The 72089-nt window shown below is 48.1% G+C and overlaps 1 protein-coding gene across 1 annotated transcript; it reads left to right on the top strand.

Annotated features, from left to right (window-relative positions):
* Positions 1-36911: 36911 nt before the first annotated feature.
* On the top strand, positions 36912-70792 carry LOC143781365 (uncharacterized). Its single transcript, XM_077267936.1, has 4 exons — positions 36912-37114; positions 48489-48615; positions 50699-50800; positions 67462-70792. The coding sequence occupies exons 1-4, from the start codon at positions 37091-37093 to the stop codon at positions 68913-68915; spliced, it is 1707 nt and encodes a 568-aa protein (XP_077124051.1). The 5' UTR covers positions 36912-37090; the 3' UTR covers positions 68916-70792.
* Positions 70793-72089: the final 1297 nt, after the last annotated feature.

The following is a 72089-nucleotide window of genomic DNA, read 5'->3' as shown; positions in this document are numbered from 1 at the left end:
TATACTTAACAAAAAAGTGTGAAACAACTGAAATTATGTCTGATATTCTAGGTTCTTCACAGTAGCCACCTTTTGCTTTGATGACTGCTTTGCACACTCTTGGCATTCTCTTGATGAGCTTCAAGAGGTAGTCACCGGGAATGGTTTTCATTTCACAGGTGTGCCCTGTCAGGTTTAATAAGTGGGATTTCTTGCCTTATAAATGGGGTTGGGACCATCAGTTGTGTTGTGCCGAAGTCTGGTGGATACACAGCTGATAGTTCTACTGAATGGATTGTTAGAATTTGTATTATGGCAAGAAAAAAGCAGCTAAGTAAAGAAAACGACTGATGAGTCCAAATTTGAGATCTTTCCATCCGGTTTGCGTTTAGTTGGACCATCATTTATTTTTCAACAGGACAATGACCCCAAACACCCCTCCAGGCTGTGTAAGGGCTATTTGACCAAGGAGAGTGATGGGGTGCTACGCCAGATGACCTGGCCTCCACAGTCACCAGACCTGAACCCAAACGAGATGGTTTGGGGTGAGCTGGACCGCAGAGTGAAGGCAAAAGGGCCAACAAGTGCTAAGCATCTATGGGAACTCCTTCAGGATTGTTGGAAGACCATTCCCGGTGACTACCTCTTGAAGCTCATCAAGAGTGTGCAAAGCAGTCATCAAAGCAAAAGGTGGCTACTTTGAAGAACCTAGAATATAAGACATAATTTCAGTTGTTTCACACTTTTTTGTTAAGTATATAATTCCACATGTGTTAATTCATAGTTTTGATGCCTTCAGTGTGAATGTACAATTTTCATAGTTATGAAAATACAGAAAAATCTTTAAATGAGAAGGTTTGTCAAAACTTTTGGCCTGTACTGTATATATATGTGTGTGTGTGTGTTTTGACAAATACTTCCTATGAAAACGATGTGTAAATGACAGAGAATTGCTGTATGTAAAAGCTCATGTTAAAATTGGATGTCAGATCTTTTGAAACTCCTAAAGTGAACCCGCAGAACCACGACAACGAACCTCCCAAGGACAGAGCAAGGTATGGTGGACGCACAGGTCAGAGCAAGGTACGGCGGACGCACAGGACAGATCAAGGTACGGCGGACGCACAGGACAGATCAAGGTAAGGCGGACACACAGGATCTGGGTCAAAGCTCCTGTTGGAGACCTGCCAGCTGCGAAGCACTCCCTGGGTTGGAGACCTGCAGAGACGAGTCTCCATGGATTTCAAGAAGGACATGATCCTAGACTGGTTCTCCCGGAGGAACAGTAGTTCCTTTTGGGTAGGAGTTGGGGAACCAGCAGGGTCCATGGCCTGATTGTACTGTCAGATCTTTTGAAACTCTTAAAGTGAACCTGCAGAGCCACGACAACGAACCTCCCAAGGGTGAGCTGGCCTGGTGGACCACCCCCAATAAAGAGAGTGTTAGGGGCAGGCATAGGGAGACTATTGCCGCAGAAGCTGATACCCGGGGACAGGAAGTAGGAGCGGAAAAGACGCAGAACTGACTATAACGGAGACACAGGACAGACTGGCAATGGCTGAGACTAAGAATAGGCAGGATATGGCGGACGCCCAGGACATACTGGATATGGCGGAAACACAGGACAGGCAGGGTATGGCGGAAACACAGGACAGGCAGGGCATGACGGAAACACAGGACTGGCAGGGTATGGCGGAAACAGGACAGGCAGGGTATGGCGGAAACACTGGACAGGCGGGGTATGGTGGAAACACAGGACAGGCAGGGTATGACGGACGCACAGGACAGAGCACGGTATGGCCGACGCACAGGACAGAGCAAGGTATGGCGGACGCACAGGACCTGGGTCAAATGAGGACAAATGACAATCAGGCATGGAGCACAGGAAGGAGTTACCTTAAATAGACCGAGTGCTGCAGAACTTCTGGGTCAAGATCCTCTAGAATCATAGAGTGGAGGAACGGACCGTCTTCAGACCACAGAGAGGAAGTGTGCATGTGCAGTGAGAGGCGCGCACCCAACGAGAGCCAGGAACCGGCGGCGAGTCAGGAGAAGAGACGGGAAGGCGCGCACACTGCTGGAGCACTCCAGGATGGGTAAGTATGTCGGTGCGCAGGGAGAGCGGCAGGCGCGGTGGCAGGAGTGGCGCCATGACAGTCCTCCTTCCCTTACACCCCCTTCTTCTAAGACCGGAAAGAAATTTGGCCAAAATCTGAGGAGTCTGAATGTTTTCACGGGGCTCCCAAGACCTCTCCTCTGGACCATAACCCTTCCAATCGACCAAAAAGAAAGTCTTACCACTAGACTTTTTCATGGCAAGAATATCTTTAACTTCAAAGACATCTTGAGCGGAAACTGGCAGAGGTGATTGATCAGGAGAAGCATGGAATTGATTGAAAATGACAGGTTTCCAAAGGGAGACATGAAAAGAATTGGGAATGCGAAGTGAAGGAGGTAGTTTTAGTTTGTAGACAACATCGTTGATACAAGCCAAAACCTCAAATGGACCAATGTACCGTGGACCTAATTTATACGAAGGAATCTTACGATGGATGAACCTGGACGACAACCACACTTTATCTCCAGGCTGGTATAACGGAGGATCCAGGCGTCTTTTGTCGGCGTGTCTCCTAATCCTGTTCTGTGCCTGTTCTAACGCGACTTTGGACTTTCGTCTCCTGCCAAACCCTGGAGAACTCCTCGGACAGAAGATCGGCCGCCGGAACACCCGAGGCAGGAAGTACCGGCAGAGGGACACCAGGATGTTGCCCATGGAATCGTGATCCACCCGCGGCTATTAACCAGTTAAATGCCGCTGTCAAACACTGACAGCGGCATATAACAAGGCTTCTGGCAATCGCGCCGGAAATTTGCTCACTGGTGACCCACCTCACGTGATCGTGGGTCACCGGTGTGTTGGCATGATAACCAGAGGTCTCCTGGAGACCTCTATGGTTGTCAGTGTCGGATTGCTGTGAGCGCCACCCAGTGGTCGGCGCTCATAGCAAGTGAGCAATTCTGCTATATAGAGGCGATCTGATCATCGCCTGTATGTAGCAGAGCCGATCGAGTTACGGCAGCTTCTAGTCTCCCATAGAGACTACTGAAGAATGGCAAAAGTAAAAAAAGTGTTTTTAAAAATATAAAAAATATATAAAAGTTCAAATCACCCCCCTTTCGCCCCATTCAAAATAAAACAATAAACAACCTACACATATTTGGTATCACCGCGGTCGAATCGCCCGATCTATGAATAAAAAAAGGATTTACCTGATCGCTAAATGGCGTGAGAAAAAAAGTAAAAATGCCAGAATTATTTTTTTGGTCGCCGCAACATTGCATTAAAATGCAATAACGGGCGATCAAAAGATCGTATCTGCACCAAAATGGTATCATTAAAAACGTTAGCTCGGCACGCAAACAATAAGCCCTCACCCAACCATAGCTCACGAAAAATGGAGACGCTACGGGTATCTGAAAATGGCATTTTTAAAAAAAAACAAAGTTTGGAATTTTTTTTCACCACTTAGATAAAAAAGAACCTAGACATGTTTGGTGTCTATGAACTCGTAATGACCTGGAGAATCATAATGACAGGTCAGTTTTAGCATTTAGTGAGCCTAGTAAAAAAAGCCAAACAAAAAACAAGTGTGGGATTGCACTTTTTTGCAATTTCACTGCACTTTGAATTTTTTTCCCTTTTTCTAGTACATGACATGCTAAAACCAATGGTGTCTTTCAAAAAACAAGCCCTCACACAGCCAAATTGATGGAAAAATAAAAAAGTTATGGCTCTGAGAAGGGGAGCAAAAAACGAAAACACAAAACCGAAAAAAGCTCAGGGGGTTAAGGGGTTAACCCCAGTCGGGCAAGGTTCTCACCTTTCAGCTTCCCATAGTCCAGGGTATCGTTCCGACTGAGGTCCAGGTAAGCCTTCTGGGCATCTTCTGTCAGGAAGGGGGCCACTACTTCAGTCCAAAGGGTCATCGGCAAGCTCTCCCGCTCTGCTGTGTGCTCGAAGATGGTGAGGAAGGCCTCCATGTCGTCCTCAGGACCCATCTTCCTCAGCGCTGACCGGACTTTGTACCGGGCCTCCGACTGGAATGTGGTCGCTGGTGGGGTCGCCGTGTACGCTGAGGGTGAAAGGCTTTTTGGCTCCACTTGGCCCTGTATTGCCTCACACAGGTAGAGCTCTGCCTGCTTGCAAGACCAAAACTGACACGCCGAACCCTCTGCTGCAAGTGTGCTTACAATAACCTATGGCCATAGGCCACATGGAAAACCCGGCCGGGGGGAAGAAACGGACCAACACCACTACCTTCCTGTAGTCCATTTCAAAAATAAAAGCCCATGACAGGTTTTCCTAAATCTGCCTTGATCAAATAGCTTGCCCAAAGCCAACACTCAATTTAATTCTGTACTAGCTGAAGAGCCCGGCGTTGCCCAGGCATAATAACTAACTGTGGTTAGTTATAACAAATTATAATGGTTATATTGCACATAAAAACATTTCACATCATATATTCAACACTACAGATTTTCATTTTCCTCCTCACATCTCTCATTTTCCCCCTCACTTGTCATTTTGACCTCACATCTGTCATTCTCCGATCACTCCACTATATTCCCCTCACTCCTCTCATTTTCCACTCACACCTCTTCATTTTCACCTCACACCTCATTTTCACCACCTTTATAATACCCAGATTACAGGCTAGATTGAGTAAGCCATGGAATTTAGAGGTAAATGTTGGGATAGGGTCTGAAGGAAGCTTCTGATAGAATCTGCGGTCGTCCAGTTGCCAATGTGCCTCCTCCAGGCACATATCAACAGGCCACAGGACACCTCCTGAGCTCCAACCTCAGCCTGTCCCTGCACTCTCCTAACGCCCTAAGTGGGTCTTTCCCCCCGCCGCCGTCACAAACCTTGTCCCTAAATGTCACCTTGCACTGCCCTGGCTAGTGCACTGGCCAGCAAGGACGCTAGCCTCACCACTAAAGATCGTACAACACGGGGTGGTGACAAGCTCGAGACAGACAAGGTAAAAACACAACACTTAGCTTCCAGACTCCACTGCCAAGCTCCACACCGCAGAGGACAGGGAAACAGAACCGCGAACTCCAGAAGTAGCTGACACAGCGCTGACAACAGAGAGCTGCAACTGCAAGGCTGGTCTCCATAGACTCTATCACCAACAGTCAGCTGATGCATCAGGTGACTAAAGGATAAGGGGAGTGGTCACCACCCACATCAGCTGACCTAGCAAACCAACAGCTGCAGCAGGCTGCCAGCAAAGAAAAGTGACATTAACCCTTGCTCGCCTGAAAGGAAAAAAAATACATCTAAATTATAGTGGAACCAGAGATGCCAGAAATCCAAAAATGGATCGTGACAAACGGGCTGGATGATGGTACCACTGTGCCGGAGACCAAGGAGAGCCTGGAGAGGCATGGCTAGGAGCCTCACCCAATCTAAGGTGGAACATGTTTATAGTTTGTAACGTTGAAGGTAGACTGATTCTTCTTGGTATGATTTGTTCCATGACAAAATCCTGGCATTTATTGTACACTTTTTTTATCCAATTAATATGCTCGTTTGCCTTCCCACTATTGACTGGTTTTGCTCTTTCATCCTCAAAATTACCTTTTTTCTTGTACCATCTGTTGACTGGATTAGCCCGCTCATCCTGCATGTACCCCTTTTTTCTAGGGTCCTTCCTACTCTGGTTTCACACCCTCATCTGCCATATGGACCATTTTGCACCCTCCATTTCTATGTACCCTCAGTTTTCCTGGAGTCCCATGTCTTTTCTGGTTTTGAACCCACACCATCTATGTGGACACTCTCTTCTGGTTTTGCACCCTCCTTTCTCTATGGCCTCCCTCTTAACTGTTTTTCCCCCTCATCACCTCTTTTTCCGGGGTCACCATCTTGTGTGTTTATATATAATTAAACCAATCTTGTCTGGTTTCCTGACCGCTATGTATCTTCTTTTTCTGGAGTCCCCTTCTCATTCCCCCCATCTACACTGGATGCTCATTATTCTTGATTTCTGGTTTCACGCCTTCATCCTATATATGCCCTGAGAGTTCCTCTTATGTCTGGTTTTGCCCCTTCATCACCTCTATATGCTCCTCTCCCTCGTTCCTGACTCTTGTCTGGCTTTGCCCCCATCATCCTCCATATACTAGAATTGGTGCTAATCGACTCACACGTCCCATTCGATGAACCACGACAGTGGTCTGTGGTCACTACATGGAACAGGGAATACCGCCTTTACCTGCTGGCATCTGCGGCTCCTTCTTTGATCAGCTTGCCTGGCACAGTGTTATCACTGCAGAGTGAAAACACGAGCTGTCACGCCAGGCAAGCTGGTTAAGAAGTGCTCTGAACGCCAGCAATGAAAGGCATTACTTCAGGTCCTGTGTAACGGACAGGGATGTGGAGCCAGTGTCCATTTTGGTGGAGTCTATGAAATGGACCAATTCGGATTCCTAAAATATATAATAAATTGGTTCAGTAGTTCAATGCAGGATGTGATGTAAATTTTTAATAAGAATTTGGGAAAGTTCTGAAATCTACTATATAATTGTCTAAGGGTCACTTCTGTCTGTCTTTCTGTCTGTCACGGATATTCATTGGTCGCGGCCTCTGTCTGTCATGGAAATCCAAGTCGCTGATTGGTCGCAGCAAAACGGCCACGACCAATCAGCGATGGGCACAGTCCGGCGGCAGAATGGCCGCTCCTTCCTCCCCGCAGTCAGTGCCCGCTCCATACTCCCCTCCAGTCAGCGCTCACACAGGGTTAATTGCAGCGGTAACGGTCTGCGTTATGCCACAGGTAACGCACTCCGGTACCGCTGCTATTATCCCTGTGTGACCAACTTTTTACTATTGATGCTGCCTATGCGGCATCAATAGTTAAAAGATCTAATGTTAAAAATAATAAAAAATCGTTATATACTCACCGTCTGTCGGCCCCTCGGATCCAGAACAGGCCTTTCCCGCTCCTCGCGACACTCCTGTGATCGCTCCATGCATTGCGGTCTCGCGAGACTGCCACCTCATCATCTCGCGAGACCGCAATGCACTCTTGGGACCGGAGCACCCAAGGAGCGTCGATAACCGCTTCGCCTGGATCCAGGGCCAACGGAAGGTGAGTATACAACTATTTTTTATTTTAATTCTTTTTTTTAAGAGGGATATGATGCCCACATTGCTATATACTACGTGGGCTGTGCAATATACTACGTGGGCTGTGCAATGTACTGCATGGGCTGTGCAATGTACTACGTGGGCTGTGCAATGTACTACGTGGGCTGTGCAATATAATACGTGGGCTGTGCAATATACTACGTGGGCTATGCAATATAATACGTGAGCTGTGCAATACACTACATGGGCTGTGCAATGTACAACGTGGGCTGTGCAATATACTACGTGGGCTGTGCAATATACTACGTGGCTGTGCAATATACAACATGGACTGTGCAATATACGGTACTACGTGGGCTGTGCTATATACTCCATGGGCTGTGCAATGTACTACGTGGGCTGTGCAATATACTGCGTGGGCTGTGCTATATACTACGTGGGCTGTGCAATATACTACGTGGGTTGTGTTATACACTACGTGGCCTGTGTTATACACTACGTGGCCTGTGTTATATACTGCGTGCGTGGGCTGTTATATACGTGAGCTGTGTTATATGCTACGTGGGCTGTTATAAATTACGTGGCTGTTATATGCTATGTGGGCTGTTATACACTCCGTGGGCTGTGCTATATACTACGTGGGCTGTGTTATATACTACGTGGCTGTGCTATATACTTCGTGGGCTGTGCTATATACTACGTGGCTGTGCTATATACTACGTGGCTGTGCAATATACTATGTGGCTGTGCAATATACTACGTGGCTGTGTTATACACTACATGGCCTGTGTTATACATTACATGGCCTGTGTTATATACTGCGTGCGTGGGCTATTATATACGTGAGCTGTGTTATATGCTACGTGGGCTGTTATAAACTACGTGGCTGTTATATGGTATGTGGGCTGTTATACACTCCATGGGCTGTGCTATATACTATGTGGCTGTGCTATATACTCCGTGGGCTGTGTTATATACTACGTGGCTGTGCTATATACTCCGTGGGCTGTGCTATATACTCCGTGGGCTGTGCTATATACTACGTGGCTGTGCTATATACTACGTGGCTGTGCAATATACTACGTGGCTGTGCAATATACTACGTGGCTGTGCTTTTTACTACGTGGGCTGTTATATACTACATGGCCGGCCGCGAACAATCAGCGACAGGCGCAGTCCGGCCGCGAATTGGCGCGGGATTTGAACCACGCTTCGCTAATTGGTCACGGCCAGCTGAATCCTGTGTATTCAATGTATTATTCTAAAATCTTCATAAATAAACTACATACATATTCTAGAATACCCGATGCGTTAGAATCGGGCTACCATCTAGTGTCTTATAAATGTCTATACTATTCCTGATCTAAGGATCTCGGCTTTTAGTTGAGATGAATCTGTGCTGCACTTTATGCACATGCTCAGCAGTGACCGATGCTGTGGAGTCTGAATCGTGAGTCAGGGAAATTGAGGAGTCGAAGTTTCGTCTTACCGACTCCACAGCCCTGGTAGCGGCCACAGACTTCTGTCTTGGCCAATGGAATGTGGGACATGTGAATCAATTTGCATCATTATTACAATATGCCATCATTTTTCTAGGGTCGCCATCGTCTGGTTTTCCCAATTCATCTGTATACTCTCTTTTCTCAACAGCCATACTCTTTTGCTTCTCAATCTCTAACTATGCTTCTCTGTGTATGGCCCCCCTCTTTTGGTTTTGCTCCCACATCCTCTACATTTTTCGGTTCCCCTCTTGTCTGCTATTGCCCCCAAACCCTCCCGTCTATGGGGTCCCTGTTGTGAATTCTGCTCTTGGGCTCCCTCCGGTGGTTGTTAGTGGTAGTGCAGTGGTCTCTGGATTATAGGCCAGGGCAGGTGTTTCTGCTTATTGCAGCTCTGTTAGGTATTTAGGTTTGTAGGATCCATCAATCCCTGCCAGTTGCCCATTGTATCTTGGAGGGATTGCATCTGTCTGGCTCCACTGCCCTGCTGTCATTTCAGCTAAGATAAGTGTCTTGTTTTGGTTTTCTGTAGCACGCATGCAGTGTGCTTTTATGTGCAGTGCAATCTGTTGTGTTTTTGTCCAGCTTGACTTGTTTGGATTTTTCTGTCATGCTGGTTTCTCTGGAGATGCAGATATACATCCTATGTCTTTAGTTAGAGGTAGTATATAGTATTTTCTGCTGTGGAATTTTCTAGTGTTTTAATACTGACCGCTTAGAACTCTGTCCTATCCTTTCTATCTAGCTAGAAGGGCCTCTTTTGCTAAACTCTGTTTTTTTCTGCCTGTGTACGTATTTCCTCTTAAACTCACAGTCAATATTTGTGGGGGGCTGCCTATCCTTTGGGGCTCTGCTCTGAGGCAAGATAGGATTTCCCATTTCCATCTTTAGGGGTATTTAGTCCTCCGGCTGTGTCGAGGTGTCTAGGCCTGGTTAGGTACATCCCACGGCTACTTCTAGTTGCGGTGTCAGTATTAGGATTGCGGTCAGTACAGGTACCACCTACTCCAGAGATAGTCTCATGCGGCTCCAGGGTCACCGGATCATAACAGTACAACTGGCCAACAGTGAGTTAAATGCATCTCAGAAGAAGGGAAGAAAAGTCCTGAGCCATTTTTTTTTCCTGCAGTCTGTTTTGCCTTTCCTTCCCTCTTTTCCTCTTGGTGACTGAGGAGCTGTGTGCTGGCATGGATGTTCAGGGATTAGCTTCTCGTATAGACCAACTAGCTGCTAGGGTACAGGGTATTTCCGATTATATTTTTCAGACTCCGGTTTTAGAGACTAAGATTCCTACTCCTGAGTTATTTTTTGGGGACAGGTCTAAATTTTTGAGTTTTAAAAATAACTAAACTGTTTTTTGCTCTGAAACATCGTTCTTCTGGTGATCCCATTCAGCAGGTTAAAATAGTCATCTCCCTGCTGCATGGCGATCCTCAGGATTGGGCATTTTCCCTGGAATCTGGGAATCCTGCCTTGCTTAAGGTAGAAGCCTTCTTTCAGGCTCTAGGGTTATTGTATGATGAACCGAATTATGTGGATCAGGCTGAGAAGACCTTGTTGGCCCTGTCTCAGGGTCAAGAGGCGGCAGAATTGTATTGTCAGAAATTTAGAAAATGGTCTGTGCTGACTAAATGGAATGAGGATGCTGTGGTGGCAATTTTCAGAAAGGGTCTTTCTGAATCTGTTAAAGATGTTATGGTGGGGTTTCCCACGCCTATTAGTCTGAGCGATTCTATGTCTCTGGCCATTCAGATTGATCGGCGCCTGCGTGAGCGCAGAGCTGTGCGCGCTGTGGCGTTGTCCTCAGAGCAGATGCCTGAGCCTATGCAGTGTGATGTTGTTCCGTTCTAGACAGAATCCTAAGGATTCAGACGTCAGAATAGGTTGTGTTTTTACTGTGGCGATGCTTCTCATGTCATTTCGGTCTGCCCTAAGCGTATTAAGAGAATCGCTAGTTCAGTTACCATTGGTACCGTACAACCTAAATTTCTGTTATCTGTGACATTGATCTGCTCATTGTCGTCATTTTCTGTCATGGCGTTTGTAGATTCTGGCGCCGCTTTGAATTTAATGGACTTTGAATTCGCTAGACGTTGTGGTTTCCCCTTGCAGACTTTGGAGAACCCTATTCCTTTAAGGGGCATTGATGCTACACCTTTGGCTAAAAATAAACCCCAGTTTTGGACACAGGTGACCATGTGCATGGCGCCAGCCCATCGGGAGGATTGTCGCTTTTTGGTGTTGCATAATTTACATGATGCTATTGTGCTGGGTTTTCCATGGTTGCAGGTACATAATCCGGTGTTGGATTGGAAATCTATGTCTGTGACTAGTTGGGGTTGTCAGGGAGTTCATGGTGACGTTCCTTTGATGTCAATCTCCTCTTCCCCCCCTTCTGAAATTCCAGAGTTCTTGTCTGATTTTCAGGATGTGTTCAATAAGCCCAAGTCCAGTTCCCTTCCACTGCATAGGGACTGTGATTGTGCTATTGACTTGATTCCAAGTTGTAAGTTTCCTAAGGTCCGACTTTTCAACCTGTCGGTGCCTGAACATACCGCTATGCGGAGTTATATTAAGGAGTCTTTGGAGAAGGGGCATATTCGGCCATCTTCTTCACCATTGGGAGCGGGATTTTTTTTTGTTGCCAAGAAGGATGGCTCCTTGAGACCTTGTATTGATTATCGCCTCTTGAATAAGATCACGGTCAAATTTCAATACCCTTTGCCTTTGCTTTCTGATTTGTTCGCTAGGATTAAGAGGGCTAGTTGGTTTACTAAGATTGACCTTCGAGGGGCATATAATCTTATTCGTATTAAGCAGGGTGACGAATGGAAAACTGCGTTTAATACGCCCGAGGGCCATTTTGAATACCTTGTGATGCCATTCGGGCTCTCTAATGCTCCATCTGTTTTTCAGTCCTTCATGCATGATATCTTCCGGAATTATCTTGATAAATTCATGATTGTACATTTGGATGACATTTTGATTTTTCCGATGATTGGGAGTCTCATGTGAAACAGGTCAGGATGGTATTTCAGATCCTTCGTGACAATGCTTTGTTTGTGAAGGGGTCTAAGTGTCTTTTTGGAGTGCAGAAGGTTTCTTTTTTGGGCTTTATTTTTTCTCCCTCATCTATAGAGATGGATCCGGTTAAGGTTCAGGCCATTCATGATTGGATTCAGCCCACGTCCGTGAAGAGTCTTCAGAAATTTTTGGGCTTTGCTAATTTTTATCGCCGTTTCATTGCTAACTTCTCCAGTGTGGATAAACCCCTGACCGATTTGACGAAAAAGGGCGCTGATGTGACGAATTGGTCCTCTGCGGCTGTCTCTGCCTTTCAGGAGCTTAAGCGCCGATTTACTTCTGCTCCGGTGTTGCGTCAGCCAGATGTTTCTCTTCCATTTCAGGTTGAGGTTGACGCTTCTGAGATTGGGGCAGGGGCCGTTTTGTCTCAGAGGAATTCTGCTGGTTCCTTGATGAAACCATGTGCCTTCTTTTCCCGAAAGTTTTCGCCTGCTGAACGTAATTATGATGTCGGCAATCGGGAATTGTTGGCTATGAAGTGGGCGTTCGAGGAATGGCGACATTGGCTTGAGGGAGCAAAGCATTGCATTGTTTTGACCGATCATAAAAATCTGATTTACCTCGAGTCTGCCAAGCAGCTGAATCCTAGACAGGCTCGATGGTCTTTTTTTTTCTCCTGTTTTGATTTCGTGGTCTCGTATCTTCCGGGTTCTAAGAATATTCTGAGGCTATGTGCACACGTCAGGATTTTGTCAGGCTTTTTCCTCAGGTTTTGTAGCCAAAACCAGGAGTGGAACAATCAGAGGAAAAGTATAATAGAAACATATGCACCACTTCTGCATTTATCACCCACTCCTGGTTTTGGCTACAAAACCTGAGGAAAAATCCTGACAAAATCCTGACGTGTGCACATACCCTAAAGCTGATGCCCTCTCTAGGAGCTTTTTGCCTGATTCTCCGGAGGTCCTTGAACCGGTCGGCATTCTAAAGGAAGGGGTGGTTCTTTCTGCCATCTCCCCTGATCTACGACAGGTCCTTCAGGAATTTCAGGCTGACAAACCTGACCGCTGTCCAGTGGGGAAACTGTTCGTTCCTGATAAATGGACTAGTAGGGTGATTTCGGAGGTTCATTATTCTGTGTTGGCTGGTCATCCTGGTATTTTTGGTACCAGAGATTTGGTTGGTAGGTCTTTTTGGTGGCCTTCTTTGTCGCGGGATGTGCGTTCTTTCGTGCAGTCCTGTGGGACTTGTACGCGGGCTAAGCCTTGTTGTTCCCGCGCTAGTGGGTTGCTTTTGCCTTTGCCGGTCCCCGAGAGGCCTTGGACGCATATTACTATAGATTTTATTTCAGACCTTCGGGTTTCCCAGAGGATGTCAGTTATCTGGGTGGTTTGTCACCGGTTTTCTAAGATGGTTCATTTGGTGCCTTTGCCTAAGTTGCCTTCCTCTTCTGATTTGGTTCCATTGTTTTTTCAGCATGTGGTTCGTTTGCATGGTATTCCGGAGAATATTGTGTCCGACAGAGGTTTGTTGTGGACCTGGTGGTTAGGTGCACCAGGAATGACCTGATAGTTAAACACGGAATCAGGACGAGCTCTGGGGAAATGGGAACTCTGCTGACCGCAAACCCTACTCCTGCCAACACACCTAGAAACAGCCGTGGAGCGTGCCTGACTCTGCCTAGACACCTCTTCACAGCCTAAGAGCTAACTACCCCTAAAGAAAGGAAACAAAGCCTTACTTGCCTCAGAGAAATTTCCCCAAAGGGTAAAGCAGCCTCCCCACAAGTATTGACTGTGAGATAAGAGGAAATCACAAACACAGGATGAAATAGGTTTTAGCAAAGAGAGGCCAGTCTAACTAAACAGATTGAGGATAGAAAAGGGATCTTTGCGGTCAACACAAAAAGCTACAAAAACCACGCAGAGTGTGCAAAAAATACCCCCGCACTGACTCACGATGCGGTGGTGCCACTCTGCACCCCCAGAGCTTCCAGCTAGCCAGGTAGTTTCATGATAGCAAGCTGGACTAGAACTTAGCAAGAAAAACCATATGAAACAAATGAACAAGCAGGAACTTAGCTTGTGCTGGAGTAGACAGGTCCTCAGAAAGATCCAGGAGAGATCTGAACCAGTACTAGAACATTGACAGCTGGCATGGAGTAACGATCTGAGTGGAGTTAAATAGAGAATCAGCCTAGCCCCAAACGAGGGCAGCTGGAGAAAGAATCTCAGAACCAGCAGCTCCACTCACAGCCACCAGAGGGAGTCCACGGACAGAACTCACCGAAGTACCATTCATGACCACAGGAGGGAGTTCGAGAACGGAATTCACAACAGTACCCCCCCCTTGAGGAGGGGTCACCGAACCCTCACCAGAGCCCCCAGGCCGATCAGGACGAGCCAAATGAAAGGCACAAACTAAATCGGCAGCATGGACATCAGAGGCAACAACCCAGGAATTATCCTCCTGACCATAGCCCTTCCATTTGACCAAGTACTGAAGTTTTCGTCTCGAAATACGAGAATCCAAAATCTTCTCCACCACATACTCCAACTCCCCCTCGACCAACACCGGAGCAGGAGGATCAACGGAGGGAACCATAGGCACCACATATCTCTGCAGCAACGACCTATGGAACATATTATGGATGGCAAAAGAAGCAGGAAGGGCCAAACGAAATGATACAGGATTAAGAATTTCAGAAATCTTATAAGGACCAATGAAACGAGGCTTAAACTTAGGAGAAGAAACCTTCATAGGAACATAACGAGATGATAACCAAACCAAATCCCCAACACGAAGTCGGGGACCAACACGTCGACGGCGGTTAGCGAAACGTTGAGCCTTCTCTTGGAACAAGGTCAAATTGTCCACCACATGAGTCCAAATTTGTTGCAACCTGTCCACCACAGAATCCACACCAGGACAGTCCGAAGGCTCAACCTGCCCTGAAGAAAAACGAGGATGAAAACCAAAATTACAAAAAAAAGGCGAAACCAAAGTAGCCGAACTGGCCTGATTATTAAGGGCGAACTCAGCTAATGGCAAGAAGGTCACCCAATCATCCTGATCCGCAGAAACAAAGCATCTCAGATAAGTTTCCAAAGTCTGATTGGTTCGTTCGGTTTGGCCATTTGTCTGAGGATGCAAAGCCGAAGAAAAAAACAAATCAATGCCCATCTTAGCACAAAAGGACCGCCAAAACCTTGAAACAAACTGGGAACCTCTGTCAGACACGATGTTCTACGGAATGCCATGCAAACGAACCACATGTTGGAAAAATAATGGAACCAAATCAGAGGAAGAAGGCAACTTAGGCAAGGGTACCAAATGGACCATTTTAGAGAAGCGATCGCAAACCACCCAGATGACCGACATCCTTTGAGAAACAGGAAGATCTGAAATAAAATCCATGGAAACATGCGTCCAAGGCCTTTTTGGGACCGGCAAGGGCAAAAGTAACCCACTGGCACGAGAACAGCAGGGCTTAGCCCGAGCACGTCCCACAAGACTGCACAAAAGAACGCACATCCCGCGACAAGGAAGGCCACCAAAAAGACCTAGCCATCAAAGCTCTGGTACCAAAAATCCCAGGATGACCAGCCAACACCGAACAATGAACCTCAGAGATAACTCTATTAGTCCATCTATCAGGGACAAACAGTTTCTCCGCTGGACAATGGTCAGGTCTATCAGCCTGGAACTCCTGCAGCACCCGCCGCAAATCAGGGGAAATGGCAGACAGAACTACCCCCTCTCTGAGAATACCAGCCGGCTCAGGAACCCCAGGAGAATCAGGCACAAAACTCCTTGAAAGGGCATCAGCCTTCACATTCTTAGAACCCGGAAGGTACGAAACCACAAAATTGAAACAGGAGAAAAACAGCGACCAACGAGCCTATCTAGGATTCAACCGCTTGGCAGACTCGAGATAAGTCAGATTCTTGTGATCTGTCAAGACCACCACGCGATGCTTGGCTCCTTCAAGCCAATGTCGCCACTCCTCGAATGCCCACTTCATAGCCAACAACTCCCGATTGCCAACATCATAATTACGCTCAGCAGGCGAAAACTTTCTCGAAAAGAAAGCGCATGGCTTCATTACAGAGCAATCAGAACTTCTCTGAGACAAAACAGCCCCTGCTCCAATTTCAGAAGCATCAACCTCGACCTGAAAAGGGAGCGAAACATCTGGCTGACACAACACAGGAGCCGAAGAGAAACGACGTTTCAACTCCTGAAAAGCCTCAACGGCCGCAGAGGACCAATTCACTACATCAGCATCCTTCTTGGTCAAATCAGTCAATGGCTTAACAACACTAGAAAAATTAGCGATGAAGCGACGGTAAAAATTGGCAAAGCCCAGAAATTTCTGAAGGCTCTTCACAGATGTAGGCCGAGTCCAATCATAAATAGCTTGGACTTTAACAGGATCCATCTCGATAGTAGAAGGGGAAAAAATGAAGACCAAAAAGGAAACCTTCTGAACTCCAAAGAGACACTTAGATCCCTTTACAAACAAGGAATTAGCACGAAGGACCTGGAACACCATTCTGACCTGCTTCACATGGGACTCCCAATCATCCGAAAAGACCAAAATATCATCCAAATATACGATCATGAATCTATCCAGATACTTTCGGAAGATATCATGCATAAAGGACTGAAACACAGAGGGAGCATTAGAAAGGCCAAATGGCATCACCAGGTACTCAAAATAGCCCTCGGGCGTATTAAATGCTGTTTTCCATTCATCGCCCTGTTTAATACGCACGAGATTATACGCCCCTCGAAGGTCTATCTTGGTGAACCAACTAGCCCCCTTAATCCGAGCAAATAAATCAGACAGTAGAGGCAAAGGGTACTGAAATTTGACCGTGATTTTATTAAGAAGGCGGTAATCTATACAAGGTCTCAGAGAACCATCCTTCTTGGCCACAAAAAAGAACCCTGCTCCCAATGGTGACGACGACGGTCGAATATGCCCTTTCTCCAAGGACTCCTTTATATAGCTCCGCATAGCGGCGTGTTCTGGCACAGACAAATTGAAAAGTCGTCCCTTAGGGAACTTGCTACCAGGAATCAAATTAATAGCACAATCACAATCCCTATGAGGAGGTAGGGTACTAGACTTGGGCTCATCAAATACATCCCGGTAATCCGACAAAAACTCAGGGACTTCAGAAGGAGTGGAGGAAGAAATTGACAATAATGAAACATCCCCATGTACCCCTTGATACCCCCAACTGGACACCGACATTGATTTCCAATCCAATACTGGATTATGGACCTGCAGCCATGGCAAACCCAACACGACCACATCATGCAGATTATGCAACACCAAAAAGCGAATATCCTCCTGATGCGCAGGAGCCATGCACATGGTCAACTGGGTCCAGTACTGAGGCTTATTCTTGGCCAAAGGCGTAGCATCAATTCCCCTTAAAGGAATGGGACGCTGCAAGGGCTCCAAGAAAAAACCACAGCGCCTGGCAAACTCCAAGTCCATCAAATTCAGGGCAGCGCCTGAATCCACAAATGCCATAACAGAATAGGATGACAAAGAGCAAATCAGAGTAACGGACAGAAGAAATTTAGGCTGTACAGTACCAATGGTGACGGACCTAGCGAACCGCTTAGTGCACTTAGGACAATCAGAGATAGCATGAGTGGATTCACCACAGTAAAAACACAGCCCCTTCTGACGTCTATGTTCTTGCCGTTCAGCTCTGGTTAAAGTCCTATCACATTGCATAGGCTCAGGCCTCTGCTCAGAGGATACCGCCAAATGGTGCACAGTTTTGCGCTCACGTAAGCGCCGATCGATCTGTATGGCCAAGGACATTGATTCATTCAGACCAGCAGGCGTGGGGAACCCCACCATAACATCCTTAAGGGCTTCAGAAAGACCCTTTCTGAAAATTGCTGCCAGGGCACACTCATTCCACTGAGTAAGCACAGACCACTTTCTGAACTTCTGGCAATATACCTCCGCTTCATCCTGACCCTGACACAAAGCCAGCAAAATTTTCTCTGCCTGATCCACAGAATTCGGTTCATCATAAAGCAAACCCAGCGCCAGAAAAAACGCATCTACATTACGCAATGCAGGATCTCCTGGCGCCAGGGCGAATGCCCAGTCTTGAGGGTCGCCACGCAACAAAGAAATAATGATTCTTACTTGCTGAATAGGGTCACCAGAAGAGCGGGGTTTCAGAGCAAGAAACAGTTTACAATTGTTTTTGAAATTCTGAAATTTAGATCTATCCCCAGAAAACAAATCAGGAATTGGAATTCTAGGCTCCAACATAGGATTCTGAACAACATAATCTTGAATGTTTTGTACCCTTGCAGCGAGTTGATCTACACTAGAGGACAAACCTTGAATGTCCATATCCACACCTAAGTTCTGAACCACCCAGAGTTTAAGGGGAAAAGAAAGGCAGAACACACTGCAGAGAAAAAAAAATGGTCTCAGAACTTCTCTTTTCCCTCTATTGAGATGCATTAACACTTTGTGGGCCAGCTGTACTGTTGTGGACCTGGTGGTTAGGTGCACCAGGAATGACCTGATAGTTAAACATGGAATCAGGACGAGCTCTGGGGAAATGGGAACTCTGCTGACCGCAAACCCTACTCCTGCCAACACAACTAGAAACAGCCGTGGAGCGTGCCTGACTCTGCCTAGACGCCTCTTCACAGCCTAAGAGCTAACTACCCCTAAAGAAAGGAAACAAAGCCTTATTTGCCTCAGAGAAATTTCCCCAAAGGGTAAAGCAGCCTCCCCACAAGTATTGACTGTGAGATAAGAGGAAATCACAAACACAGGATGAAATAGGTTTTAGCAAAGAGAGGCCAGTCTAACTAAACAGATTGAGGATAGAAAAGGGATCTTTGCGGTCAACACAAAAAGCTACAAAAACCACGCAGAGTGTGCAAAAAATACCCCCGCACCGACTCACGATGCGGTGGTGCCACTCTGCACCCCCAGAGCTTCCAGCTAGCCAGGTAGTTTCATGATAGCAAGCTGGACTAGAACTTAGCAAGAAAAACCTTATGAAACAAATGAACAAGCAGGAACTTAGCTTGTGCTGGAGTAGACAGGTCCTCAGAAAGATCCAGGAGAGATCTGAACCAGTACTAGAACATTGACAGCTGGCCTGGAGTAACGATCTGAGTGGAGTTAAATAGAGAATCAGCCTAGCCCCAAACGAGGGCAGCTGGAGAAAGAATCTCAGAACCAGCAGCTCCACTCACAGCCACCAGAGGGAGTCCACGGACAGAACTCACCGAAGTACCATTCATGACCACAGGAGGGAGTTCGAGAACGGAATTCACAACAGAGGTTCCCAGTTTGTTTCTAGGTTTTGGCGAGCCTTTTGTGCTAGGCTGGGCATTGATTTGTCTTTTTCTTCCGCATTTCATAATCAGACAAATGGCCAAACCGAGCGAACCAACCAGACTTTGGAAACTTATTTGAGATGCTTCGTGTCTGCTGATCAGGATGATTGGGTGGCTTTCTTGCCATTGGCCGAGTTTGCCCTTAATAATCGGGCTAATTCGGCTACCTTGGTTTCGCCTTTTTTTTGTAATTTTGGTTTTCATCCTCGTTTTTCTTCAGGGCAGGTTGAGCCTTCTGATTGTCCTGGTGTGGATTCTGTGTTGGACAGGTTGCAGCAAATTTGGGCTCATGTGGTGGACAATTTGGTTTTGTCTCAGGAGGAGGCGCAACGTTTTGCTAATCGTCGTCGGTGTGTTGGTTCCCGGCTTCGGGTTGGGGATTTGGTCTGGTTGTCTCCTCGTCATGTTCCTATGAAGGTTTCTTCCCCTAAGTTTAAGCCTCGGTTTATTGGTCCTTATAGGATTTCTGAGATTATCAATCCAGTGTCTTTTCGTTTGGCCCTTCCGGCATCTTTTGCTATCCATGTTTTCCATAGATCTTTATTGCGGAAATATGTGGTGCCCGTTCTTCCCTCTGTTGATCCTCCGGCTCCTGTGTTGGTTGATGGGGAGTTGGAGTATGTGGTTGAGAAGATTTTGGATTCTCGTTTTTCAAGACGGAAGCTTCAGTACCTTGTCAAATGGAAAGGTTAAGGCCAGGAGGATAATTCTTGGGTTTTTGCCTCTGATGTCCATGCTGCGGATTTGGTTCGGGCCTTTCATCTGGCTCGTCCTGATCGGCCTGGGGGCTCTGGTGAAGGTTCGGTGACCCCTCTTCAAGGGGTGGTACTGTTGTGAATTCTGCTCTTGGGCTCCCTCCGGTGGTTGTTAGTGGTAGTGCAGTGGTCTCTGGATTATAGGCCAGGGCAGGTGTTTCTGCTTATTGCAGCTCTGTTAGGTATTTAGGTTTGTAGGATCCATCAATCCCTGCCAGTTGCCCATTGTATCTTGGAGGGATTGCATCTCTGTCTGGCTCCACTGCCCTGCTGTCATTTCAGCTAAGATAAGTGCCTTGTTTTGGTTCTCTGTAGCACGCATGCAGTGTGCTTTTATGTGCAGTGCAATCTATTGTGTTTTTGTCCAGCTTGACTTGTTTGGATTTTTCTGTCATGCTGGTTTCTCTGGAGATGCAGATATACATCCTATGTCTTTAGTTAGAGGTAGTATATAGTATTTTCTGCTGTGGAATTTTCTAGTGTTTTAATACTGACCGCTTAGAACGCTGTCCTATCCTTTCTATCTAGCTAGAAGGGCCTCTTTTGCTAAACTCTGTTTCTTCTGCCTGTGTACGTATTTCCTCTTAAACTCACAGTCAATATTTGTGGGGGGCTGCCTATCCTTTGGGGCTCTGCTCTGAGGCAAGATAGGATTTCCCATTTCCATCTTTAGGGGTATTTAGTCCTCCGGCTGTGTCGAGGTCTGGTTAGGTACATCCCACGGCTACTTTTAGTTGCGGTGTCAGTATTAGGATTGCGGTCAGTACAGGTACCACCTACTCCAGAGATAGTCTCATGCGGCTCCAGGGTCACCGGTGTTATGGACTGGTAATTTAGGAGCGACATGCGACTAGGTCTGGGCAGGTGGTAACTATACACACCGCAGTCCCTGATCTTAACACAACACTAGCAGTAGCCGTGGAATGTTCCTGTCACTCCCTGGACAACTCGTCACAGCCGGAGAACTAGCTACCCCTAAAGGTAGAAACAGGAAAGCTATCTTGCCTCAGAGAAAATCCCCAAAGGATAGGACAGCCCCCCACAAATATTGGCTGTGAGAGGAGAAGGAAATGACATACGTAGTATGAAACAAGATTTAGCAAAGGAGGCCAATTCTAGCTAGATATACAGTAAGGAAAGAAACACTGTGCGGTCAGTAATAAAAACTAGAAAAAGTCCACCGCAGAGATATGCAAAAATCTCCACACCTGACTAAAGGTGTGGAGGGCAAAATCTGCAGCCCAGAGCTTCCAGCTTAGCTAAATAGATACATACTGATAAGCTGGACAAATGAACAAAACATAAATGTGCTGAACAATAAGTCCACAACAAGTGGACTGCAAAAGGACAAGCAAGGACTTAACTTTGCTGAACGGGTCAGAGGGTCAGGCCTCCAGGCAAGAACAATTGGCAACTGGCATTGATTGAGGGATAAAGCCAGACTAAAATAGCCGAGCAGAAAGAAGATCAGTGGAAGCAGCTGCTGATACTAAATCCAAGAAGCAGCTATACCACTCAAAACCACAGGAGGGAGCCTAAGAGCAGAATTCACAAAAGTGCTACTTACAACCACCGGAGGGAGCCCAAGAGCGGAATTCACAACACACCGGGTCATAACAGGTCCCCTCTTGTTATCCTCCTCACACCATTCTCTCTGGGGTACCCTCTTATCTTTCTCACACCCTTCTCTCTGGGGTCCCTTATTATCCTCCTCACACCCTTCTCTCTGGGGTCCCTTATTATCCTCCTGACACTCTCACCTCTCTAGGGTCCCTTATTATCCTTCTCACACCCTCACCTCTCTGGGGTCCCTTCTTTTTATCCTCCTCACACCCTCCTCTTTGGTTCCCCTCTTGTTATCCTCCTCACACACTCCTATCTCTGGTCTCCCTTTTTGTTATCTTCTTCACACCTTCCCCTCTCTGGGGTCCCCTCTTATTATGCTTCTCACACCCTCCTCTCTTTGGTCTCCCCTCTTTTAATCCTCCTCACACCCTCCATTCTCTGGTTTCCACTCGTTACCCTCCTCTCTCTGGGGTCTCCCCCTTGTTATCCTCCTCTTTCTGGTTTCCTCTCTTGTTGCACTATTTACACCCTCCTCTATTTGTTCTCCCCTCTTGTTACCCTCTTCTGACTGGTCTCCCCTTGTTATCCTCCTCTCTGTGATGTCTCCCCTTGTTATCCTCCTCTCTGTGGTGTCTCCCCTTGTTATCCTCCTCTCTCTGGTGTCTCCCCTCTTGTTATCCTCCACTATCTGGTGTCTCCTCTGGTTATGCTCCTCTCTGTGGTGTCTCCCCTTGTTATCCTCCTCTCTGGTGTCTCCTCTTGTTATCCTCCTCTCTGGTGTCTCCCCTTGTTATCCTCTCTCTCTCTGGTTATCCTTCTCTCTGTGGTGTCTCCCCTGGTTATCCTCCTCTCTGTGGTGTCTCCCCTTGTTATCCTCACTCTGGTGTCTCCCCTTGTTATCCTCTCTCTCTCTGGTATCTCCCATTGTTATCCTCCTCTCTCTGGTGTCTCCCCTTGTTATCCTCTCTCTCTGGTGTCTCCCCTTGTTATCCTCCTCTCTCTGGTGTCTCCCCTGGTTATCCTCTCTCTGGTGTCTCCCCTGGTTATCCTCCTCTCTCTGGTGTCTCCCCTGGTTATCCTCCTCTCTCTGGTGTCTCCCCTGGTTATCCTCCTCTCTCTGGTGTCTCCCCTGGTTATCCTCCTCTCTCTGGTGTCTCCCCTGGTTATCCTCCTCTCTCTGGTGTCTCCCCTGGTTATCCTCCTCTCTGTGGTCTCTCCCCTGGTTATCCTCCTCTCTCTGGTGTCTCCCCTGGTTATCCTCTCTCTGGTGTCTCCCCTGGTTATCCTCTCTCTGGTGTCTCCCCTGGTTATCCTCCTCTCTCTGGTGTCTCCCCTGGTTATCCTCCTCTCTCTGGTGTCTCCCCTGGTTATCCTCCTCTCTCTGGTGTCTCCCCTGGTTATCCTCTCTCTGGTGTCTCCCCTGGTTATCCTCCTCTCTGTGGTCTCTCCCCTGGTTATCCTCCTCTCTGTGGTGTCTCCCCTTGTTATCCTCCTCTCTCTGGTCTCCCTTCCTGGTATTCTCCTCACACCCTAGTCTCTGGTCTCCCCTTGTTATTGTCAGGCTCACACCCAAACTGGTTGGCGCGGGCGTGCGGGGATGCGGCCCCACTGGACCACAGACCAGACTACCCTGGAAGGGGCGTAACTAAGTAGCTTCCTTGGTATTCGCTGGAGCCTCTGATGGTGAGGTCAGGTTTGTGCGGCAGGAAGCTACCAGGTACCACTCCAGAGTGGAGTCTGGCTGTGACTGCTGATCCCACCGGGGAACGGAACATAGGCAGGCGGGCACAGCTGGCACTCTGGCAGACAGGCGGGCACAGCTGGGACACAGGCAGGCGGGCACAACAGAGACACTGGCAGGAAGGCACGGCTGGGACACAGGCAGACGGGTACAACAGGGACACTGGCAGGCAGGCACAGCTGGCTCTCTGGTAGGCAGGTACGGCTGGCTGTCTAGCAGGACAGGCGGACAAGGCTGCTACACAGGAAGAACTGGTAGGGACCGGTCGGCAGGTAGGTATTTAAACCAGGTAAGAACCAGTTCAGACAAGAGGGTATTTGAGAAACAGGTAGAGAAAGACCACAAGGAGCAGAGCAAAGCAGAAACGCAGGAGGCGGAGCCAAAAGCAAAGCAGAAACGCAGGAGGCGGAGCCAAGAACAGAATTGCAGGAGGCGGAGCCAAGAACAGAAACGCAGGAGGCAGAGCCAACAGAAATGCAGGAGGTGGAGCCAAGAGCAGGAGGCGGAGCCAAGAACAGAAACGCAGGAGGCGGGGCCTAGAGCAGAGACCCAGGAGGCGGAGCCAAAAGCAGAGACGCAGGAGGCGGAGCAGGGAAGAACCGCAAGGAGCGGAGCCACAGCGCGAGAGCTGAGTGGAGCCGCAGAGCAAAGCCACAGAGTGCAGAGCTGAGAGCAGAGCAAAGCTACAGAGAGCAGAGCCGAGAGCAAGACACAGAGTGCAGAGCCGAGAGCAAGACCATAGAGTGCAGAGCAAGGTCATAGAATGCAGAGCAAGAAGCAAAGCAAGGTCGCAGAGAGCAGAGCTGAAAGCAGAGCAAAGCAAGAGAGAGTGCAGAGCCGAAAGCAGAGCAAAGCAAGACACAGAGTACGCACAGCAGAGAAAGCAAACCAAGCCAGGGATATAACCGAACACAGGAACAGGACTAGACTAAGACAGAGTCAGGAATGGGACAAGGCACAGAGGAACGGGACAAGGCACAGAGACACGGACACAAGCCAGGGTACGACGCTCACTGGGTGGCGGACACAGGACACAAGCCAGGGTACTACGCCCCACTGGGTGGCAAACACAGGACACAGACCAGGGTACAACGCCCCACTGGGTGGCGGACACAAGAGTCATAGAGACAGGGCCTGGCACCTCAGCAGCTAAGAACTGACTGAGGGAGTAAGTTGCACAGGGCCCCACCAATGGGTGGGGAAGTCTTAAATACAGGAAGACTCATGGCTATTGGCCGGGGCCACCTTAGCAAGGTGCACACAGACTCAATAAGACACATGAACTGCGGGCGCCGCCTCCCTATGCACACAGACAGAGCATGCACAGAACAAGCAGCAGACATGAGGCACACAGCATGGAGCTGGCAGCAGAGAGAAGTCACAACAAGGCCCAGAGAAGTGAGTTTGAGTGTAATGCAGGTGGGGGATGGGAGGCCATGCAGTGATGCCAGCAGGGTTGTTAGTTATCCTCCTCTCTGTGGTGTCTCCCCTTGTTATCCCCCTCTCTCTGGTCTCCCTTCCTGTGTTCTCACACCCTCCTCTCTGGGGTCTCCCCCTTGTTATCCTACTCTCTCTATGGTGTCTCCCCTTGTTATCCTCCTCTCTGGTGTCTCCCATTGTTATCCTCCTCTCTCGTCTCCCTTCCTAGTGTTCTCCTCACACCCTCCTCTCTGGTGTCTCTCCTTGTTATCCTCCTCTCTCGTCTCCTCCTTGGTATCCTTCTCTCTGGTCTCCTTTCCTTGTATTCTCCTCACACTCTCCTCTCTGGGGTCTCCCCTTCTTATCCTCCACTCTCTGGTGTCTCCCCTTGCTATCCTCCTCTCTGGTTTCCTTTCCTGATATTCTCCTCACACCCTCCTCTCTGGTCTCCCCCTTGTTATCCTCCTATCTCTGGTGTCCCCCCTTGTTATCCTCCTCTCTATGGATCTCCCCCTTGTTATCCTCTCTGGGTAATCCCCATTGTTATCCTCCTCTCTCTGGGTTCTCCCCCTTGTTATCCTCCTCTCTCTGGTGTCCCCCTTGTTATCATCCTCTCTCTGGTGTCTCCCCCTTGTTATCCTCCTCACTCTGGGTTCTCCCCATAGTTATCCTCCTCTCTCTGGGGGTCTCCCCTTGTTATCCTCCTCTCTATGGTGTCTCCCCTTGTTACCCTCCTCTCTCTGGGTTCTCCCCATTGTTATCCTCCTCTCTCTGGGGGTCTGCCCTTGTTATCCTCCTCTCTCTGGTGTCCCCCCCTTGTTACCCTCCTCTCTCTGGGTTCTCCCCCTTGTTATCCTCTTCTCTCTGGGGTCTCCCCTTTGTTATCCTCCTCTCTCTGGGGTCTCCCCTTGTTATCCTTGTCACGATCCCTTAGCCGCTGCCACCAATTGGTCACGAAATCCACAGAGATTCCTGACCACTTCCACCAATATGTCACGGATTGGGGTGACTTTAGACCAACAGACGGCTATCACATGTGCAGGGGGCTTATCTTAGTTATCCCTCCACTGCCACAATGTGATGAAAAAACACACACAAGGCTAGGGACCTCTTAGTTTACAGCAGGGGCTTATTTTAGGTATCCCACTGCTCTTCAATATACCACGACTGCAGGGATTTTTGTGTATCCCGCTTACAGTTCCCCTTAAACCTTGCAGCTCTCTGGCGCCCCCCTTTCTATTAGGTCAGGTTAGGTACTGCACCTAGGGTAATTAGTCGCCAGAAAGGCTGCCTGCTATGTACTGGCTATTGGGCACGCTGCAGCGACGCGATAAACTACTCCAGCTCAGGCAGGAACAATAATTATCAAGCCGCAATCGCTACAACACCCAAAGGCCTGCACACGGTAGTGCCGCCACCAGCTTCGATTACACGGGTCCGAAGCTAACCCAAAACAGTAGCGTAATTCCCTCCAGAGACAGGGTACGGTTTAGGGCAGGAAGAACGAACTAGTGTTAAATATTATACCCCATAAATGATTTTTAGGCAGTGTTTATAAAAAGTTATTTTACAAGGATGTTCAGGGCCGTATTTGCCATTAGGCACTGGAGGGCAGGTGCCTGGGGTGGCAGCATGCTGGGGGGGGCGGCACCAGAGCAAGGTGTTTTTTTTTTTTTTTTTTATTTTAGTTCGGGTTCTTAGTCTGGGGTCGGCTCGCCCACCCACCTCGGCTCGCCCACCCCCCTCGGCTCAGTCAGTCTTCAGAGCGGAGATGTTGCAGGGACGAGTCATGTGACCAGCCTGTGTCACGTGGTTCCTAGTTCTCCTCAACACCTAGCAGGAGCTTCTCCGGTTCACTGCAGATGCAGCCAGGCTCCCTGCTCTGCAGAGTGACCTCCAGCAGGTCAGTGCTGTGTGTCCGGTCTGGCTCCTCAGTCTGCTGCAGCTGGTGTGGGGGAAGGAGGGCAGACTTTACAACTTGTTTTACTTATTAGAATGGGAGGCAGACTTTGTGCTGGGAGTTTTAGAAGCTACAGGTGGGATATGCAGCCCCCAGTCTCTGGGGCAGGGGTTACTTACTAGCTTATAGCTGTGCAGCTTCAGTGGAACTACAGGTCCCAGCACACACTGCAGAGCCAAAGCTTAGTGGATGGTGCAAATCGGCTCCATGCATTAGAAACCTAGTGAGAAGCCTATGGTCTTATTAAAGGTAACACAGAATTACTACACAATGTGACTGATCTCCAGGTGTCAAGACTTGTGCAAAATTGTTACTAGGAGACCGGACAGCGGCGGCATCAGTATGGATGTAGCGGAGCAGAGGCGGCATCAGTATGGATGTAGCGGAGCAGAGGCGGCATCAGTATGGATGTAGCAGAGCAGAGGCGGCATCAGTATGGATGTAGCGGAGCAGAGGCGGCATCAGTATGGATGTAGCGGAGCAGAGGCGGCATCAGTATGGATGTAGCGGAGCAGAGGCGGCATCAGTATGGATGTAGCGGAGCAGAGGCGGCATCAGTATGGATGTAGCGGAGCAGAGGCGGCATCAGTATGGATGTAGCGGAGCAGAGGCGGCATCAGTATGGATGTAGCGGAGCAGAGGCGGCATCAGTATGGATGTAGCGGAGCAGAAGCGGCATCAGTATGGATGTAGCGGAGCAGAAGCGGCATCAGTATGGATGTAGCGGAGCAGAGGCGGCATCAGTATGGATGTAGCGGAGCAGAGGCGGCATCAGTATGGATGTAGCGGAGCAGAGGCGGCATCAGTATGGATGTAGCGGAGCAGAGGCGGCATCAGTATGGATGTAGCGGAGCAGAGGCGGCATCAGTATTGATGTAGCGGAGCAGAGGCGGCATCAGTATGGATGTAGCGGAGCAGAGGCGGCATCAGTATGGATGTAGCGGAGCAGAGGCGGCATCAGTATGGATGTAGCGGAGCAGAGGCTGCATCAGTATGGACGTAGCAGAGCTGACGGAGTCGTGTGTTATCTGGGGGAATCGTACTATTGTGGTTTCTTATATACCACATTTATTGGGCATCAGACGCCTCTGCTCACATTACGTCTTGTACTAATGTCCCATCATGCTCCTCTGCTCACATTACGTCTTGTACTAATGTCCCATCATGCTCCTCTGCGATGTTCTGACATAACCCCGGAGGCTGCTGGTCTAATACACAGCACATACAGGGCAGCATGACCGCTTCAGCTCTGCTACATCTGATGGTTTACAGTTATGTGCAGCTATCCACCTCTGATGTGTCCCATCTCCCCCCTCTAAAAGAGGACGGGGCTCAGCAGTTAGTGGAACTACAAGTCTAAGAATCTCCTTTATCAACACAATGGGACTTGTTTGATTATATTAACCCCCTCATGACTGGAGCTTTTTTCGTTTTCCACTCCCCTTCTTCCCAAAGCGATAACTTTTTTACTTTTCCGTCAATATGGCCATGTGAGGGCTTATTTTTTGTGGGACCAGTTGTACATTTGAAAGACACCATTGGTTTTACCATATTGTGTACTCGAAAATGGGGGGAAAAAAAAGTCCATGTGCAGTGAAATTGCAAAAGTGTTATCTCACCAAGAATTTGCGCCATTTTCCGAGACCCGTAGCGTCTCCATTTTTCATAATCTGGGGTCGGGTGAGGGCATATTTTTTGCGTGCCGAGCTGACGTTTTCAGTGATACCACATTTGTGCAGATACAATCTTTTTATCGCCCATTATTGCATTTTAATGCAATGTCGCGGCAACCAGAAAAAGTAATTCTTGTGTTTTGATTTTCTTTTTTTTCCGCTATGCTGTTTAGTGATCGGTTTAATTCATTTTTTTTTTTTATTGATAGATCGGGTGATTCTGAACACAGCATTACCAAATATGTGTAAGTTTGATTTTTATTTTTATTTGGGTGAAAGGGGGTGATTTAAACTTTTATGTTTTTTTATTTTTAAACACTTTTTTTTTTAAACTTTTGACATGCTTCAGTAGACTCCATGGGAGTCTAGAAGCTGGCATAGCCTGATCGGCTCTGCTGCATAAAGGTGATGCATAGATCGCTCCTATGTAGTAGAATTACAGCATTGCTATGAGCGCCGACCACACGGTGGCACTTATAGCAATCCAGCATCAACAACCATAGAGGTCTCAAGGATACCTGAGGTTGTTATGGCAACGCAGCGCTGACCCCCGATCACGTGACGGGGGTCAGCGCTGCAAGTATTTATGGCTGCGTGACGGAAGCTCTAGTTAAATGACCACTGTCAGCACGAAAAAAAATAAAAATATAGAGCTACATGGGCATATACATAGATTTGGCCTCATTCATTCCCTATGGGACTTGCGGACATGTGCAGCACTTGCGGTTTTGCACTTTTGGTGAGACAAAAAAATACCGCTAGCAGCGTTTTTTTTCCATTGCTGCAAGTACCGCATTTGCAGGATCACAGCAAAACCGCAAGTGCCGCACATGTCTGCAAGTCCCATAGGGAATGAATGAGGCCAAACGCAGTGTTACCGTAAGTGATCCGTTATGCGGCAGATCCGGCAGTTTTTCCGCAAAAATCGCTGATGTGAAAGTAGCGTAAGTCACTGCCGACAGTCTCTGCATTAGTCATACTCACCAATGGGGGAGGCAGCACGAAAAGTGCCTATGGCAGCATAAACTTTAAATACGGCCCTGAGGATGTTACAAATGAGACAATTGCAAATATGTACAAGGTAATTATAACATAAAGGGGATTAAAGGAGAAAAGATAACACTCACATATTCTCAGTTCCTTGCATTGCAGGCAACCATACGTCCCAGCTCATTGGACGTGCTCAGGGCTCTCCAGGAAAAGACAAGAAGACTCAGCTGGGGATCTGGGCAGACAGTTATAGCTGGAGCCTGTAACATCCCAGAAAGGGGTTGGATCACCTTGTCCCTCCTACCTCTTCAGTTAACTAACTTTTCCCTAACCTATATCTAATTTCTATAACTCCGCTACAAAACGTGTCATAGTCATAACAAACCCAGCATTCATCTCGGATTAACGTGAGCATTCTAATGAGATCAAATATGTCCTATCTGGGATACATATTTACCGAGAAATCCCTACTTCTTTACCAGATGGAGTTAGACGCCCGTGTTTAGAGTGATGGGTAGATCCATCGAGGGAGAATAAGAATATATATTTTCGTGTTCTTAACGTAAACGGTTTGCGTAATATCTTACAAAAAATAAACAAAGAACTTCCATGTGTTCTAGAGACTTAGAATCCAGTTCTTGCTGGAGGAAGATTCTAACCTGGTCGTAAAAATTCCTTTAGGCAATAAAATGCTCTTCCCCCATGTACATTGGCAAGGCAGCTCTTGGCTGAGTGAAAGGGAAGGGGGGCTTTTTATCCCACAGCTTGCTAACAAGAGAAACTACTTATATGATATTTCATACCATATTGTGACACCTCCCCCTTTTGGTGTGCGCTAGGGAGGTAGAACCCCACGGTATGCCTCCATGCGCACCTCAGTGGGTTCACCCTGGCGGGACAGTCCATCTGCATTCCCATGCTCTTTGCTCGCTTTGTGTTTAATGAAGTCAAATTGCTGAAGGGCAAGGCTCCAGCGCAGCAACCTGCCGTTGGTTCCGCACATGGCGTTTAGCCAGCGCAGAGGGTCGTGGTCGGTCACCGCAGTGAAGGTGCGACTGTACAAGTAGGGCTGCAAGCGCTGCAGGGCCCAGACTATGGCCAGGCACTCCTTCTCGATGGTGGAGTAGGCCACTTCCCTCGGCAAAAGTTTCCGGCTCAGGTACAACACGGGGTGCTCTTGGTCCTCCGAGTCAACCTGGCTGAGCACAGCACCGAGGCCAAACTCGCTGGCGTCAGTCTGTACCAAGAACGGTCGACTGCTTTCAACACAGGGGCGTTGCACAGTGCAGTTTTCAACGCCTGGAAGGCCCCCTCACAGCCATCTGTCCAGTTGACGATGTGGGGTAGCTTCTTCCTGGTGAGGTCCGTCAAAGGTTTTGCCAGGCTACTATAGTGCTGCACAAAGCGCCTATAGTACCCTGCAGTGCCCAGGAAGGACATCACCTGTTTCTTGGTCCCAGGAGTGGGCCAGTTCACGATCGCGCCCACTTTCTCAGGCTCTGGCTTTAGGGTGCCTCCGCCTACCCAGTGCCCCAGGTAGTGGACCTCCCTCATGCCCATCTGGCACTTTCCCGGCTTGATAGTCAGTCCTGCTCGGTGAATTCGCCTGAGCACCTCCTCGAGATGCTGCAGGTGTTCCCCTCAGGAGGGACTGAAGATGGCAATGTCATCTAAGTACGCCACTGCGTACTTCTCCAGTCCCTGAAGCAGGAGATTGACCATCCGCTGGAAAGTGGCAGGGGCATGCTTCATGCCGAAGGGCATGACCGTGGACTCGTACAGTCCGAAGGGTGTGATAAAGGCGGATTTCTCCTGCGCCTCGGGGCTCAGGGGAATCTGCCAGTATCTTCGACTCAGATCCATTATTGTCAGGTACTTTGCGCCAGCTAACTTCTCAAGCAGCTCCTCGATGCGCGGCATTGGGTGCGCGTCAGAGGCTGTAATGGCGTTGAGCCCCCTGTAGTCCACGCAGAACCGGGTGGTCCGGTCCTTTTTTGGCACGAGCACTACAGGTGAGGCCCACGCGCTCTTTGACCATCGAATCACCCCCAGCTGTAACATCTCATCGATCTCCTGGCGCATAATCTGCTGCACCTGGTCAGAGATTCGATAGGGTGTTCGCCGTAGTGGGGCGTGATTCCCGGTGTCCACCTCGTGGACGGCTAACTCAGTCCTTCCAGGCTGGTTGGAGAACACGACCCGGAAGGGTTCCAGTGTGGTTTGCAACTGCAACCGCTGTGGTTCATCTAGCGAGGAGCTTACCTCCACGTCCTCGATGGACCCACCGGCCTTGGCTTGGGCCAGCATATCCAGGAGGGTGTCTTCCTTCCCGTCTTCGGGCAAGCTGCAGACCGGTAGGACGAAAGGTTCACGTTCGTGATGAGCCTTCATCATGTTGACGTGAAAGGCCTTTCGCCTACCCCGAGCGTGGTCAAGCGTGACCACGTAGGTTACCGGGTTGAGCTGTTGGTGGAGACGTACGGGCCCTCCCAGGCTGCCTGAAGCTTATCCGTTGGTACGGGGACCAGCACCCACACCTTTTGACCCACGTGGTAGGTCCGCTCCCGGGCGTTCTGGTCGTACCAGTGCTTCTGATCAGCCTGAGCCTGCGTCATGCTGTCATGCACCAACTGCGTCAAGGTCTGCATCTTGTCACGGAAGCGCATGGCTCCTCTTCCCAGGATTCTCTTACCAACCCAAGGGGTCCCCAGACTCGCCTGCCTACAGGAGCTCGAAGGGGGAGAACCCTGTCGAGGCCTGCGGAACCTCTCGGTAAGCGACCAGCAGGTGTGGGAGGTACCGCTCCCAGTTGCGCCCTTGAGTCTCAACCAGCATGCGTAGCATCTGTTTGAGGGTACCATTGAAGCGTTCACACAAGCCATTGGTCTGTGGGTGATACGCACTCGATACCAGGTGCTTCACCTGCATTTTCTTACAGAGAGCCTCCATTAGGCGAGACATGAATTGGGTCCCTTGATCAGTGAGCATCTCCCTGGGAAATCCTACACGTGCAAAGATAGCCAACAGGGCATCCGCCACCTTATCTGCCCTAGTTGACGACAGAGCTACTGCCTCTGGGTACCGGGTAGCGTAGTCTACCACAGTAAGAATATATCGCTTTCCAGAGCTGCTGGAGACGGCCAGCGGGCCCACAATGTCCACCGCGATCCTCTGGAAAGGCTCCTCTATCACTGGCAAAGGAATCAGGGGAGCCTTAAGAGAAGGCCCCGCCTTCCCCACTCTTTGACAGGTGACACAGGAGCGGCAGTAGTTTGACACATCTGTCCCCATCTTAGGCCAATAGAAGTGTTGAGACAGCCGGGTCTTTGTTTTGCTGATCCCCAAGTGTCCAGCTAGCGGGATCTCATGGGCAATCCGCAACAACTCACCCCGGAATTGCTGCGGGATGACCAGCTGTCTTTCCCTCAACCACTCCTTTTGTGATTCTCCGGGTACTGTCTCCTGGTACAACCTTCCCCCTTCCCAGAACACCTTCTCCTTATCAGCCTCGGAGAAGCGCGTCCCGGCGAGTTGTCTCAAACTCTCTAGGCTCGCATCTGTGTGCAGAGCGGCCTGAAACTCCTGGCTAGGGGAAGCCAGAAGCGACGTCAGGGTCCCTTCCCCACGGGAACCCTCTTGGACCTGCTCTGGGTCCACCTCTGGTTCAGTCACAGTGATGACTGAGGAGGGTCCGGAAGGCAGTTATCTGCGTTCCGGGCACTCTGACTGCGGGTGACAGCAGCTACGTAGGCTGTCTCCCCAGGGATTTCTACAGACCCAGCAGCCGACGCTGCTATGGGCTCTACCTCCCCATCCACCCCCATTACCTCAGGAGCATTGCTACTTATGGGCCAGTTACCTTCCTCGGTGGCACTGGTCAATTGCATGGCATCACCTTCCTCACGGTTCCCATGTATCTCCCCATTTCCGGTAGCACCGACACTTGCCCCTGCTAGGGGTTCCTCAGCCGTCTCACTCCGCAGAGCGACGTGGCTGAGCACTCCTGTACCTACGGACACATCAACTTTCACAGAAACATCATGATCAGGTACAGTTGGCACAGGTACAACATTTTCACCATCAATCCTAGGGAAAAAATGGTTATCAGATGCATCAGTACAAGATAAAGCATGGTCAGGTAACACATGCGATTTCCCATCATCAACATCGGGGTTAACGTTACCATTATTAGCAGATTGGGGAGGGGTGTCAGTGACGTAGTATGCAACCAACCTCCCCAAATCAGTCCCCAACAAAACATCAGTGGGCAAATTATCAGACAGCCCCACTTCCTTCACCCCGCTCCCAGCACCCCAATCAATATAAACCCGGGCCATCGGTAAGGGACAGCTGATGCCCCCAATCCCAGTGACAGTTAGGGTTTTCCCCGGAATGATTTCTTCAGGGGCCGCCAGTTCGGGTCGGATGATGGTTCGTTCAGCCCCGGTGTCCTTGAGGCCTGTAGCAACATGACCTCCCACAGTGACGTGCTGTACGTTATCACACACCCTCCCAACCACACCACCCACCAAAAGAACTGCTGCATTAGGCCATGTTCACACGCTGCGGTTTTTACCGCGGAACCGCCGCGATTTTGATGCTGCGGGTCCGCAGCAGTTTCCATAGCGTTTACATTAACATGTAAACCCTATGGAAACCGCAAACCGCAGTGCACATGCTGCGGGAAAAACCGCGCAGAAACGTAGCGGTTTACAACCCGCAGCATGTCACTTCTTTGTGCAGAATCGCTGCGATTCTGCACCCATAGGAATGCATTGAACCGCTTACTTCCCGCATGGGGCTGTGCCCACGTTGCGGGAAGTAAGCGGATAATGTGCGGGTGGTACCCGGGGTGGAGAGGAGACTCTCCTCCAGGCCCTGGGAACCATAAAATAGTGTAAAAAAAAGAATTAAAATAAAAAATGAAGCTATACCCACCTCTCAGCGCTGCCCGCGGCCGTCCGGTCTCAGTTGCTGTGCCGAACAGGACCTGTGGTGACGTCGCGGTCACATGACCGTGATGACGCCGCGGTCACATGACCGTGACGTCACGAAGGTCCTTGTCGGCACAGCCGCTTGCAGCGCCGGGGAGATCGCGACGTCAGAGGGTGAGTATAGCCAATTTTTATTATTTTTTACATTACTATTGATGCTGCATATTGCTGCATATGCAGCATCAATAGTATAGGAGTAATCCCGCAGCGGAAACCGCGGAACAAACCGCGATAAATCTGCAGGGATAACCACAGCGGTTTTGCCCTGCAGATTTTCAATTCCGCTGCGGGATTAACCCGCAGAGGAACCCGCAGCGTGTGAACATGGCCTTAGGCCCTGGGGCCTTGGCTGGGAGGTTCTTCTGCTTGTTTGGACAGTTGGGATATGACCAGGCTGCCTGCAGTGGTAACACTGGCGAAGTTCGGTGGTAGGTCTGGTGCTGTTGGCCACGGGAACAGGACCTCTGGAGTGTTGGCTGGCAGGGGTACTGGCGTTGGCTGCAGGCTTACCCCCTCTCCAGCTGGTGGTGACTGGCTTCCGCACTTCCGATCTACGGTTGGCCTCATAGGCATCGGCAATCTGCGCTGCTTTCGTCACGTCTTGTGGTTCTCTGTCCATCACGAACTGTCGCACCTCAGCTGGGCAAAGATGGAAGAACTGGTCTTTGATCATCAGGTCTCGCAGCTGTGCAAAGGTGGTCACTGACAGTCCTTGGGTCCACTGGTCAAAGTGGGTCCCCAGTCCATGCACCACATCACTGTAACTGTCGTGTGGGCCACGTTGGAGGGTCCGGAACTTTTTACGGTACACCTCGGGTGTAAGCTGGTACTTGGCTATGAGGGCCTGCTTGATGGCCTCATAGTCACCATCTTGTTCTTGAGGGAGTGCAGCAAACGCTGCAAAGTACTGCACCTAGGGTAATTAGTCGCCAGAAAGGCTGCCTGCTATGTACTGGCTATTGGGCACGCTGCAGTGACGCAATAAACTACTCCCGCTCAGGCAGGAACAATAATTATCAAGCCGCAATCGCTACAACACCCAAAGGCCTGCACACGGTAGTGCCACCACCAGCTTCGATGCAACCATATGTCCCAGCTCATTGGACGTGCTCAGGGCTCTCCAGGAAAAGACAAGAAGCCTCAGCTGGGGATCTGGGCAGACAGTTAGAGCTGGAGCCTGTAACATCCCAGAAAGGGGTTGGATCACCTCGTCCCTCCTACCTCTTCAGTTAACTTTTTCCCTAACCTATATCTAATTTCTATAACTCCGCTACAAAACGTGTCATAGTCATAACAAACCCAGCATTCATCTCGGATTATCGCTGGCAGTCTAATGAGATCAAATATGTCCTATCTGGGATACATATTTACCGAGAAATCCCTACTTCTTTACCAGATGGAGTTAGACGCCCGTGTTTAGAGTGATGGGTAGATCCATCGAGGGAGAATAAGAATATATATTTTCGTGTTCTTATCGTAAACGGTTTGCGTAATATCTTACAAAAACAAAACAAAGAACTTCCATGTGTTCTAGAGACTTAGAATCCAGTTCTTGCTGGAGGAAGATTCTAACCTGGTCGTAGAAATTCCTTTAGGCAATAAAACGCTCTTCCCCCATGTACATTGGCAAGGCAGCTCTTGGCTGAGTGAAAGGGAAGGGGGGGCTTTTTAGCCCACAGCTTTCTAACAAGAGAAACTACTTATATAGTTCATACCATAGCGTGACAATCCTCCTCTCTCTGGGGTCTCCCCCTTGTTATCCTCTTCTCTCTGGGGTCTCCCCTTTGTTATCCCCCTCTCTCTGGGTTCTCCCCATTGTTATCCTCCTCTCTCTGGTGTCTCCCCTTGTTATCCTCCTCTCTCTGGTCTCCTTTCCTTGTATTCTCCTCACACCCTCCTCTCCCTGGTGTCTCCCCTTGTTATCCTCCTCTCTCTGGTCTCCTTGTATTCTCCTCACACCCTCCTCTCCCTGGTGTCTCCCCTTGTCATCCTCCTCTCTGGGGTCTCCCCCTTGTTATCCTCCTCTCTCTGGTGTCTCCCCTTGTTATCCTCCTCTCTGGGGTCTCCCCCTTGTTATCCTCCTCTCTCTGGTGTCTCCCCTTGTTATCCTCCTCTCTGTGGTGTCTCCCCTTGTTATCCTCCTCTCTGTGGTGTCTCCCCTTGTTATCCTCCTCTCTGTGGTGTCTCCCCTTGTTATCCTCCTCTCTCTGGGGTCTCCCCCTTGTTATCCTCCACTCTGTGGTGTCTCCCCTTGTTATCCTCCTCTCTCTGGGTTCTCCCCTTGTTATCCTCTTCTCTCTGGTGTCTCCCCTTGTTATCCTCCTCTCTGTGGTGTCTCCCCTTGTTATCCTCCTCTCTCTGGGGTCTCCCCCTTGTTATCCTCCACTCTATGGTGTCTCCCCTTGTTATCCTCCTCTCTGTGGTGTCTCCCCTTGTTATCCTCCTCTCTCTGGGGTCTCCCCCTTGTTATCCTCCTCTCTCTGGTGTCTCCCCTTGTTATCCTCCTCTCTCTGGGGTCTCCCCCTTGTTATCCTCCTCTCCCTGGTGTCTCCCCTTGTTATCCTCCTCTCCCTGGTGTCTCCCCTTGTTATCCTCCTCTCCCTGGTGTCTCCCCTTGTTATCCTCCTCTCTCTGGTCTTGTATTCTCCTCACACTCTCCTCTCCTTTCACTTTCCTCCTCGTGTCTTTTCCTCGCTCTCAGTCCAGCGCCAGTGCCACTGAGGGGGGCGGGGCCAGCTCCGGACAGTCTTCGCTCATGCGCCCTACGTACAGTTTGCAGCAGTCAGGGAGCGCACTTTACGGCCAACGTTGATGGGGCCGCGCATTGTAAAACTTTCTTCCTGCTGTGACCGTTAGTTCCCATTATTCCGGCTGTGTGTGTTTGTTACACGGGGGTCTCATCCGCGACCCTCTAGTGCTCCTCCGGAGTCATGGCGGGGAATCCCTGTGCGCAGGTGAGTGACGACCTGATCCGCAGAGCTCACACCCTAATGTGCCGCAGACTGGGAGCCAGGGGTGGAAGAGAAGTCCCCTGGTGTATAATATCCAGTGTAGGATGTACGTACATCTCCTATATACACTGCCCAGCTCCTATACACTGCACCTATATACTGTATCACCTATATACACTGCCCAGCTTCTGTATACTGCACCTATATTCTGTACTACCTATATACACTGCCCAGCTCCTATACACTGCACCTATATACTGTATCACCTATATACGGTGCCCAGCCTCTATATACTGCACCTATATACTGTATCACCTATATACAGTGCCCAGCCTCTATATACTGCACCTATATACTGTATCACCTATATACACTGCCCAGCTCCTGTATACTGCACCTATATACTGTATCACCTATATACAGTGCCCAGCTCCTGTATACTGCACCTATGTACTGTACCACCTATATACACTGCCCAGCCTCTATATACTGCACCTATATACACTGCCCAGCTCCTGTATACTGCACCTATATACTGTATCACCTATATACAGTGCCCAGCTCCTGTATACTGCACCTATGTACTGTACCACCTATATACACTGCCCAGCCTCTATATACTGCACCTATATACACTGCCCAGCTCCTGTAAACTGCACCTATATACTGTATCACCTATGTACAGTGCACAGCTCTTATATACTGCACCTATATACTGTATCACCTATATACAGTGCCCAGCTCCTGTATACTGCACCTATATACTGTATCACCTATATACAGTGCCCAGCTCCTGTATACTGCACCTATATACTGTATCACCTATATACACTGCCCAGCTTCTGTATACTGCACCTATATTCTGTACTACCTATATACACTGCCCAGCTCCTGTAAACTGCACCTATATACTGTATCACCTATATACGGTGCCCAGCCTCTATATACTGCACCTATATACTGTATCACCTATATACAGTGCCCAGCTCCTGTATACTGCACCTATATACTGTATCACCTATATACACTGCCCAGCTCCTGTAAACTGCACCTATATACAGTGCCCAGCTCCTGTATACTGCACCTATGTACTGTACCACCTATATACACTGCCCAGCCTCTATATACTGCACCTATATACACTGCCCAGCTCCTGTATACTGCACCTATATACTGTATCACCTATATACAGTGCCCAGCTCCTGTATACTGCACCTATGTACTGTACCACCTATATACACTGCCCAGCCTCTATATACTGCACCTATATACACTGCCCAGCTCCTGTAAACTGCACCTATATACTGTATCACCTATATACGGTGCCCAGCCTCTATATACTGCACCTATATACTGTATCACCTATATACAGTGCCCAGCTCCTGTATACTGCACCTATATACTGTATCACCTATATACACTGCCCAGCTCCTGTAAACTGCACCTATATACTGTATCACCTATATACAGTGCCCAGCTCCTGTATACTGCACCTATGTACTGTACCACCTATATACACTGCCCAGCCTCTATATACTGCACCTATATACACTGCCCAGCTCCTGTATACTGCACCTATATACTGTATCACCTATATACAGTGCCCAGCTCCTGTATACTGCACCTATGTACTGTACCACCTATATACACTGCCCAGCCTCTATATACTGCACCTATATACACTGCCCAGCTCCTGTATACTGCACCTATATACTGTATCACCTATATACAGTGCCCAGCTCCTGTATACTGCACCTATGTACTGTACCACCTATATACACTGCCCAGCCTCTATATACTGCACCTATATACACTGCCCAGCTCCTGTAAACTGCACCTATATACTGTATCACCTATATACGGTGCCCAGCCTCTATATACTGCACCTATATACTGTATCACCTATATACACTGCCCAGCGCCTATATACTGCACCACCTATATACACTGCCCAGCTCCTGTAAACTGCACCTATATACTGTATCACCTATGTACAGTGCCCAGCTCTTATATACTGCACCTATATACTGTATCACCTATATACACTGCCCAGCCTCTATATACTGCACCTATATACTGTACCACCTATATACACTGCCCAGCTCCTGTATACTGCACCTATATACTGTATCACCTATATACACTGCCCAGCTCCTGTATACTGCACCTATATACACTGCCCAGCTTCTATATACTGCACCTATATACTGTATCACCTATATACACTGCCCAGCTCCTGTATACTGCACCTATATACTGTACCACCTATATACACTGCCCAGCTCCTGTATACTGCACCTAGATACTGTATCACCTATATACGGTGCCCAGCCTCTATATACTGCACCCATATACTGTATCACCTATATGCACTGCCCAGCGCCTATATACTGCACCTATATACTGTATCACCTATATACAGTGCCCAGCTTCTATTTACTGCACCTATATACTGTATCACCTACTGTATATACACTGCCCAGCTCCTATATACTGCACCTAGATACTGTATCGCCTATATACACTGCCCAGCTTCTATTTACTGCACCTAGATACTGTATCACCTATATACTGCACCTATATACTGTATCACCTACTGTATATACACGGCCCAGCTCCTATATACTGTACCACCTATATACACTGCCCAGCTCCTGTATACTGCACCTATATACTGTACCACCTATATACACTGCCCAGCTCCTGTATACTGCACCTATATACTGTACCACCTATATACACTGCCCAGCTCCTGTATACTGCACCTATATACTGTACCACCTACATACACTGCCCAGCTTCTGTATACTTCACCTATATACACTGCCCAGCTCCTGTATACTGCACCTATATACTGTACCACCTATATACACTGCCCAGCTCCTGTATACTGCACCTATATACTGTACCACCTACATACACTGCCCGGCTTCTGTATACTGCACCTATATACACTGCCCAGCTCCTGTATACTGCACCTATATACTGTATCACCCATATACAGTGCCCAGCTCCTATATACTGTATCACCTATATACACTGCCCAGCGCCTATATACTGCACCTATATGCTGTATCACCTTTATACAGTGCCCAGCTTCTATTTACTGCACCTATATACTGTATCACCTATATACTGCACCTATATACTGTATCACCTACTGTATATACACTGCCCAGCTCCTATATACTGCACCTAGATACTGTATCACCTATATACACTGCCCAGCTTCCATTTACTGCACCTATGTACTGTATCACCTATATACACTGCCCAGCCTCCATATACTGCACCTATATACTGTATCACCTATATATACTGCCCATCTTCTGTATACTGCACCTATATACTGTATCACCTATATACAGTGCCCAGCTTCTGTATACTGCACCTATATACTGTACCACCTATATACACTGCCCAGCTTCTGTATACTGCACCTATATTCTGTACTACCTATATACACTGCCCAGCTTCTGTATACTGCACCTATATACTGTACCACCTACATACACTACCCAGCTTCTGTATACTGCACCTATATACACTGCCCAGCTCCTGTATACTGCACCTATATACTGTACCACCTATATACACTGCCCAGCTCCTGTATACTGCACCTATATACTGTATCACCTATATACACTGCCCAGTGCCTATATACTGCACCTATATGCTGTATCACCTATATACAGTGCCCAGCTTCTATTTACTGCACCTATATACTGTATGACCTATATACTGTATCACCTACTGTATATACACTGCCCAGCTCCTATATACTGCACCTAGATACTGTATCGCCTATATACACTGCCCAGCTTCTATTTACTGCACCTATGTACTGTATCACCTATATACACTGCCCAGCCTCTATATACTGCACCTATATGCTGTATCACCTATATACAGTGCCCAGCTTCTATTTACTGCACCTATATACTGTATGACCTATATACTGTATCACCTACTGTATATACACTGCCCAGCTCCTATATACTGCACCTAGATACTGTATCGCCTATATACACTGCCCAGCTTCTATTTACTGCACCTATGTACTGTATCACCGATATACACTGCCCAGCCTCTATATACTGCACCTATATACTGTACCACCTATATACACTGCCCAGCTCCTGTATACTGCACCTATATACTGTACCACCTATATACACTGCCCAGCTCCTGTATACTGCACCTATATACTGTACCACCTACATACACTGCCCAGCTTCTGTATACTTCACCTATATACACTGCCCAGCTCCTGTATACTGCACCTATATACTGTACCACCTATATACACTGCCCAGCTCCTGTATACTGCACCTATATACTGTACCACCTACATACACTGCCCGGCTTCTGTATACTGCACCTATATACACTGCCCAGCTCCTGTATACTGCACCTATATACTGTATCACCCATATACAGTGCCCAGCTCCTATATACTGTATCACCTATATACACTGCCCAGCGCCTATATACTGCACCTATATGCTGTATCACCTTTATACAGTGCCCAGCTTCTATTTACTGCACCTATATACTGTATCACCTATATACTGCACCTATATACTGTATCACCTACTGTATATACACTGCCCAGCTCCTATATACTGCACCTAGATACTGTATCACCTATATACACTGCCCAGCTTCCATTTACTGCACCTATGTACTGTATCACCTATATACACTGCCCAGCCTCCATATACTGCACCTATATACTGTATCACCTATATATACTGCCCATCTTCTGTATACTGCACCTATATACTGTATCACCTATATACAGTGCCCAGCTTCTGTATACTGCACCTATATACTGTACCACCTATATACACTGCCCAGCTTCTGTATACTGCACCTATATTCTGTACTACCTATATACACTGCCCAGCTTCTGTATACTGCACCTATATACTGTACCACCTACATACACTACCCAGCTTCTGTATACTGCACCTATATACACTGCCCAGCTCCTGTATACTGCACCTATATACTGTACCACCTATATACACTGCCCAGCTCCTGTATACTGCACCTATATACTGTATCACCTATATACAGTGCCCAGCTCCTATATACTGTATCACCTATATACACTGCCCAGTGCCTATATACTGCACCTATATGCTGTATCACCTATATACAGTGCCCAGCTTCTATTTACTGCACCTATATACTGTATGACCTATATACTGTATCACCTACTGTATATACACTGCCCAGCTCCTATATACTGCACCTAGATACTGTATCGCCTATATACACTGCCCAGCTTCTATTTACTGCACCTATGTACTGTATCACCTATATACACTGCCCAGCCTCTATATACTGCACCTATATACTGTATCACCTATATATACTGCCCATCTTCTGTATACTGCACCTATATACTGTATCGCCTATATACAGTGCCCAGCTTCTGTATACTGCACCTATATACACTGCCCAGCTTCTGTATACTGCACCTATATTCTGTACTACCTATATACACTGCCCAGCTTCTGTATACTGCACCTATATACTGTACCACCTACATACACTGCCCAGCTTCTGTATATTGCACCTATGTACTGTACCACCTATATACACTGCCCAGCTTCTGTATACTGCACCTATGTACTGTACCACCTATATACACTGCCCAGCTCCTGTATACTGCACCTATATACTGTACCACCTACATACACTGCACCTATATACTTTCACCTATATACACTGCCCAGCTCCTATATGCTGCACCTATGTACTGTACCACCTATATACACTGCCCAGCCTCTATATACTGCACCTATATACTTTCACCTATATACACTGCCCAGCTTCTATATACTTCACCTACACTGTGTTCCAAATTATTCTGCAAATAATATTTCCTCCTATTTTCTCTAAATTACCTATCTGAATTGCAGTCATTGTTATTTTCCAGTCATCTACTATTCTAGTATAATTGCAATGTTTTGGAACAAGCTGCCTATGAAAACAGGTTCTTTAAAAAAAAAAATAAACACTCAAAATGCATGTTCCAAATTATTATGCACAGCAGAGTTTTCAACCTTTTTTTTTATTTACTTCCCAAAACCCTGTCTGATGACAAATGCACACTTAGCAGGATGCAGCAGGCCTCCACTGATACAGGCTAGGAGCGGCACATGTGCAAACTACTTCATAAGAACAACCACCCCCACCCTCCAAACATTGCAGGGGTTGGCTGCCTAGTAGAAAAAATGCACATTGATATAACTCACAGAAAAACCCAGAAAAACCTAACCAACATAGAGGCCTTTTTTTTGCACTATATCATATCCTTTTTTGCAGGATGTGGCCAGGCCTCTATGTTGGTTAGGCTTCTTTCACACTAGCGTCGGGCCGAGGTTAGCGACGCTAGTGTTCTCTGCGCCGCACAACGGGGGCAGCGGATGCATTTTTCCAGCGCATCCGCTGCCCCAATGTGAGGTGCGGGGAGGTGGGGGCGGAGTTCCGGCCGCGCATGCGCGGTCGGAAAAAGCGGACCGTCGGCAGCAAAAAACGTTACATGTAACGTTTTTTGCTCCCGGCGGACCGCCACAACACGGCGCAACCGTCTCACGACGGTTGCGACATGTGTCAATGCGTCGCAAATGCGTCGCTAATGTTAGTCAATGTGAAAAAAACCGCATCCTGCAAGCACTTTTGCAGGATGCGTTTTTTTGCCAAAACGACGCATTGCGACGTATTGAAAAAAACGCTAGTGTGAAAGTAGCCTTAGGTTTTTCTGGGTTTTTCTGTGAGTTATATCAATGTGCATTTTTTCTACTAGGCAGCCAACCCCTGCAATGTTTGGAGGGTGGGGGTGGTTGTTCTTATCAAGTAGTTTGCACATGTGCCGCTCCTAGCCTGTATTAGTGGAGGCCTGCTGCCATCCTGCTAAGTGTGCATTTGTCATCAGACAGGGTTTTGGGAAGGCCGTATCTTATTGTATGCACTCAGCTTATTACAAAATGAAATCAAACAGTTTTCAGGTGAAACCTTTATTCCAGGTGATGTGACATTTGCACATAGGACCCCTTGTTGGAAAGAAGCTTCTGAACTCTCTCGTCCATTGAATTTGTCAGTTTTTGGATGGTTTCTGCTCCAATTGTTTTGCATGTGGACAGAATCCCCTCCCAGAGCTGTTGCTTAGATGTGAACTGCCTCCCGCCATCACAGACACTCCTTTTGATGATGCTCCAGAGGTTCTCAATGGGGTTGAGGTCAGGGGAAGATGGTGGCCACACCATAAGTTTGTCCTCTTTTATGCCCATAGCAGCCAGAGATGCAGATGTGTTTTTTGCAGCATGAGACGGTGCATTATCATGCATGAAAATGATCTTGCTGCGGAAAGCACGGTTCTTCCTCTTGAACCATGGCAGGAAGTGTTGTTTTAGAAACTCCACATAGATTATGGAGTTCATCTTTACCCCTTCAGGGATCATAAAGGGGCCGACAATCTCTCTCCCCATGATTCCAGCCCAAAACATTACTCCACCTCCTCCTTGTTGGCGCCTTAGCCGTGTTTTCATGGGGTGTCCATCAACCAGCCATCCTCCACTCCATCCATCTGGACCATCGAGCGTTGCACGGCACTCATCGGTGAACACAACAGTTTGGAAGTCAGTCTTCATGTATCGTTTGGCCCACTGGAGCCGTTTCTGCTTGTGTGCAGTGGATAGAGGTGGTGGACAGGATGGCTTACGCACAGCTGCAAGCCTCTGAAGGACCCTGCATCTTGTTGTTCTGGGGACGTTGGAGGCACCAGCAGCTTCAAAAACTTGTCTGCTGCTATGACAAGGCATTTTTGCAGCTGCTCTTTTAACCTTACACAATTGCCTGTTGGAAAGAGTCCTCAATTTTTCCTTATCAGCACGCACACGTGTGTGCCGGGAATCAGCTACATACTTCTTGATTGTGCGATGATCACGATGAAGTGTCTTGGCAATGTTGATTGTAGTCATGCCTTGACCTAAATACTCCACAATTTGTTGCTTCTCAGCAGCCGACACATCCTTTTTCTTTCCCATTTTGGCCAAAAATGTAGGCTGCTTAATAATGTGGAACAGCCTTCTTAAGTAGTCTTGCCTTTATTTGGACACACCGGCCAAACTAATGTGCACAGGTATCTGCAATTCAGTCCTGACACACATCACCATCAATGAGATTAAATGGCAAACAAAAAATTCTAACCTTATCACTCCTAAACTCTGTGCAGAATCATTTGGAACACAGTGTATATACTGCACCTATATACACTGCCCAGCTTCTATATACTTCACCTATATACTGTATAACCTTGAAGACACAAAAGAGCACAGTAAAACCAAAAACACTCAGTTTCAAAAAATCACAGTAATCCGCAAGTGCTAGTAAAAAGATGTAAAGAACAGGGTATTTGGTTGACCAAATACCCTGTTCTTTACATCTTTTTACTAGCACTTGCGGATTACTGTGATTTTTTGAAACTTTTACTTGCGGATTACTGTGCTCTTTTGTGTCTTCAAGTTTCTTGGTGGTGTGTGAACATGTTCCTACAGACTTGTTCGCTGTGCAAGTAGCCCATTTGTTCCTGTTTCCATACTGTATAATCTGTATACACTGCCCAGCCTCTATATACTGCACCTATATACTGTATCACCTATATATACTGCCCAGCTTCTATATACTGCACCCATATACAGTGCCCAGCTTCTATATACTGTATCACCTATATACACTGGCCAGCTCCTATGTACTGCACCTATATACTGTAGTACCTATATACTGCACCTATATGCAGTGCACAGCGCCTATATACTGTATCACCTATATACAGTGCATATATACTGCACTTATGTACTGCACCTGTATACATCACCTATCTACAGTGACTGTATACTGCACCTGTATGCAGTGCAAAGCGCCTATATACTGTATGTACAGCGCCTGTATACTGCGCCTATATATTGTATGTACAGCGCCTGTATACTGCGCCTATATATTGTATGTACAGCGCCTGTATACTGCGCCTATATATTGTACATGTATATACATCTTACAGCCACCATAGACTGTACCACGATGCTGAAGTTGGTTTCTTATTCGTCCACTTTATTCAGTTTCTTTTTTTCTGTCTTTTACAGGTTTAATGACAAAAATACAATGATAAAATACCCTGCAGCGAGGGGCCCTGATGGGAACACACTTAAAACCAGCTATAAAAATGGGCATCAAAGTGGGCACTGAGGAGCGTTATTGAAAGGGTTAAATGACTATGGGCCACTGATCTCTCGCCACCGTTACACCGATAGTGATGGCCGCGTCAAATTCAGGTCACTGCAGCCCGGCCCATCAGAACTGGCATCAAAGCGGGCAAACAGCCAATTTCCACAGATTTGAATATTTGCCCACTTTGATGCCAGTTCTAGTGCCCAGAACACATTTGGGCCGGGCTGGAGGGTCTGGAATCTGAGTGCAGTCTGGTCAAATAGTATTTTTATTTTGTGTGGCACAACAGGAAGGTCCCAATGGAAAACAGATATCTGAAGACCACAATCATTAAATGTACAGCACTTGTTCCCAATATCGTAACCTCCTGGATCATCAATAGTTTCCACATGGGTGTAGTGCCCAAATACAGGTTATTATAAGGGGTGAAAAATACAACTATTCTCTGTACCCCCGGACCATGGGGAGATGCACGGTCCTTATACTCTCAAGTAACTATTGCCCAATACTCAATAGTGACTTATCACCCCAATATTAAAGAGCATGTATGAAACCATGGAGCTATTCAGTCTGTTTCTTGCCGCTTTTCTCCTGTAATCTGCTCATCAGGACATATACTCAGTTTGAGGATTAGCGAATAACGTGGCTCAATCAGATGAACCAAAACCTCAGGGGGTCCAATGTGCATTTGGGGGAACAATGTCTGTCCATCCATCCATGCCAGAAGCGTTTTGGTGTCCGCGGGCGATCCGCCGGCGTCTGTGCGTGCATAGTGGGCTATGCTGGCCGCTGCATAAATACGCAGGGTCAAACCCGCAGCAGTTCCTGATGGTGGGCATGCACCCTTATTTTTTTAAATATTTTTTGTGACCTTTTTAAGCATTATACTTCTTTTCATGTATTAAATGCATGATGCTGTTCTAAATGTGCCCACAATCTCAAAGAGGGAAAGTATTGCCTGGGTGTTACCCTGTGTATGTCATAGTGCAAGAAGAGTACCGATCAGGTTCATGGGCAAGCTGGATGGTGTGTGTACTAGTGAGTCACCCAGGGCAGGCGACTCTGGCCTATTAAAACAAGTTATGGCAGCGAAAGGTGTGGGGCGGATGTGAGAAGCGGCTGACGAGTGAGAAAGCGGTGTAATGTGGGTGGCTAGGGCTGACGATATCGATGGGCTGACGATATCGAGGAGCCGTCTCTGGGGTCAGTCCTCGGATTCTGGGGGTCTGACACTTGGCTCTTCCACGATCTGCAGCTCTTGAGTAGGAGCCGCTGCCAGAGCCGATCAGACGGGGCTACTGGGTGTTGGGCCAAAACTGACCATGGATTGGCCGTCAATATTATTTGCCCCTTTACGGGTTTATTTTGGCGCCCGCTACTTGGGAATCTTATATAATCCTTTAACAGCCGTCACATCGGGTTTTTCTGGCGGCCGTTCGGGGGGCTTGTCTGGTTGCGGTGCTGCGCACAGGGCCGGGCTTTAGGCCGGGAATTAACACTTTTCTTCTTTATTATCTATTGATCGTTGGTCAGTAATGAAAACGTGTTGGAAAACCCTCTTCTCTTTAGTTCTCTTTTATTTCCTTACTGGGACAATTTTTGTTTTTGCCCCGCTGTCCCACCCGCCCCACTTTTAAGAGCTGTAACTTTTTTTATCTTCTTTATCTGTTGATCTTTTTGTAGTTTTTAACGCCGGTCTATATTTCTATAATTTCGGGGATTTGATCCTCTGTAGCACGAGTGATGTCTGTGGCTTTTATATATGATGTGTTCAGGTGTGTAATATTTAGGGCAGAATTTTCTTTTCATGGTGGCCGCATAAATCCATGCACCTGCTGCAAAACAAGTCGCATGTCTGTGAGCAGTGTGTGACCATCCCCTAATGGGCTCTGACACGGGCACGCAGGCATCGAGCGCCCGCAGACTGCGCCACCTTCACCTTACAGGCGTCGTGTGCTGCAGCTGCCTACTACTTCTTGTGGCGAGCAGTGTCGGTGCCGTCCGAGTTCCAGTCCTGGACTCATGTGGGGATACGACCGGCGCGCTCTATGACGCCTCTTTGTGACGTCTGTAATACAGTACAGGCCATATACCTCTATGACGTCCCTGTTACGGTTCCATTTTTCTTTTTTTGCAGAGTCCGGTCACCTTCGATGACGTTGCCATAATATTTTCTGGAGAAGAATGGGACATGCTGAATGCCCAGCAGAGGGCTCTGTATATGGAAGTGATGAGAGAAAACTATGAACATTTCATCTTTCTCAGTAAGTTCTTGTTCCCTGCAGCGCTGGAAGTGTAAAGAGGTTGTCACCATAAGACCTGAGCATTTATCCAACACTGAGACCCCAGAAGGAGCCATGGTCATGTATGTGCACCCTGCTTCTCTGTTGGTCCCATAGACAGTGAGTGGTGCTGTGCATTTGATCACTGAGCCATATTCTCCATCAATTAAACACTTAAGTCCGTAGTGGTGAGCCAACCCGAACATGGCCCCTCAGGGTATATGGTGCCGGAGGGACTCCCTTCCACAGTATAAACTAGATATAGTTATTACAATCGAGGCATACGATTTTCAGGACCTGGGTCCAGCTGTGGCTCGTCCGTGGCCACCAGCACCTCTTCTGATAGTCCAATACAACTTGATCAATGCGAATGCGCAGGTTCCATTTAGTCCACCGAATCCAACATAGTCCACAAATAAACACAGAGAAATAATAACGACACTGTCCCTCATTCATCACTTTATTATAAAAGTCCTCACGCCGGTCCGCCGTAGTCCAGAGCTTAAGAGTGATCAGGAGCGTCTGATAAGCAGCGATGTTGGTGAGGTCACCGCTGCTCACACTCCTGATCACCCTTCTCTCTGGACAAGTGGGGACTTTTCGTTCTAATTGGTGATTGAGGAAAAGTGTTGGGGGCTGTTTCTTTCAATAAAGAATTGTGTGTGTTTTTCTTACTGGGTCAGTAACGTCGGTGTCTGACAGACGCCTCTCCATTACTAGCATCAGCTGCGTTTTTGGACAAGTCACAGCTGACATCAACCCCAAGCCCCATTACCCTGATTGCCACCGCACCAGGTCATCGGAAGAGCCAAGGCGAAGCACCAGAATTGGCGTATCTAATGTGATGCGCCACTTCTGGGGCGGCTGTGGGCCGGTATTTTTAGGCTGGGAAGGGCCCAATAACCATGGACCTTCCCAGGTGAGACTCCACATCATTTTTTTCATTTATTTATTTAATCATAAAAGCTGTGCAATCAGCTCCCCAGGGTGCAACTTTATATTCTGTTGAGGGGCTGTGCAATTATATGTCTGTCTATTATCTGGCTCTATATCATTCATTGCTGTGCAAAACCACATGCAAATACGCATCAAAAACGCTCTTATTGTATGCTGCGTTTTTCCTGCCAATACATGTGGAAATGGTGCAGAAATGTATGCATCCAAATAGTCAGCATTTGCACATACCTCTATTATGCAGTTTACCTGCGTCTAGTTTCAGACTTTTATCATCATGGCGTGTAATGGTAATTAATAGGAACAGTGGAGGTCAAGATAAGGTCTGGAAGACCAAGCAAAATTTCAGTGAGAGCTGCTCGAAGGATTGCTAGAGAGGCAAATCAGAACCCCCGCTTGACTGCAAAAGACCTTCAGAAAGATTTACCAGACTCTGGAGTTGTGGTTCATTGTTTTTGCCTACAATACAAGGGAAATGTCATCTGTATCTTTAGGTCTTTCAGAGATCATTTCAACTTGCTTATCTGTTCACAATAACAGTAATTTTGACCAGGGGTGCCCAAACTTTTACATTCCTGTGTATTATAAGTGATCAAAAGATTGCAAATTGAAGTAAAAATATGTATGTTCAGTAACGCTGCGTCCATAAAAATCCGACTAATCAAAATATAAAATTGATGAACCCGATTAGTAAATGCTGTAAAGACGAGAGGGATTAAAAAATGCTAGAAATGTTTTATTTTATTTTTTTTTCCTGAAACTTCAAAAAAGTTTATGTAAATAAAATAGTAAAAAAAACCAACCTAAAACTATCCGATAGCATTTGGTATCTCTGTAATCGTCCAGACCTGGGTTACGTCACTTTACGCTCCTCTGGATTATGCGGTTTTGGTGATGGCATACATATTTTGATAAACAACATTCATGTGAATGGGAAACATTTCTTCATCAAATGTTAGACTTTCGGCTTTGGCCTGTGAAGAAGAGCAGTGCTCCTATTCACTGACAGCAAGCAGAAAACTTAAAGTATGTTAGACATTTCCGTGATATTTTTATATATAAGATATTTTTCAACCCAGTTTTTACTTTGTGATTGGTTCTTGTATTTCAGATTATAAGGTCCCCATTATATTATCATGGATGCAGAAGACAAACCCAGCAGTCAACGCGACAGCACGGCGCACGGATTCGCCCACTGAAGCTATTACACAAGGTATGAAAAACGTACAAGATTTCTCCTTTCTTCATTTTGTTCATTTTGTTTTTTTTCCCTTTATTCTACCAGCTTTCACAAGATTTGTAAGTCTAAATCTTGGAAAATGTAAAATAAGCAAGTTTTAGCCCCTTGGTGACCCCTGCTTACTCCATGAAGTAGGCTCCGGAATAGAATCTGCTTCATGTAGCAGTGCGGGTGCCGTGATGTAGCAGTGCGGGTGCCGTGATGTAGCAGTGCGGGTGCTGTGATGTAGCAGTGCGAGTGCCGTGATGTAGCAGTGCGGGTGCCGCGATGTAGCAGTGCGGGTGCCGCGGTGTAGCAGTGCGGGTGCCGTGATGTAGCAGTGCGGGTGCTGTGATGTAGCAGTGCGAGTGCCGTGATGTAGCAGTGCGGGTGCCGCGATGTAGCAGTGCGGGTGCCGCGGTGTAGCAGTGCGGGTGCCGTGATGTAGCAGTGCGGGTGCCGTGGTGTAGCAGTGCGAGTGCCGTGATGTAGCAGTGCGGGTGCCGTGATGTAGCAGTGCGGGTGCCGTGATGTAGCAGTGCGGGTGCCGTGATGTAGCAGTGCGGGTGCCGTGATGTAGCAGTGCGGGTGCCGTGATGTAGCAGTGCGGGTGCCGTGATGTAGCAGTGCGGGTGCCGTGATGTAGCAGTGCGGGTGCCGTGATGTAGCAGTGCGGGTGCCGTGATGTAGCAGTGCGGGTGCCGTGATGTAGCAGTGCGGGTGCCGTGATGTAGCAGTGCGGGTGCCGTGATGTAGCAGTGCGGGTGCCGTGATGTAGCAGTGCGGGTGCCGTGATGTAGCAGTGCGGGTGCCGTGATGTAGCAGTGCGGGTGCCGTGATGTAGCAGTGCGGGTGCCGTGATGTAGCAGTGCGGGTGCCGCGATGTAGCAGTGCGGGTGCCGCGATGTAGCAGTGCGGGTGCCGCGATGTAGCAGTGCGGGTGCCGCGATGTAGCAGTGCGGGTGCCGCGATGTAGCAGTGCGGGTGCCGCGATGTAGCAGTGCGGGTGCCGCGATGTAGCAGTGCGGGTGCCGCGATGTAGCAGTGCGGGTGCCGCGATGTAGCAGTGCGGGTGCCGCGGTGTAGCAGTGCGGGTGCCGTGATGTAGCAGTGCGGGTGCCGCGGTGTAGCAGTGCGGGTGCCGCGGTGTAGCAGTGCGGGTGCCGCGATGTAGCAGTGCGGGTGCCGCGATGTAGCAGTGCGGGTGCCGCGATGTAGCAGTGCGGGTGCCGCGATGTAGCAGTGCGGGTGCCGCGATGTAGCAGTGCGGGTGCCGCGATGTAGCAGTGCGGGTGCCGCGATGTAGCAGTGCGGGTGCCGCGGTGTAGCAGTGCGGGTGCCGCGATGTAGCAGTGCGGGTGCCGCGGTGTAGCAGTGCGGGTGCCGCGGTGTAGCAGTGCGGGTGCCGCGATGTAGCAGTGCGGGTGCCGTGATGTAGCAGTGCGGGTGCTGCGGTGTAGCAGTGCGGGTGCCGCGATGTAGCAGTGCGGGTGCCGCGATGTAGCAGTGCGGGTGCCGTGATGTAGCAGTGCGGGTGCCGTGATGTAGCAGTGCGGGTGCCGTGATGTAGCAGTGCGGGTGCCGTGATGTAGCAGTGCGGGTGCCGTGATGTAGCAGTGCGGGTGCCGTGATGTAGCAGTGCGGGTGCCGTGATGTAGCAGTGCGGGTGCCGGCTGTATTAGACTTCTGGCACCGAGAGGATCAGTTGCGATCAGAGAGTTACAGTCGGAACAGTTGAATCTCTCTTATCTGCTGTCAGTTACGTTAGCGACATTTAGGTGGTTATAAACAGGGATTTTTAGCATCTAAATTGTCCCCAGTGCATTGTTAGTGAAGCAATGTGCATCACTAACATGGTTTTTTATTATTAAAACAGCGCTGTTTTAGTTTCTGCACTAAAAAAAAGGGGTTATTTCTCAACCGGTCTATCACTTCTACCTTTTCTACCTTTCCCTCTCATCCCTCTTGCTCTCGTTTGTTTCCCCTTCCTCTTCCCCCTCTTTCCTACCCCCAGCCCCTTCAAACTTTGTACCCCTTAAAGAAACCAAATGTTGATTCTTCTATGTATCTTTGTTGTTGTTTTGCTTATGCCAACATTCTTAAATAAAGAATTTATAAAAAACAGCGCTGTAATCGTGTGCAAAACGCACTTTATGTAGTTATATGGTACTTTAGTTATAGGGGTCTGCTCCATTTTCGTTCAGTCACGAAATTTGAATGAAGTTCTGGGTTTTGCTGATGTCGCTCGAATCCGCTGTATAATCCCGCTCTTGTGGAGTTGCACTTGCGCAGTTGTCGCATTGAGCCGCACTTGCGCAGTGTGGAACGGACAGCCACGCTTGCGCAATGTGTAGCATTCATGGCTGCCCGCTCGACACTGCGCAGCGCGGTTACACGCTTGATACTTCACAAGTGCGGCTACACACTGTGCAAGTGCTGGATTTTACAGCGCATTTGAGTGACATCGGCGCACCCGGAACATCAATCAAATTACGGGGCAGCAACACTCGTGACTGAGCAAAAATGGAGCAGGTACCATATAACTATATAACGTTCTTTTTGCACATGATTACAGCGCCGTGTTTAATGAAAAAATGTTAGTGATGCAGGTTGTTCACTAGCAATGCACTGGGGACAGCTTAGATACTAAAAATGTGACGAGTTTCCTTTAATAAAGTCCTGGAAACTAAGGAGAGCTAGCGGAGTTACCGAGACCTCTGGACAGATTGCGGAGTTACCGAGACCTCGGGACAGATTGCGCAGTTACCGAGACCTCGGGACAGATTGCGGCGTTACCGAGACCTTGGGACAGATTGCGGCGTTACCGAGACCTCGGGACAGATTGCGGAGTTACCGAGACCTCGGGACAGATTGCGGAGTTACTGAGACCTCGGGACAGATTGCGGCGTTACCGAGACCTTGGGACAGATTGCGCAGTTACCGAGACCTCGGGACAGATTGCGGCGTTACCGAGACCTCGGGACAGATTGTGGAGTTAACGAAACCTCTGGACAGATTGCGGAGTTACCGAGACCTCTGGACAGATTGCGGAGTTACCGAGACCTCTGGACAGATTGCGGAGTTACCGAGACCTCGGGAGAGATTGCGGAGTTACCGAGACCTCGGGAGAGATTGCGGAGTTACCGAGACCTCGGGAGAGATTGCGGAGTTACCGAGACCTCGGGAGAGATTGCGGAGTTACCGAGACCTCGGGAGAGATTGCGGAGTTACCGAGACCTCGGGAGAGATTGCGGAGTTACCGAGACCTCGGGAGAGATTGCGGAGTTACCGAGACCTCGGGAGAGATTGCGGAGTTACCGAGACCTCGGGAGAGATTGCGAAGTTACCGAGACCTCGGGAGAGATTGCGGCGTTACCGAGACCTCGGGAGAGATTGCGGAGTTACCGAGACCTCGGGAGAGATTGCGGAGTTACCGAGACCTCGGGAGAGATTGCGGAGTTACCGAGACCTCGGGAGAGATTGCGGAGTTACCGAGACCTCGGGAGAGATTGCGGAGTTACCGAGACCTCGGGAGAGATTGCGGAGTTACCGAGACCTCGGGAGAGATTGCGGAGTTACCGAGACCTCGGGAGAGATTGCGGAGTTACCGAGACCTCGGGAGAGATTGCGGAGTTACCGAGACCTCGGGAGAGATTGCGGAGTTACCGAGACCTCGGGAGAGATTGCGGAGTTACCGAGACCTCGGGAGAGATTGCGGAGTTACCGAGACCTCGGGAGAGATTGCGGAGTTACCGAGACCTCGGGAGAGATTGCGGAGTTACCGAGACCTCGGGAGAGATTGCGGAGTTACCGAGACCTCGGGAGAGATTGCGGAGTTACCGAGACCTCGGGAGAGATTGCGGAGTTACCGAGACCTCGGGAGAGATTGCGGAGTTACCGAGACCTCGGGAGAGATTGCGGAGTTACCGAGACCTCGGGAGAGATTGCGGAGTTACCGAGACCTCGGGAGAGATTGCGGAGTTACCGAGACCTCGGGAGAGATTGCGGAGTTACCGAGACCTCGGGAGAGATTGCGGAGTTACCGAGACCTCGGGAGAGATTGCGGAGTTACCGAGACCTCGGGAGAGATTGCGGAGTTACCGAGACCTCGGGAGAGATTGCGGAGTTACCGAGACCTCGGGAGAGATTGCGGAGTTACCGAGACCTCGGGAGAGATTGCGGAGTTACCGAGACCTCGGGAGAGATTGCGGAGTTACCGAGACCTCGGGAGAGATTGCGGAGTTACCGAGACCTCGGGAGAGATTGCGGAGTTACCGAGACCTCGGGAGAGATTGCGGAGTTACCGAGACCTCGGGAGAGATTGCGGAGTTACCGAGACCTCGGGAGAGATTGCGGAGTTACCGAGACCTCGGGAGAGATTGCGGAGTTACCGAGACCTCGGGAGAGATTGCGGAGTTACCGAGACCTCGGGAGAGATTGCGGAGTTACCGAGACCTCGGGAGAGATTGCGGAGTTACCGAGACCTCGGGAGAGATTGCGGAGTTACCGAGACCTCGGGAGAGATTGCGGAGTTACCGAGACCTCGGGAGAGATTGCGGAGTTACCGAGACCTCGGGAGAGATTGCGGAGTTACCGAGACCTCGGGAGAGATTGCGGAGTTACCGAGACCTCGGGAGAGATTGCGGAGTTACCGAGACCTCGGGAGAGATTGCGGAGTTACCGAGACCTCGGGAGAGATTGCGGAGTTACCGAGACCTCGGGAGAGATTGCGGAGTTACCGAGACCTCGGGAGAGATTGCGGAGTTACCGAGACCTCGGGAGAGATTGCGGAGTTACCGAGACCTCGGGAGAGATTGCGGAGTCACCGAGACCTCGGGAGAGATTGCGGAGTCACCGAGACCTCGGGAGAGATTGCGGAGTCACCGAGACCTCGGGAGAGATTGCGGCGTCACCGAGACCTCGGGAGAGATTGCGGCGTCACCGAGACCTCGGGAGAGATTGCGGCGTCACCGAGACCTCGGGAGAGATTGCGGCGTCACCGAGACCTCGGGAGAGATTGCGGAGTCACCGAGACCTCGGGACAGATTGCTTAGTTACCGAGACCTCGGGACAGATTGCGGAGTTACCGAGACCTCGGGACAGATTGCGGAGTTACCGAGACCTCGGGACAGATTGCGGAGTTACCAAAGAAAATACGCAAACAGAATGCATCATGGAGAGGTAGGAGGCAAAACTCAGGAGGGACGAAGAAGTCTATTACCATGGAAGCCGTACACGGCCAGGAAGACGTCCTGGAAACCACAGGCAAGTAGGTAGCGATACTGGAAACCACAGGCAAATGGGTAACTGTTACTGGAATCCGCAGACGAGCAGATGAAGTCCTCCACTGACAGCTAACAGGATAACAGGAAACTGATGGCTTGTGACTATTTATCTTCCTCTTGATTACATTCCAGAGGTTTTCAGTGGGGTTCAGGTCTGGAGATTGGGCGGCCATGACAGGGATTTGATGTGGTGGTCTCTTAATTTTTGCCAGAGCTGTATATAAATCTCCTTCGCTTTTCCCATAATAAGTATAAATAAAATAATTACAGGTTTGCCATCGCTGCATGCATAATTGTCAGGACAAATAAAATATAAAATGATTTATCCTCCACAGTCAGCAGGTAAAATAAAAAAAAAAAATCAAAATAGAAGAATTTTGGGGGTTTTGTATCTCATGTCACCTTATCTCACTGTTCAAAAAAAAAAAAAAATCAAAATAAAGAAATAGTAAAGTCGTATGGATCCCAATATTGTACCAATAAAAACTGCAATTGGCCTCTAAGAATAAGTTGACAGAGGCCAATTTTGTTGTATCTGTTAAAACGTAAAAAAGCTATCTATATTTTGTATGGACAGAAGTGTACTCGCCGGGGCAACAAAGTTAACAGATCATTTTTACTGTGGAGTGAATGTTGTAAAAACAAATCCCCAAAGACTATGGCAAAATCCCCTTTTTTTTCCTCTGACCAATGACAGCACCACGGAGAGAGAGAGAGGATCCACCCTTCAAGGACAGGAAACCTGCACGATAAAGGGCGGTACCTCCCGCACGCATCAGTTGGTTTCCTATCCTTGATGGGGGAAGCTTTCTTTAAACTGGCAGTACTGGATGAAATGGAGAAGACTTACCCCGGCCTGGCAGGTTGATTCAGGCTGCAGCTTTGTTCCTACTGTGGTTCGTGCAGAAGTCCTGGAAGTGCCACATTGGGTCCAGAGGGGCTTGACTAGTGAGCAGGCGCAAGTAGAGGCGCCACTCCCTGTGGTCAGCCAGCTACCGCACTTCCCGTGTCTGTGCATGCGTGGGGCGCTCCCTGATGACGAGTGCGCCTGTGACATTTCACCTTGAGATGATTTTTCAGTTCCAGAAGAGGCATCAGAAGAGAGGAATGACCGGTTGTGTCTGACAGGTCCCCCAATTGAAATATGATTAAACTGCCGGCATAGCGGGTTCTTTGCTCTGGCACTCCCTCAGCTGTAATGGAGCAGCCCCAACAGGAGCATGTTGAGCGGAAGCAGTGGCATTGGTAATTGCTCCTGTGGGAAGCGTGGCACCAGGAGTGACGGCCAGTAAAGCCACATCTCCATTAATGGGATCTGTCGGGTGATAAGATTCCTCCTCAGAATCCAGTACTCTTGATAACTTGTGAATGGTAAATGATCTTGGTGAAAGGGCACCTTTATAATAGGGCTTCTCTTGTCATTTTATTGTCCTGGAAAACCTAGGACATGTATAATGAAGTCTAACGAAGGGTTGCCCAGTTCTTGGCAGAAAAGACTTTAAATTCGCTATATTCCCTATCTCATGGGGAAGAAGAAAGGGGTTGAAAAGTTATCTTTACTGGTTTGGCTGGATCATCTGGAGGTTCAGCTGAAGGATAAGATCTAAGGGACAGTATTTTGGTCACAATTCCATTAGTGAAGGGAACAGTAGCGGGAACTTTCTAATGCTGCCCGGGGGAAATTCAAGCTAAGTCAAAGCTATGCTCTATCCTTTATGAAGGGGAATACCTATTTGGGCCACTTTTGGATTACATTTTGGAAAAAGCAGGACAGCAAAAAAGGATTTCCTAATTTGTCCTTTTAAGCTTATAGAAGATACTTTTGGAAAAGATGATATAACAAGAGAAGATTTTCCCTCAGGGATCAAGATAGATGAGATTAACAGAGATTTTATGTTTGGGGAGTTCCTCCTACGAAGGAAAGACGTCTGGGAACATCTAGCCTTGGAATCGGAGGTCATAGATCTGGTAAAGAAGTTCATCCCCTTAAGCCCCCGTCACACTAAGCGAGGTCGCTAGCGAGATCGCTGCTGAGTCACAAGTTTTGTGACGCAACAGCGACCTCAGTAGCGATCTCGCTATGTGAGACACGTAGCAGTGACCAGGCCCCTGCTGTGAGATCGCTGGTCGTGTCAGAATGGCCTGGACCTTTTTTTGATCGTTGAGGTCCCGCTGGGTAGCACACATCGCTGTGTTTGACACCTTACCAACGACCTCGTTGACGACTCAGACACCGACACATAGGCGTGCATTTGCGTTGCCTTTTCCGCACCCCTCCGCTCTGATTGGTGGTCGCTACTGCGTTCTGATTGGCTGTCATGCCTTCAACAGAAGGCGACATAGTAGCGCTTCCATCCTTTGTTCCTGACCGCGTGGTGGTTTGCAGATCGTTGTAGAGTTCTCCGGCCTGCGACTCCTCTTCGATTTATCTATTCTTCAACGGTTCTTCTGACACCTATATTTTGTGCACGGTAGGTATCGTTTGGGGTCTCAAATGCGTTTTCATTTTCATAATTTTTTCATAAAGGCAAGGCCGCCACCAATCAGAACGCAGTAGCGACCACCAATCGGAACTGAATGGGCGCAGAAAAGGCAACGCAAATGCACGCCTGTGTGACTACATTGTCACACAGGACGTCCCTCATCGAGGTCTGAATCGTCATAATAGCTGCCATGTGACAGGGTCACAACGACCAACGACGTCGTTGTACAGGTCGCTACAGGTCGCCGCATCGCTGCTGCGTCGTTGGGAAGATCTCACTGTTTGACATCTCACCAGCGACCACATAGCGACGCAGCAACGATCTCTGACAGGTCGTATCGTTGACGGGATCGCTTTAGCGTCGCTAAGTGTGACGGGGCCTTTAGCGTTCCCTGTACAAGAGGGGGAATGGTTTTATTTACCTCTCCTTTTGATAAAGAGGCAGGCTGCTTCCCATAAGTTCCTAATTGCCACTAAAGAAGCGTGTTACAGAATTGTTTCTCAATGGTATTTGGTCCCCTCAGTCCTCCATAGGTGGTTTCCAGAGATCTCTAGTTTTTGCTGGAGATGCAAGTCAGATGAGGGCATGACGGCGCACATTTGGTGTTCATGTCCTGCCCTGAGAGCTTTGGGAAAGGCTCCTCGAGGTGATTCTGTTGGTTGCGGGGATAAATATCCCAAAAGACCGGAAGCAGTTCTGTTGTTTGTTTCCTATGATTGTTCACAGCTTCAAAACAATTTCTCCTAAGACATTTGTTTCAAGCTGATAAGGCAATAGTTCCCCTTTATTGGAAATCTTCGGATCCCCAATCTTAGAGGAGTGATTGCTTTTGCCTAACCTCGCCTATGTATAGAACTATTGTGAGATGATGCCTTCATCAATCCCCTTCATACTTTCCTTTACCATCTGCGTCCCTCTATGTCCCCTCTATGTCCCGCTTTTCCCCCGCACTCTTATTGCCTCTAGTAATTGCTAAGTTTCCCCATGTTGCTATGTTTTTTCCTGATCTGCTTTTAAACCCCAGGTTCCTTAGTAATATTTACAATCATTAATCTTTGTGCTAACCCTTCTCTTCTTCACTTTAACTATTATTTCTCTTTCTGATGAACATTTACACCAAGTGTAATTTGTCTGGACTTTGAGTGGATCAGCTTGTTTATTAGTCCTATTCAATCACTTTGTTACTCCCAACGGTGGTGCATGTGGATTTGTGGACCCACTGTGCCACAGGACCGGGCCAGCCCAGGAAGGGGTCCAGCTAAACGGCTACCTGGTGTTTACTGGATATCCTGATGGTGGAGACAGATTGGGCTGCAGGTAACCGCCGGTACTGCAGCTGCTGACCCCAAGGGTCAGGTTCGCTCTTACTAACTAGGACTATATTCTAACACACCAGTCTAGGATACTGGATAAGTGACTGGCCCCACACAGACCTGGGGACAGTGTGCAGGCATGGGACCAGGAGACTTCGGATTCTGGATTGTCCGCATCGGAACCAGGGGACTTTGGATTCAGGAATGGAGGCACGATAATCTGGGGATAATGTTCAGTCACTGTCCGCACCATACCAGGGGACTTGGGGAACAGGAGTGGCCACACCGGGTCCACGGGACAATGTCCAAGCACTGGCCGCATGGTGACCAGGGGACTTTGGGAACAAGACTGACTGAACTGGGACCAGGGGACAACATTCAGGAACTGGCCTCACTGGGACCAGGGATACAGATTCAGGACACTGGCTTCATCAGGACCAGGGATTGGTGTTCAGGTGATGGCCGCACCGGGACCAGGGATTGGGGTTCAGGACCAGGGATTGGGGTTCAGGACGCTGGCCTCACCGGGACCAGGGATTGGGGTTAAGGACTCTGGCCGAACGTGACTAGGCATTGGAGTTCAGGACCTGGCTGCACTGGGACCAGGGATTGGGGTTCAGGACTCTGGCCGCATCAGGACCAGGGATTGGGGTTCATGACGCTGGCTGCATCGGGACCAGGGATTTGTGGTCAGGACAATGGCTGCACCGGGACCAGGGATTCGGGTTCAGGACACTGGCCGCACCGGGACCAGAGATTCGGGTTCAGGTCACTGTTCAAGATGCAGTCTGTAAGATCAACCAAACTTTTCCCGGACTGATAATGGCTGGCCTGGAATCTGAAGAATGCCTATTATCACTAACTGATACTTGTGGAATATCAGAAATTCCTCAGTGGCCTTCACTATAAAAGGAGAAATTGGACACTTTCAGTACAAAACCCCTCCTTTAGGACTGGAAATGACCCCCTGGGCCTTTATTAAAATAGCAGCAATGACTTCTCACCTTCGAGAGAAAGAATCGGCATTAGTCCCAATATCTGGACAACTTCCTAATTTATAGGCAGTTCATCACTGCAACGTCCATCTAGAAGAGGTCAGCACCACCTTGAAAAACTTAGGTTGGCTCTTAAATGTGGAAAAATCGAAGGCTAAAGCCATTGAAAGCGCAAATTATTTTGGGTCTCATGTTGGACTATAGAAATCGCGAATGTCGTCTTCCAGAGGGCAAAATAAAAACCATATGCAGCCAGGGATCAGAGATGGTAAAAGTCTCCACCATGTCCCTCAGGAGGGTTATGTCCTTGCTGGGTTCTCTGCCCTCATGTATTCCGGCAGTGTTATGGGCCCAGTTTCATACAAGACACAGTGGGATGGTCTAAGGAACAAAGTTACCTTGAAAGGATGTCTGAAATGGAGGGTAACATTATCCCCGCTACTGACCCATTCCCTTCATTGATATTTGAACATAGAAAACCTAGAAAGAGGGATTCCGTGGGTAAACCAGATTTTGAGAATTATTACCACAGATGTAGCCCCAAGGGATGGGGAGTCCATATTGAGGGGGGATCACCTGGTCCAGAGAGTCTGGACAGGGGAAGAAGAAAGGTCAGCTTCTTTGAACATGAAGGAGTTAACATCGGTAGAATATGCCATAAGGGAGCTCCTATTCTCCTTGCCAGGGTCACCACGTAAGAATACTTCTGGACAATCGGGTAACGGTGGCCTACGTAAATCATCATAGATGAACTTTGTCCAATTCCTTAATGGAGGTGACTAACTTGATATTTGAAATGGCAGAGAACCACCTCCTCTAACAGCTCTTTATATAAAAGGAAAAGAGAACCGCAAGGCAGACTTTTTAAGCTGCAGTCGGCTAGAGCATGGTGACTGGATATTGAACCAATCAAGTTTCAATCAGATTGAGAACATGTGGGTCCCGCCTGACACAAACTTATTTGCAAGCAGACAAAACAGGTGGAAAAATGTTATTTTCTAAATCCCAGAGAGAATCTTTAGGTAGTGGATGCCTTCCTAATCAGATGATGTTATTATCTAGCTTCTAGCATATGCCTTTCCACCAGTCATTCTGATTCTAGCAGTCCAGAGGAAAATCAGGAAACAAAGGGCAAGAGTTCTCCTCATGGCACCCTTCTGGCCCAAGAGGCCTTGGTTTTCATGGTTGTGAAAGATGTCAGTCATCGAACCGTGGGTGTTACTGGATGCAGGGCCGTATTTAGAGCTTATGCCGCCCTAGGCACTTTTAGTGCTGCCTCCCCCATTGGCATGACTAATGCAGATACTGTCGACAGTGACTTAAGGTACCTTCACACTGACCAACTTTCCAACGATAACGATAGCGATCCGTGACGTTGCAGCGTCCTGGATAGCGATATCGTTGTGTTTGACACGCAGCAGCGATCTGGATCCCGCTGTTATATCGCTGGTCGGAGCTAGAAGGCCAGAACTTTATTTGGTCGTCCGATCGCTGTGTATCGTCGTGTTTGACAGCAAAAGCAACGATGCCAGCAATGTTTTACACTGGTAACCAGGGTAAATATCGGGTTACTAAGCGCAGGGCCGCGCTTAGTAACCCGATATTTACCCTGGTTACCATAGTAAAAGTAAAAAAAAAACTACATACTCACCCTCTGATGTCTGTCACGTCCCCCGGCGTCCGCGCTGCTGCTCAGAGCTTCCTGGAAAGCAAAGCACAGCGGTGACGTCACCGCTCTGCTGTTAGGGCCGGCGCTCACACAGAGCAGGGAAGCGGACGCCGGGGGACGCGAATGTAAGTATGTAGTGTTTGTTTTTTTACATTTAACACTGGTAACCAGGGTAAACATCGGGTTACTAAGCACGGCCCTGCGCTTAGCAACCCGATGTTTACCCTGGTTACCCGGGGACTTCGGCATCGTTGGTCGCTGGACAGCTGTCTGTGTGACAGCTCTCCAGCTACCACACAGCGATCGGCATCGTTGTCTAGATCGCTGCAGCGTCGCTTAATGTGACGGTACCTTTAGAGTTAAATCAGACTTTTTTGGGGAGGTGGAGAGGCACTAAACTTTATCAACATGCACGAGAGACAACAAAACACAGCAAAGACTGCTTTTTGTAAGCAGCTTAAATGCAGCTTTAAATTTGCATTAAAAAAAATGCAACATGTGAACATAGACTAACAGTTCCATACATCCCGTCCCCACTATGTACAGCGCTGCCTAAAAGAAAATAGTGGACAAGTTGCTAAATATCAGAAATGTCACAATAAAAATCAGTCATAAATGCTGACAACCCCACATGTAGGCGCAGACCATATGCCAGGGTAGTGTCATTATGGATGGCAGGGCTCATATTGGACCTGTCTATGACCTTCTAGGGACCACCTAGTATTTTCCCCCATAATGACCCTTAGGCTAAGTGCACACGCTGCGAATTCCATTATGGAATTTTCTGCAGCGGATTTCCAAAATCCGCAGTGAAAAACCGCTGCGTTTTTTACTGCAGATTTACCGCGGTTTCTTTTGCGGTTTCCTCTGCGAGTTTTCACCTGCAGATTTCTATTGGAGCAGGGGTAAACCCGTAGCGGAATCCGCAGAAAGAATTGACATGCTGCGGAAAATAAACCGCTGCGTTTCCGCACGTTTTTTCCCGCATGTGCACTGCGGATTTCATTTCCCATTGCTTTACATGGTACTGTAAATGCATGGGAAACTGCTGCAGATCCGCAGCAAAATCCGCAGTGTGTGCACATACCCTTACATGACAGGCGGCTGCAGACCATCTGCTGACGGTACAGTGACATGATGAAGGTGCCAGGACTTGCAGGCATTGGCAACCCCTGGAGGTGCACAGAGCAGTATCAGCCCCCATTCCTCCCCCAAGACGTTTCACACATCATTACCTTTCTCTCCTAAACCAAAAACACCTTTGATCAGTGCTCCCCGGCTATACCGCCCCCATCACAGAGCAGCCCCGAGCCCCTGCCGTGCACTTACACTATCCACGTCCCGGTAAAGAGAATGCTGGCAGCGTGATGGGCAGGATCACCCAGCCTGGATTCCTGGAGAGAGGCATGCTGGTGCCAGGTCTGTGCTGCCCTGCTGACCGCTGTCCTGGGCTTCAGCACTTCACAGTAAATTGCCGGGATCCAGGAGGAGGCTTCTCCCAACTCCAGAAGTTTCAGCTGTTTTTCTCCTGTAGCCCAGGATGGCGCCCCCCACCGCCAGCCGCTCGCAGGTCCTGATGGGCAGTGGGCTTCTGCCTTTCCGATCCCCGGGTGAAGGCACCAGCAGTCCGGCCGGGGTACAGCAGAGGGACGTGATCCAGGATGTGATCCCCAGCAGCCAGGACACTGAGGTGGGCGGGTGCACTGTCAGGCAGCAACTGAATTTGGCGCCTGAGCGAGGAGGGAGCGGGCCCTATGATTTGACGTGTTTCCGCTTCTGGCTCCCTGTGCAGTACATTTAACTGCGTGGGATCTGAGACCCGCCGCAGCCAGAAGACGTAGGTGGGTGGAGGCGGAGGGAGCAGGGAGGTGGGCGGAGGTGGGCGGGCAAGCCCCGGACTATAGAAAAAAAAACAAAAACGAAAAAAAAAACCCAAACCTTGTTCAGGTGCCGCCCCCCCCCCCGCATCCTGCCGCCCTAGGCACGTGCCCTCAAGTGCCTAGTGGCAAATACGGCCCTGACTGGATGTATTGAATCTACTCTCCCAGGGTCCGGTACAGCATCCTCAACCAGTCAGCTTACATTTAACAACATGGAACTCGATAGGTTGCTATTAAGAGACAGAGGATTTTCTCCTAACTTGATTTTTACCCTACTCCAGAGTACGAAGGCATTTGCCACAAAAACTATGGTAGGACCTGGAGAAAATTCCTAGCCACTTCAGGAACACAGCTGGGAGAGGGAGTACCATCCAGTTCTATTTTAGAGTTCCTTCAGAAATGTCTAGTGCAGAGACTCTACGCCGGCACCTTCAACGTTCAGGTGTTGGCCCTTGGGATGCTATATAATTGTGACTTGGCAGGTAACCGTTGGGTTTCCCGTTATTTAATTTCCCAGGCCAAATTTATCTCCTTGGGATGTGAATCTTGTTCTGTCAGCCTTGAGAGATTCTCCTTTTGAGCCTATAGACTTAACATCAGCTCTCAGGGTTAGAGACCTCTAAGCTCTGGCAGTGGGTCCCCCTTTCACACAAATCCTGGAAGATGGGATCATTTTAAAGCCAGATCTGGCATATTTCCCTAAAGTAGCTTCCGGGTTCCATAGGACTGAAGTAATTCTTCCATCTTTTTGTACTACTCACAAAGAGAAACTTCATAGTCTAGATGTCAAAAGATGTCTAATAAATACTTATCATTTACGGAGTCCTGGAGAGAAGATAGATCATTATTTGTCACTTTTCAGGGTCCTAGAAAGAGTCGTTACGTGTCCATTGAACAGACTTGTAAGGTAGCGACATGGTCCTCTCCTATTTTTTTATAGACACTGTAGGCTGGATTTGACTTCCATTTCTGATCTCTCCTTTGGGAAGAGGGGTTCTGCAGGCTGTGGTCCCTCCCTGAATACTTATTTCTCTGTAATTCTCTCCGTTGTGCTGTCATGGGTGAGAGAAAAAGATGTAATTACTTAACGTTAATGGGATTTTTCAGACCCCATGACAGCACCCTTATATTCCCTCCCGTCACTTGTACAGGTGAACACCATTTTCATTTTTGTTGTAAGGTCGCTTAGTGCTTAAAGGAAACATGTGGTGTTGGTGTTTAATGCTGTTTGTAAATGACCATTTGGAGGTCCTCGTGGGCACTGTAATCCAACTGATGCGTGGCAGAGATACCGCCCTTTTTATCCTGTAGGTTTTATAACGGGCTGGGTGGTACAGCCACTGGATGCAAGGATGACCTGGAGGGGCGTCACTACTAGCCTCACCCAATCTGACCATAGACATGCAGCAGCTAACGACACTGAGGTCCGTGGAAAGACAAGGGAAGTGATCCAGGTGCTACTCCAGGACTGACCTTGGGTAGATGGCAGCTGGCCCCTAGGAATGGGTAGCTGGAATGACCCGGAGAAATGTCCAACAGATGCAGGCAGGCAGAGAAGATGACAGGAACAACAGGTGCAGACAGGACCGTCTGACAGAGAGGTGAGCACTGGCGGGTGCAGCTGGCTCGGCTGCCGTTTAGGAAAGCACTGGCGGGTTAGGCTGGCTCGGCTACCGTTGAATATAGCACTGGCGGTTACAGTAGACTTTGCTGCTTTTGAAGGAAGCACTGGTGGGTGCTTAGGCTAAGGTTAAAAGAGCAACTGCAAAAATGCCTTGTCATAGCAGCAGACAAGTTTTTGAAGCTGCTGGTGCCTCCAGCGTCCCCAGAACAAGAAGATGCAGGGTCCTTCAGAGGTTTGCAGCTGTGCGTAAGCCATCCTGTCAACCACCTCTATCCACTGCACACAAGCAGAAACGGCTCCAGTGGGCCAAACGATACATGAAGACTGACTTCCAAACTGTTTTGTTCACCGATGAGTGCCGTGCAACGCTCGATGGTCCAGAAGGATGGAGTGGAGGATGGCTGGTTGATGGACACCCCATGAAAACACGGCTAAGGCGCCAACAAGGAGGAGGTGGAGTAATGTTTTGGCTGGAATCATGGGGAGAGAGATTGTCGGCCCCTTTATGATCCCTGAAGGGGTAAAGATGAACTCCATAATCTATGTGGAGTTTCTAAAAACACTTCCTGCCATGGTTCAAGAGGAAGAACCGTGCTTTCCGCAGCAAGATCATTTTAATAATGCACCATCTCATGCTGCAAAAAACACATCTGCATCTCTGGCTGCTATGGGCATAAAAGAGGACAAACTTATGGTGTGGCCACCATCTTCCCCTGACCTCAACCCCATTGAGAACCTCTGGAGCATCATCAAAAGGAGTGTCTATGATGGCGGGAGGCAGGTTACATCTAAGCAACAGCTCTGGGAGGGGATTCTGTCCACATGCAAAACAATTGAAGCAGAAACCATCCAAAAACTGACAAATTCAATGGACGAGAGAGTTCAGAAGCTTCCTTCCAACAAGGGGTCCTATGTGCAAATGTAACATCACCTAGAATAAAGTTTTCACCTGAAAACTGTTTGATTTCATTTTGTAATAAGCTGATAATGCTTATAACTTCACAATTGACCATTTTTTTGTTCAAAATAAAAAAAAAAGGTTGAAAACTCTGCTGTGCATAATAATTTGGAACATGCATTTTGAGTGTTTATTTTTTTTAAAAAGATACTGTTTTCATAGGCAGTTTGTTCCACCACATTGCAATTATACTAGAATAGTAGATGACTGGAAAATAACAATGACTGCAATTCAGATAGGTAATTTAGAGAAAATAGGAGGAAATATTATTTGCATAATAATTTGGAACACAGTGTATATACCAAAACAAATGTCATTCAGAGTTAAAGCAAACATTTTTTTGGCCTTAATTGTGTGGTCCCATCAGGACAATTCTAAAAAAGCAACTCTGTGAGACAGTTGACTGCTGCTGCAAAATGTAATTTATTTCTTATTCTGTTTGTCATAGGGATACAAAACTGCGACAAGAAGTCTACAGTTGGTCATAGTATGAAGACCAGAGCTGCACTCTCACAGGAGGCTCATTCTGAGATAGCGAAAGAACCTAAAAATCCTGAACAATTACCCGCTAAAAGGCCTCGACGAGAAGAACAAGAAAAAGCCCAGACCTGCAAAATCAGCCAGAATGAGAGCCAAAAAGATTCCCCCTCTACTCCTAGTAACAGAAGGAACTATGAAAAGCTATATTGCCCACATTGTGATAAAAGTTACAAATACAACTCTGCTCTGGAAGCCCACATCAGGACCCACAGTGGAGTAAAGCCCCATAAGTGTGAACTTTGTAACCAGACCTTCTCTTATAAATCAGAGTTGATTGTGCATAGATGGAAACACTCTCGAACCTCGGCGAGTGATCTGCAGGGTGCGGAAAATATGATTCCGCTAGAGACGACCAGCGATACTTCAGCCAGAGGCTCCATTTCAAAATCGAGTAGGAACACTAAAACCAGGTCAAGAAAGAAAGCAAAAAACAAAGGCAAAAGCTCAAAAAGCAATAGAAAAGATGTGAAAGTGAGTACTGCGGCAGCCTCTAAAAGAAGCTCGATAGATAGCGATAAATCTAAAGTGGTTCTTAATGGAACAAACAAGCAAGCTGTTGAAGCGGCTCCGAACACAGGCTTGGCGGATAGCAAGACTTCAGAATCAGCGGCCACTCCAGTGACTAACTCCAGTGCCACAGACAAGCAAGCTGGTGAAGCGGCTCCGAAAGCAAAACTGATAGATAGCGAGACTTCCAAAACCACCACAACTCCAGTGACTAGCTCCAATAAAACAAGTCAGGACTCTTTGCAGGAGAAACCTCTTAAATGCGATTACTGCGAGAAAAGGTTTAACAGCCGTATGATCCTAGAAGCCCATCATCGAATCCACACTGGAAAACTTGCCTATCCCTGTCCTTATTGCGATGAAAGTTTCTCAAAGTCGTCACTGCTTGCTGCTCATAGCGGCAAACACAAGGAATACAAACCTTACCAGTGTGACCAGTGCGAGAAAAACTTTAAGGACGAGTCTCTTTTCAATGCTCACAAGAGGACACACACCGGAGAAAAACCTCACCAGTGCAGTAAGTGTGACAACTGGTACCCAAACCGTAATGCCCTATTGGTCCATGAGCAGAGCCACCAAAAACCCAAGCCCTACCAGTGCCGGCATTGTGAGAAGAGCTTCAACGACAAGACCCTGCTCGTCACTCACGAGGGGGTGCACTCTGATACTAAGCCCTACAAGTGCAACCATTGCAGAGAGAGCTTCTACCTCAAGTCCCTTTTGATTTCCCACGAGGAGACACATGCCCCTGCCAAACCCTTTCCGTGCAACAAGTGCGATAGGAGTTATAATAAAAAGGAGACTCTCATGGCTCATATTCGAATCCACAAAACACCGAAGGGTAAAAACCAGTGAGTTGGCGACTGAGCCACTGCTAAAGACTTGGGCACTGCCTACTTCTGCCCTGTCCTCAAACATGAGTCTTGGCAGGAGGTTGTTCAAGCCCGTAATGGCACAGGACACCGATAGAGGTCTAAAATGCACTGTGTTTTCTAGATGGACGTTGCAAGTTGGAGATTACAGGATCTCAACGTCGTCGGTTTATCAGGCAACCAAATCTGATCATCAGCACTGCAAAGCCACTCTCTAGCCTCAAACAGTTCAGCATTAAATGGACAATTTGGAGTAATACAACTTTTTAATAGCAGGGAGTTTCTTTTTGAGACCTCTCAAGTAGTCAAAGAGAGTGACTACATCTTCCAGGAGGGACTTGTCCTGTCCTGTTATCACCGGGACAGCCAAGATCTTTAAATTGCTTCATTTCTCTTGGTGCGAGGGACGATTTAACATTTACGTCTGGGTCCATCTAACACTGACCTCCATCTTAGAGCTCTCCAGCTTTTGGAAATCTACAGCTATCCATCCATACTGGGAGTTGTAGTTTTGCATTATCTGGGAAGCCACAGCTTGAAGACCACTGATCTGTCAGATTACAGCTGATCATGTCATAACAAATGAGAATTCTCTATTCTCCAAAGTGTAGCACCCCTTTAAGGTGAACATTTTCCGTAGGTATTACAGTGTTAAAAGTCTGCCTCGCGTGACTTTAGATATGAATATTTCCTTCTGTATTTCCGCAGCAGTTTTGCATCTGCAGAAACTCGACTGTTACCTGTTTCTACCTTCCCTAGGAACAGTATAATTTACCACATTGGTTGCTTCTTTTTAGGTTGCGTAAATCCTTTAAAGCACCCATCTAGCATGTTTTTTTTTTTTTTTTTTTTTCACCAACATAGTGGTATCGCTAATGTCCGTTCCCTGCCCCTAATAAAATACCAGCTGCCGTCTTCTGCTCTTCCTGGCGCCGCTCCAGTCTCGTCATGCCATCAGTCAGTCTCAGTCTTGCCATCTTGTGGCCACAGCTCTTGACTTCCGAAAGTCACAAGCTCTTAATGTAAGTCTACGAGATCCTCGTTCTGTCTCATAAATTTACATTGAGAAGTTTCTCCCAGGTCACCCAGCAAACAATGGAGCTATCCAGCAGGTCATGGCTAGGAGATGACGACTGGAGGGGCCCCGAGAACAGCAGAATACAGTGGATGCTCTTAATACCACACTTGGAACATACATTAATGATAACATTTTGGAGGTGAAGTAAAAAAAAAAAAAATCACCAGCGTGGTCCTTTTAAATTTTGGCTGGAAAGCCAGAAAGCTTTACTTGTGCCTCCTTTTTTTTTTAGTAGTTTGCATATAATGAAATACTGATGATTTGCCGAAAAAAAAATTAAAAAAATAACATTATTGTTAAATGTTTAAAGTGCATCTCTGGGCAAACTTTTAAAATTAGTAAAATGAATGATTGAGCGTCAAGTAACGCACAAGGTTCACTCCAATTTGTACTGGGGTAGTTGCCAAAACCGCGTAATCTGACATCTCTTCCCGTGCTGCAGTTATTGGCCAACGCAGCACCTCACAGATTTTTCCCTCTGCATCTGACACATAGTAATGGAATTACCTTTTGTATTTCGACTAGAAACAGTGCCGCGCTCTCTCGGCATTACTAGTATGATATTCATAGCTTATGAAGGAGGCACGCAGAAGATGAAGTCTCAGAGATGCAGCCTTATCCAGTAGCTGCGGAGCAGGAGGCGCAGAAGAGGGCATGGCTGCGGCAACGTCTGCCTCAACCCAGTAACGTGTCGTATGAGTTATTTACTGTGGTGTTAAAGGGGTTCTCCGCTATTTGGACAACCCCTTCTTATTCTCTAGGTTTCCCCAGTAAAAAAAACAAACACTTTTACACTCTTCTGGTGCTGTCGCCATTCAAGCAATATTGGCACTGGCTATGTTCAAACATGAGGTTGTCTGAGTAGTAGAAAATTTATTTTATTTTATTTTTTTTTTTACTTATTTTTATTACATTTTAACCACAAAGAAGTGTGACATTCCAATTAAATCTTACAATAGCAAAGTTGTATTATTGTGTCCTCATTAAGCATTATGGCTGTAAATAAGAACACCCTATTAAAATATGTAAAATATAAATGCTTTGTTTAGTACATAGACAAAATAATTATATATGTGATTAAGATGTAAAAAAAGAGACGAAGAATAAAAGGAAGAACGAGAGAAGAAGCCGGACTATATATGCAAAAAAGAGTAATGTATTTTATCTATGTTGAGAACAGCACTCCGCTGCCCCCAATCGTCAGGACAATCACACAAATGACTGAGTCCAGGGCTGCTTTCACTGCTAGGCTCCCATTGAATGTATAATACATACACATCTGAGACGAACACACACGCATATATGGATATATGTATATATATTGCTCAAAAAAATAAAGGGAACATTAAAATCTCACATCCTAGATGTCACTGAATGAAATATTCCAATTGTAAATCTTTATTCATTACATAGTGGAATGTGTTGAGAACAATAAAAGCTATCAAAGTAAATCACAATTAATATCCCACGGAGGTCTGGATTTGGAATGATGCTCAAAATCAAAGTGGTAAACGAAATTACAGGCTGATCCAACTTTAGGGGAAATGCCTCAAGACAAGGAAATGATGCTCAGTGTGTGTGGCCTCGACGTGCCTGTATGACCTCTCTACAACGCCTGAGCATGCTCCTGATGAGCCTGCGGATGGTCTCCTGAGGGATCTCCTCCCAGACCTGGACTAAAGCATCCGCCAACTCCTGGACAGTCTGTGGTGCCATGTGACGGTGGATGGAATGAGACATGATGTCCCAGATGTGTTCAATCGGATTCAGGTCTGGGGAACGGATGGACCAGTCCATAGCTTCAATCTCTTCATCTTGCAGGAATTGCTGACACACTCCAGCCACATGAGGTTTGGCATTGTCCTGTATTAGGAGGAATCCAGGTCCAACCGCACCAGCATATGGTCTCACAGGGGGTCTGAGGATCTCATCTCGGTACCTAATGGCAGTCAGGCTACCTCTGGCGAGCACATGGAGGGCTGTGTGGCCCTCCAAAGAAATGCTACCCTACACCATTACTTACCCACTGCCAAACTGGTCATGCTGAAAGATGTTGCAGGCAGCAGATCGCTCTCCACG

Source organism: Ranitomeya variabilis, chromosome 6 (assembly GCF_051348905.1).
Source record: "Ranitomeya variabilis isolate aRanVar5 chromosome 6, aRanVar5.hap1, whole genome shotgun sequence".
NCBI classification, from domain to species: domain Eukaryota; kingdom Metazoa; phylum Chordata; class Amphibia; order Anura; family Dendrobatidae; genus Ranitomeya; species Ranitomeya variabilis.
Note: the sequence above shows the minus strand (reverse complement) of the source record. Positions and strands in the feature narration are given on the sequence as shown.

Coding starts and splice junctions, on each gene's coding strand:
- LOC143781365 (XM_077267936.1), top strand. CDS start 37,091: ATGGCGGGGAATCCCTGTGCGCAG. Junction 48,616..50,698: donor TGAACATTTCATCTTTCTCA/GTAAGTTCTTGT, acceptor CTTGTATTTCAG/ATTATAAGGTCCCCATTATA. Junction 50,801..67,461: donor CACTGAAGCTATTACACAAG/GTATGAAAAACG, acceptor TGTTTGTCATAG/GGATACAAAACTGCGACAAG.